Here is a 72,089-nt window from a genome sequence, read left to right as displayed (position 1 = left end):
CTTCATGCTTATACTATTCAATATAACATCTTAGGACCCTGCTATAGCCATCATATCTGCTGCTTGTTGTGAGGCCTCCAGGCCAGGACAGACTTTTATGTCCTTATATAACCATAAACACAAATAAACTCTTTCTTCTACAGTTGTCATTATTAGGAAAGTAAATAATATACTTGTCTTGTCTTTTATGTACCTGAGAAATCTTGTGTTGAAACCCAGTGCCTCAGAATGTGGCACTGATTGTCCTAGAGTTTTGAAACAGTTCATGGTAGCTAAATAAGACCATCCTGGGAAGAAATAGAGGATGGCTGGTGCCCTTCATGAGAATATGCAGATAGCTGCAAAGGAAAAAGCTGAGTATAGATACAAGGGAGAGATGTCATTAACAAGCCAAGTGGAGGGACCACATGAGCAGCTAAAGTTGTAGCTCCAACTTTCAACTTTCTAGTACCATGGGAAAAAATGACTATCTACTGTTGAAGACCTTTAGTGTGTGACACTTGGTGATAGGAACCTGAGCAGACTAAAACAACAGGCAATATCCACCCTGGGAGAAACGGCATCTTAACACTGTATGACTGTGTGTTGGACGATGTTTTATTTGGATTAAAATTGCTTACTTAGTAACATCTACACAGGGTCTTATTTTTAATTTTTTTTTTTTACAGTGAGTGCAGTCATAAGGAAGTTAAATGCTTTTTAATAATTTTATTCTAATATTTCTTTATTTTGAGTAGACACTTCGATAATCCCACCTCATCCTCTGCTGAAAGAAGAACTTTAGATGGAGCCACTTGGCTGCAACTGTAACACCTATTTGGCTGGTTTCCAGCTCATAGATATTGCCTGTATCACTCTGATTTCTGCTCAATCTGTCCATGATGGCCCTAAGTGGTACTAGCCTCCATCCTATGTCAAATCCACCTTCCAGGCTCTATTCTTGCTCCACTTCTAGTCATAGGAGTTTCTCAGTGCTATTATGAATATTAGGATGCTAATGTGTCTTTGGCATATGAGTTTGACTTCTCTTGCATGCAAAGTACTAGGATTGGTACCCATGCATTTGCATTGCATTATAATTTTTAGCGGAAAGTCCCAGTAATGAACATTTTTCTATAGTAGTTGCACTAATCTGTTCTTCAATATCTCCTAACATTTTCATTTTTTTTTCCATCTCAGCAACACCGTTCCCAAAATTTGACTTTTTGGAGCTAGATGCTTTAGAAGTAATGATATTTAAACAGATGCGAGGAAGCTATCAGGGTTTATAGTGTCTTTGAAAAGAAATGTAGAGTCACATCGGGATAAGTTGATTGGGAATGCAGGGAGAAGGCACAACTTGCAAGTTGAGGAGACATTCCTCAGCAGAATCCAAAACTGCTGTCACTTTGGCCTTAGGCTTCAACTTCTCAGAAATGTGAGGAGCTTGGAGTCTGTGACATTCACTGTACCACCCCAAGGAGATCAACAAACTAGGCCATCCCTGTCCTGGGGGACAGCTCAACCTAAAGTCAAGTATACTGTATCGCTCGGATAAGCTTGGAAAATATTTTTACTCTTACTAAAATTGTGTTGTTAGGAACTTCCATTCAAATGCTCTTCCTCCAATTTTTCCAACATGCCACCATGGTAAGACCCTCAGATGAAAATCAACTTTAGGCCTGGGCATTGTGGTGCACACCTTTAAACCTAGCCCTTTGGTGTCAGAGGAATATGGATCTCAGCGAGCTCAAGGCCAACTTGTTCTACATAGGGAATTCTTCACCAGCCAGGGGTACATACTGAGACCCTGCCTCAATGAATGAATGAATGAATGAATGAATGAATGAAAATACAAAAAAGGACAAAACCTTAGTCAAGGGTTTGTTTCAGCTTACAGATTACAGTCCACCTTTGATGGAAATCAGGGCAGAAAGAGAAGCTTGAACATGAAATGGAAACTAAGGAGTGCTGAGGCTCCCTGGCTGGCTTGTGCTTAGACAGTCAGAACCACTGGCGTGGTACTGCCCACAGTGGACTGGGTCCATCCTCCATCAGTTATCAGTGAAGACAGTTGCCACAGGCATGAAAATGGGCCAGTGTTGTCTAGGCTCTTCCTCTCTCAGACGACTTTAGGCTGTGTCAAGTTGGCAGCCAAAGCAAACTAGAACACAGTCTAATTACTTTTGAACGAACTCCCAAATTTTTAGTGATTTCACTCAAAAGTCTTTTCCATTACTCTGGGAGACGACTTTCTCTCCCGTCAGAGTTTTGTGCATTTCTCTATGGAGGAGTTGAATTTGTATGTACGCTGTATGTGTGCTTTCTAATGTTTGGGGAAAGGAAAACTTAGAAAAATACCTTAAGTGTCTCCAACCGAGATCAAAGCTCTCTTCACGGTTCTTGTTTGCTTCCTGGCCACTAGATACACAGATCTATCCACACTTAAATGAACTGAAACATCTTTTAATATTAAATTTTAAAATATTTTCATATATTTGTATACTATTTTTATGTCCTTTCAACCCCTTCTTGTCTCCTAATATCCCCATGACCCTACAACTCCCATTAGAATTCATGACCTCTTCTGTAATTATTACTATAGTGAGTCCAGTTGATGTTGCCTGTATAGTTCCAGGTTTAGGATTGACCACATAGTTTTGGATAAGTTATCATGGAGTTTATCCCTGGAGCAAATTTATTGTAACCCTGACTCCAATAGCCATTAATTTCCTTTAGCTCTTCATCTAGTGGTGGGGCCTTGTGAGGTTTCCTTTGCCCATGTTGTCAAGTGTGTCGGTATGGTCATTGTATTGGTCTTGTGCCAGCAGCCACATAGTTGAGATATTAAGTGTGCAGCTTTCCTTTGGTACCAAAGTGACCATCTCACAGATGCATCCTCATTCTGTTGACCTTATGATCTTTCTGCCCTTTTTTCCATGAGGTCCCCTGGGATTAGGCAGAGAGACTTTGTTGTCGATGGCTCAAGTAGGGCTGGAAAGCCCACATTCAACATTTTGTACACTTGTGCCTCTGTTGTTGCCTTGTCAGCTGCTTTATATCTTTGGACATAAGGATAAGTGTTTAGGATACTGTTGGGAGCTTTATTGCTTTATGGAAATGGCTGTTATGGCTATTTGTGGTTGTCATCTTGACTACATCTGAAGTTAACTAAAATCCAAGCATCTTGATACATCTGTGAGGAATTTTTCTTAATTAAATCATTTGAAATATGAAGACCCACTTTTAATTTAGATGTGGGAGATCCACCTTTAATCTGAGCCACACCTTCTGCTGGCAGTCTGTGTAAAGAACATGGAAGAGGGAAGTTTGTTTTCTTTGTCTGTTTACTCTCCCTGTCACTGGCAAGTCCATTACTTTCCTGGCATTAGAGCATACTGCTTTGAAATTTTGGTGCACACCAAAGACCAGCTGAGACATCCAACATCCACTGAGAAACTAGTAGATTCTTGAGCTAATTATTATTAATATAAAGTCATTGTTGTACTAGCTGGATTACAAGTTGTAAGCCATTCTAATAAATAATATATATGTATATGTGACTATATCAGATATATATATTCATACTGTATGTTCTGTCCGATAGAGAACCCTGACTAATACAAAGGCAGTATTGTGTTCTATCACCTTCCTATCTATGGGTTCTAGCCTAGATTTCCAGCATGAGGCACGAGTTCCAGCTTATAGAATGGGCCTTAAGTTCAATTACACAGCTGTTGTTTACCCCCAAGAAATTACTGCCACGATTGCACCATTGGGAATATCTTTTTAGGTCAGTTGTTATTATGGTTCACAGAATTTACAGCTGCGTATAACTACTGATTACTTTTTCCCTTGGCAGTTTCCATAGCACCTTCTGGGGCTATTATGAGTAGTCTGAGGCTACTCACCCAGACATTGTGAATGATGGTATGACTTCTAGTTTTGGCCTAGGCTTAGAGTGGCAATGGGGCAAGGATGTGGAGTGACACATCTGGAAGATCTGCACACAGGTGTGCTGACAGCTGGTCCTAGGCTTAGGGTGGTAGGTAGGTCTATGATGGTTCACACAGGAGGCACAGGCATAAAAGTGTCTGTGACTCCAACTAGGCCTGGCCATGGAGAAATGACCTACATTGACTTTTTTTCTTATAAAAATGAAGGAACTCTATATAAACATGTCCCTCTGAATTGCTTCATTGGGTATGGAAATATAGAACATAATTAACATAGAAGTTTCAAGTGGACAATGCTGTTTGAATATGAATGAGAAAGGAGAGACATTCTACTTCTGCCATCCTATTACCTACCAAGAAAGCATTCTAGGTCAAGGATACTAGGTTGTTCACACAAGGACCTTTTGATTTCCAATTCTTATCTTTGCTCTAGATCATAGTGATTTCTGTCACCCTGAACCTGGCCATCCTGCTCCTAGTACTTAGCTAGGTTCATGGAGATTAGCAACTTGCTGTTTTCTCCAAGAAATACACCTCACTAGCAAACACACACACACACACACACACACACACACACACACACACTGATGAAAAAGAAAGATTGAAGGTCAAAGTATTGAGCAAATGAATGTTGGGTCAACCATTTTAATATCTGACAAAGTTGACTTCAATTAAAAAATCAGTCAAAGAAATCAAGAAGGCCACTACATATTAATAAGGGGATTAATATATCAAGAAGAAATAATAGTTCTAAATATATATTTATTAACTAGCAGAAACCTTGATTTCATAAAGCAAACATTAATGGACACAAAAGGACATATGGGCCTAGATAAAATGTCAGTAGGTGATTTCAGTACACCTCTTCTATTAAGGTGAAGTCCATGAAAAACATTCAGAGTTAAGCTGCATCACAGACACACTTAGAAATCTATGTCAAGAAAACTTGTGAAACCAGAAATCTATAGCAAGAAAACCTGTAAAATCTATATGAACACCCGGAAATAGAATAATACATTCTTCATGACAGGTAAAGAAATGGAATAGAATACTTTAAAATTCTGTAATCAAATTAACGTATACATACCACAAACAAAAGAGACCACAATCTTTGGAATAGAGCTAAGACAGCTCTAAGATACATTTTATATGAGTACTTGCATTTTAAAACAAAAACAGATAAATCTAAAATAAACAATCAAATGATATACCTCAACAACATCTTAGAAAAATGAGAATGAGCTAAACATGACATCAGCAGACTGAAAAACTATGAGTTCTGAAGCAGGCCTACGATTTAATGAACTGAAGAGGAAAGAGAAACACAGAAAGGGCAATAAAACTTAATTTTGGATTTTCTAAAAGATTTATTGTTCTCAGACAACAGAAATGAAAGAACAAATTTCATATCCTAATCTAATAAAATAAGAGATGGAAAAGGTAGTGTTAGAATAGATTAGTAAGTACATTGTAAAGTTTTATTTCAAAAAAAGTAAATAAGAACCTGCAAGAAATGGTATGTTCATAGACATATCTTGAGGAAATTAAATTCAGAGATTATAAATAACTCAAAGAGGTCAATCTATAACAAGCAAGAAACTGAAATGATGTTAAAGGCTTTCCCATCAGGAAAACACCACTAAGGCAGGGTGGATACACAGCTTACTTGTACCAGATCTTTAAAGAAGAATTAAAGAAATAGACTAATAGTGTTCCTCAAATTTTTCCATGAAACATACGGGCCAGGAACTCTAGCAAATTCTTTTGAAAGCAGCGTAATTCTGATACCAGAATCCAGTAAGAACAAAACAAGAGAAAACTAGAGTCCAATTCATCTGACAAATGCAGCAATCTTAATGTCTATGTCCCTGGATACCAATCCCTTCCTTAGGATGGGTGAGAACATGTGGCTATTCCTACCCAGGATGTGCTTTTCTGTCTTTGAGTAAGGTAGTAAGGTACTCAGGAACAAGCTGACAGCTAGCAGATGAAAATACTCTATGAGAAAAAAAAAGATGTTTTAATACTATCTTGACTTTGTAACATGAAAGAAATGACAAGTCTTTTCTCAGTGAAACAAAGCGCGCACATGCGCGCACGCACACACACACACACACACACACACACACACACACTCACTCACACACTGCAAATCCAGATAAACTAAACACCATGTACTTTTCTGCTCAGCACATACTGAAGATCACCAGTTCCTAAACATTTCAATTCAGTAAGCTGATTACCTCTCCAATGAGCCACAACCAAACCCCTGAAAAACCTTGATCTTTGATCAAGGGGCTTCAGAAAGAAAAACTCAGACAAATATATTTGCTATAAATATAAGGCAAATCTCTAAGATAAAGTGCTAGCCCGCAGACAAGAACCATAAGGTTTTTTTTTTTTTTTTCATAAATTTTGCCAGTTCTGCTTCCTCCTAGAGGACCCCTGTTTCAGGGATGAGGTTACAAAGGCAGGAAACGTAATTTTTTCAAGATTCGGTGTGTGACAGTGCAGAAGTTGAAATGTGTTCTGTTGGTGTTTGTTGTTTTAAAACAGGGTTTATCTGTGTAGTCCTGGATGTCCTGCAACTCACTATATAAACCAGTTTGGTCTTAAATTCAGAGAGCCTCTAGCCCTGGTCCCTACCCCTGCCTCTGCCCTTTGTCCCTTCCTAAAGTGCTGGGATTAGTGGGCTACACTGCCTGGTTCAAATGCTTTCTTGATCCATGTTGTAAGATTTCTGCTTCTCCCTTATCAGGGACAACTTTGGCTCATAGAAATGGCATCTCTGTTGTGATACAAAGCCAAGCTCTCTGTACAAGGGGAGATCTCCTCATTGGAAAATGTGCTTGGTTGACACAATAAAGGCTTCCCTGATTACCAAATCATCTGGTTAGTCATAAGACCAGGCTGACAAGCTGTGTGGGAGAAGCGGTGGCATTTCCCTTGGAGCAAACATGGTGGGTGCCTCTCCCCACAGGATATAGTTCCTTCATACTTATGACATAGATACATAATGAGCTGCTGGGAGCTGCCAGTGACAAGCCCTGCATCTGTGCCATGATCACACCTGTGGCGCCCATGTTTATAGACATTAAGGGCATCAATTTCAGCCAGGGCACCCAGGGAAGCTCTCCTAATTCTCTCTCAGGCCTACAAAGCAGCATTCTTCAGCCCTCCTCAGTCAGTGTTTCCCTTGCCCTGGGGAGTTGCTTTAGCGGATGACTGCGTTTACCTGTGACCATCAGGGAGAGGAGGCCGGATGTCAGCAACAGAAGCCAGAACGTCTTCATGGCGGGTTTAAGCTGGGAATAGAGAACAGAGAGAATGAGAAACTCCTAGGAGGCTGAGGAGAGAGAAGAATCCTGGAGACAGAGAGCAGCTAGATTTATAGAGAGGTATCATTGCATGCGTTTATAAATGAGGCGAAGGGAGGAGCTCTAATCTGGACTACCGCTCCAGCTGGCCCGCTGACCATTTGTCTTGAGAGATCTCCAATCCTGTGGACACGTGTCTGTTTGTTTGCAGCCGGAGTTTGTGCTCCTGGAAACCCTGAACTCTTGTTTCCTGTTGTGTTTTCTAGAATGGGCAGTTCTGAGGGTTTCCTGGCAAAGTAGCAACCAGCTAGGCTTAGAAGGACTCAGAAAGCCTATGGAAGGGAGGCACAGAAGTCCAAGCAGTTAGCTGCCTGGTGTAGGCAGGTGTTTGTTCCTCTAATCTAGCTGTGTCCCTTCTTAGGCCTGAAAACCTTACCTTGTGTTTATAAAATATGTGCTGGATGAAGGGATGGAATTTGTTCCTCTGGTAGATAATGCTGTACTCTGTTTCTCTTCTTGACTCCATCTTTCTCCTTGAAGCACCAAGGTCGGGTTTGTTTTTCCTACAGGATGTGGGTTCTTGGGATTTTTCTATTGAGTATCTGCAGAAGTGAGCTCCCATGGGCTATAGGGGCCACTGGATAGTCTCAGAAGCCTTTGCCATTCTAGCCAGTCTTAATTTTCTAGTGCCTTGTACCCATCATGTGCACGCTGGTTCTAATACTTTAGTAATATTGTGTCTATTATTGATCTTTAGTGCCACTCTGTGATCAGCTTTCTTGATTGATGCCTCAGTAGACTGATTTTTCAAGTTGAAATACCTGCTTCATTCAGTATATATAAAATATTTCTGGTGCTAATTTTGATCTTTTACAATTTTTTTTTTGCATATAGTCATAGGGATGTGTGTCATACTGGCATCTGATTGTAGTTAATTAATTAATTAATGTAACTAATTGTATCACATGCAGAAAATGTAATGGCTCCGTGTTTAATTTTTCACCTCTTCTCTCCCTTGCACTCACCCTCTTCCTTTTTCCAACTAGAGCCATTTCAGTCTGGTTTCTGTTGCCATAGTAAACACTATGACCAAGAGCAACTTGGACAGAAAAGGTGTCATTTTGTCTCGAAGGTTATGGTTCATCCTCCAGGGAAGCAATGTAGTAACTTAAGGAGGAACAGGAAGTAAAATTCATAGAGGAGCATTGTTTGATTCCAGGTTTATATTTAGCTATATTTTGTATATAGTCCATTCTCACCTGCCTAGGGATGATACTGCCCATAGTGGGCGAGGCCCTCCTACATTAACCAGCAATCAAGAAAATTCTCCCACAGACCTGTCCATAGAACAATCTGATGGGGGCAGTTCTTCAACAGAGGTTTCTACTTTCCATCAAATATAACCATCGCACATCTCTCCTACCCTCGTGTCACATATAAAACAGAGTTTCCAAATGAGAGAAAATGTGTGACATTTATCTTCCTGTATCAGGCTGATTGCATTACAAGCGACAGTATTCAGTTCCACATAATTAACCACAGCTGGCTTAAATGTAATTTTCTTTACAGCTTAATAAATGCCATTGTAAACATGCAACACTTCTGTATCCATTTATCTGTTGATAAATATCTTGGCTGATTCTAGGACTTACCTATTGGAATTAACACCAGAGTAAACACTGAAGCACACATAATTCTGTAGTGCATTGACTTAGATTCCCTGGGCATGTTCCTAGAAATGATATGCTATATCACAATATTGACTATCACTGTAGATTTAATCTGCATTTATATGATGACCAACGCCTTAGTTATTTTTGTCTGAGGCTGTGACAATATTCCATGACAGAGAAACTTAAGGAATTATTAATTTTGGAGAGTTCCACTGTGCAAATCTATCATGGCAGGGAGTCTTCAGAGGCAGGCACTTTAGGTAGCTGTTCACAAGGCATCTATACCCAGGAAGCAGAGAGAGCTTGATTCTAGGACTCAGCTGTTTTTCTTCTTCTTTCTTGTTCCGTTTGGCAGCTAGGGCAGAGCTTCCTACCTCAAGTAAGGTAATCTAGATATCCTTCACAGACAAGTCCGAAGGTTTGCCTAATCTGAATAGCTCCTCGGAGGGAAGGATTAAGGCTTATCTACGGGGTGTTCTATTTGTCTGTCTGTCTGTCTGTCTGTCTGTCTGTCTGTGTATGTATCTGTGATGCTGGGGATTGAAGAGCGGACTTTGTGCATGCTAGGTAAGCACAACGGAACTGAGTCACACCCCTTTCTACATGATTCTAGATCTTATGAGATTTGACAACTAATAGTAGCCATTTCAACTAAGAGCGTTGAACACTGTGGATCTTACTAAAGAGCAATCTATAAATCTACAGAATCACTGATGGGGCTGGAAAGTTTTGCCTCTTTATTGTCACAATGTAACAGACCTGGTCTGAGGAGGACCCTACCCTTTTGCACGAGAACTCCCAACGCAAGTCTTAGCAGCCTTTACCAGTGCTATCCACCAAACTATTATGATGAGAGGAGGAGGGAAGAGATAGAGATATGAGGGGAGGAAGAGAAGAGAAGAGACGAGAAGGAAAGAAATAAAGGGAGTAACATTTTTTTTCAAACCCTGATTTTTTTCTTCTAATCTCTAGGCCCTCGTCTCTCAGATGCTGAGACAGACTCTGCCTGTCCTGACAGAGTCTGATAGACTCTGTCCTGAGACAAACTGTAAGGGATCAGGCAGTGCAGGAAAATGTGGACTCATTCATTACTTTGTAAGGATTTATTTTTCCGTACCACAAAGCTTCATAATGAACTTTTTGAAACAAAGGATATAAGATGTTGGGTAGATAATAAAGAATGAGAAGCATCTATTATACTCCACAGCATTAATTCTTTCACTCTTTAATTCAAGAACATTTATTTAATTTACAATTGTTCTTTGGAAGCTTGGAGGATAGTGAGAGCAAAACTTTAATTTGCCTTTTCTCAAAATCTTTACTGGGTAGGCAGATGGGCTTAGAGAAGATTTCAGCAAAACCCTGGATTCCAGGTATTATGAACAAAATTCAGATCCTCCCCTCAAATCAACAGTATAAGAGTTCAGTTGGCTTTTGATGTAACACAATACATACATACATACATACATACATACATACATACATATATTTGGTAAAAGAACAAGAGTGGAAAAAACAAAAACATCTTGTTCAGCAGTTCTCAACCTGTGGGCCACGAGCTCTCAGGGAATTGAATGACCCTTTTACGGGGGTCATCAAAGACCATTGGAAAGCACAAATATTTACATCACAAATCACAACAGCAGCAAAGTTACAATTATGAAGTAGCAATATAAATAATTTTATGGTTAGATCACCACAACATGAGGAACTGTATTAAAGGGTCACAGGACTAGGAAGGTTGAGGACCATTGTTCTACTTCCATACTAAATAATTCTAGTCCTATGTTAAAAACTATTCTGATTTTCTCTGTGTGGCTGATGTATTGGTTCTCATGTCTCCCACATGGAATGGAATTGTATCTGATGACCTGGCTGCCATTCCTCTATGGTTTTCTGGAAATGAGTCAGTTCTAAAGTAGAGACTAATGCATGTACCTCAGTGGAAAACCAATCCTTTTCTTTCAAAGGCTTCCTGGGAGTTTGACGATCTCTTTATATGTAGATATTACATTTTTATTTACATCCTTTATTTCTGTGATACTTTTCTTGTTTTTTTTTTCCCACCCTCTTAAAAGTAACTCCTTTGGGGGGTTAGATCTGCCAGTGAGAAGCTTGAGAGGAGTGGCTTTTGGGGAGGGAGCTTGCAAGATGAGAGCTGCAGGGGGCTGTCCTGTAGGCCTATGTCTGTTTGCTGAGCACTTGGGGCAAGGCTATCAATCCCTGTGTTTCTGACAAGCATGACTTCAGAGATGATTAGGGCTGATGTCTGGGCAGGTTTCAGTCATTCCTGGTCTGGCTCCAGGGTAATCAGCAGCCTTGTATTTTGACCTTTTTTACAGTGTGCAGTCTAAAACCCCAGTCAGGCTGCCTTCCCCACCTCACCCCCTTAAGGAGTCTTGGTAGGAACTTGAGGAGTTCCTGGTCCCCAGGAAGATGACCATAAGTTCATTAGAGAGCTGACTGATTGCTTGATATCTATTGCAGATAGACCTTGGGGTTCCATGAACTGTGGCCCTCTCCCAATTCTATGAATTTCTATGGTGTAAAGTCTGGGAAGGCCATCTGAAAAGAAAATAGATCAGATTTGAGAAAGATTTGAAGCACATCTGGCTGAAGGCAGGTCTGAAGAAAGCCCCTGAGGGCTGGTAGACCCCCAAAGATCCACATAAAGAACAAGTAAGTCTGGGGTCCCATCTCTCTGCTCCTCTTGCTGTTGCCAACCCATTATAACAAGTTTAATTTTAAAAATAACTCCTTTAATTATAGGATGTCTTTGTTGGGGCCCGAGCAAAATGTTGAGGCCCGGGCTGCCCCGAGTTTGGGGTGGCCACTCTATCCCAGCCCAAGCTGCTGCTCCGGTCCGCGGGTCGTGGAGAATGGATGAAGAATGTTTCAATCCCATTTATTCTTCAGTCTCTTCTTAGTCCTAAGTCTTAAGTCTTAAGTCCTAAGTCTTGAGTTCCTTGTCCCTAGTTCCTAGTCCCTAGTGCCTCCAAGTTCCAAGTTACTTCTTCCAAGTTCTCTTCCAAGTGCCCTGCTACCTGTCTTCTCTCTGCTGTGTCTGGTTCTCTCTAAAGCGTCTCCCTAATGTCTGATAATCTGTTCTGTCTCTGCCTTTTATATGTCTCACTTCTAAGCCATGCCTCTAAGTCACACCTATAATCATGCCCTTAGGTCTTGTCTCTAACTCTGATCTCTACACTTCTAAGTTACACACCTTTAATTTCACACACCTTTAATCTCACACACCCAAGGTATCTAAACCAAGATTATCTGAGTGTGCTCAGCTGTTGTAGGCTATTGTAATCCAAGTCACATGTCAGGGTATATGGCTCAAGATGGCTGCAAAGCTGATAGCCGCTTTCTGCTAAAAGTCGGCCCCCAACATGTCTTCAGTGTGACTTTATTGTCTCTTTTTTCCTAATATTCTCTACTTTTGTGCCTTTAGACATACAAATTTATGTCTCAGGTTTTACTGCATAATTTCTATCTTTCCAATAATTCTTAGTTGGATGATATTTTATTTGCATTCTATGTTCTTTCCTAGTGCATTTTTGCATCTAATCAGATGATCATGTGATCTCTATTGAGTCTATTTATATGATATATTGCATAGAGAATGCCTTTTACAAAATTCAACATCATTTTGTGATAATAGTGTTGGGACATATAGGGCTGGGGGGCACTTCTCAACACAATAAAAGCAGTTTATCAATATATCATGTAGCAATATGCTAAATGGTGAAAACTGTGAAGCATTCCCACCACAATCAGGAACTAGACACTTGTGACTTTTCACTCTGTTCAGGATAATCAGTCCCTGTGGTCATAGCTTGAGAAACAAGACAAACAAAGAGGATGAAGTAATAACAAACAGGAAAGGAAGAAGTCAAAGTATCTTTATAGATGATAGGATTCTACAGATAAAAGACTTTACCAAAAAATGCTCCTATAGCTGATAAACACATTGATCAAAGCAATATGGTACACTAAAACAGTAGCCTTTCCATAAATTAATAGGAAATACTAAGAAAAAATATCAGAGAAACTTTCTATTACAACAGCCTCAAAGCAAGCAAAGCAAAACAGCAAAACAAAACAAAACAAAACAAAAACAACAAACAAGAACAACAAAACTACCCATGGAACAAATTAATCTAAGGCAGTGAAATATTTCAAAGAATATACCAGAAGATGGAAAACCTCATGGATTGATAGATTAATGCTGTGAAAATGGCCAAATCACCAAAAACAATCTGTAGACTCAACACAATCCACATCAAATTCTAGCACATTCTTCACTGAGACTAAAAAAGAAATTGCTCAGAATTTATATAGAAACACAACATAGCCAGGGTTAAAAAAAAAAAAACCCTCCAACAATAAAAATACTCATGAAAGCATTGCTACTGCTGATTGAGAGATACACTATGGTCTGTTGAAGAGAAAGCAGCATAGAGTGGCATAAAAAACAGACACAAGACTGATGGCATAGAACTGATCCAGTTGTAATTTCACTTTCCCACAACTAACTAAATTTTGACAAGTAAATTGTGTACGTTGGAAAAAAAGACAGAATCTTTGACAAATAATTCTGGGTGGATTGGATAGATACATGGAGAAATATGAAACTAGATTTTTTTTTTTAAAAAAAAAATTACTTTGGGGGGTGGGGGGCTAGAGAGATGGCTCTGTGGTTAAGAGCACTGACTGGTCTTTCAGAGGTCCTGAGTTCAATTCTCAGCAACCACATGGTGGCTCACAAACATCTGTAATGAGATCTGATGCTCTCTTCTGGTGTGTCTGAAGACAGCTACAGTATACTCACATACATAAAATAAATAATTCTTTAAGAAATTAAGTTTTTAATTAAAAAATAATCTTGCCAACCTGCACAAAAATTAGAGAAAACAGAAAATATGGTTTAACTTATAAGGACAGGAAGTGGATTTTTAAATAGTACTCTAGTAAGCACAGGCATTATGACCAACAGTTGAAAAACGGGACCTAATTTAACTAAAAAAAAAAAAAGTGTATACAGTATACGAGCAAAGAAGAAGCCTATAGAATGTTGAAAAATCTTTAACAGCTAGCTATACATGTGACAGAGGGTTTAGAATATGGCCTAGACCCGTGGTCTAGAATATAGACAGAGAGAGCACAAAAAATTAAATATCGACAAAACAAAGACTCACCTAGATCAGTGGAATCACTGATCAAGCAAGACTAGAAGAGAGTACAGATAAGCATGTAACTTGCCCAGAATGGGAGCCTGGAATTACTTCTGCTGTTTTATCACTAGGTGGGGCTTCAAACCCAAGTTTCCATCAATTCTGTGGTAGACTTAGAACCACTAAAATATGATCTGGTTGGTGTAGATGACTTTGTGGTTAAGAATACTTGTTGCTTTTGCTTCAGACTTGATAGTCAGCACCCACAGACCTCTCCCACAGCACATCTAACATTTACACCCAGCCAGATCTACTCCCCCTCCCCCGACAAACACACTCCAGGCTTAGACCAGGACATACATTCTGCATACTAGCTCAGTCCTCTCCGTCTACATGAATTCATTCCACCCAAGTCATTTCAATCTTTAGGCAATACATGCTTTCTTCTGCTCCAGTCTGCTTCCTCCATATCAGACATAGAACTAACAACAACAACAACAACAACAACAACAACAACAACAACAACATTCATGTGCCCAGATCTGATTGCAATAATACCAACAACATGAACAAACAAAGCAGTGTCTTCTCTCTAAAACCTGCAAGTTCTATTGAAATGTTTGCCTAGAATTACCAAAGATTAACCCCAGGAGACAGAATTTAAAAGAACAATCATAAATGTCATCAAAGAATTCAATAAGTTTAAAACACACACACACACACCCCTGAATAAAATTAAGGAGAAAAGTCTTAAGAATAAATTCCTGAGTAGTGCCCAAGGATGTGCAAATACCAGGTTGATGGAAATGACAGAGATGATCCAGGACTTGAGATTGGAACTCCAGGAGGAGACTGAAACACTGAAGGAAATAAAAGATGGGACTGAAAAATCCAATAACTTAACTAGAAACCCAAAGAAAATCCTTATAAGTAGAATGAATCAAGAAGACAAAATATCAACATTAAAGTAGAGAATCTAGACAAAATAAGCAAAAAATACGAAAAATTTAAAAAATAACACAGGAAAGGAATATACAGGAAGTGTAAGACAATCATGGAAAATGCCAAATCTTCCATTTATAGACATAGATGACAGCAAGGAATCCTGTCAGTGACAAGGACCTGATATTCAACAAGATCTTCAAATTCTCCAAACTAAGGATAAAAACTATGCAGAATCTTCTAAGAATCACACAGAACACCAACTAGACAAATCCAGTAAAGAAAACCCCTGCAGAATATCACAATTATCCTAAGTATACAGAAAAAAAAAATGTATTGAATGCTGTAAGAAGAAAAAGAACAAGGTACATATAAAAGGAAAACCACCAGAATAACACTGGATTTCTCAATGGAAAATATGAAAGTCAGAGGACTCTGGAGTAGTGCATTCCAAGTCCTAAAAGACTGAGATGGCCAGCCTAGGCTAATATACCTATAAAATTATCTGCCAAAATTAAAGGAGGAGGAAAAACGTCCCATGATGTAAAAAATGTATAGCCAGCAAACTGAACCTAAAAAAAAATTATAGGACAAATTATTTCTGGCTAAAGCAAGGAATGAACATAACAGAGAGACTAAAGAAAGAAATACAAAGTCATAAAGGTTAAAACACCAAGTACCACTGAGAACACCAACATCACCACCAAAAATCAACAACACAGTGGTCACACATTTTCATAATAGTCTTATATATTAATGGCTTCAATTCTCCAATCAAAAGGCACAGACTGACTGTTAATTAACAAACAAAACTCTTCTACTTGTTGTCTACAAGAAACACATTTTAGCTTTAAAGGTGGTCATCGTTTTAGAGCAGAAAGGTGAACAAAGGCACTCCTATCAAGTGAAACCAGGAAGCAAATGGGCACCACTATCCTAACATCTGTCAAAAAAGACTTCCAACTAAGATTAATCAGAAGAGATAAAGAGGAATACTTCATTCTAGTGAAGGGAACAGTTAACTATCCTGAATGTGTATGCACTAAACACTGGGGTATCCAATTTCTTTATAAAAAAAAAGTTACTAAACTTAAAAACCACAGACTGCCATTAATCAATTAATAGTAGGTAATTTCAATACCCGACTTTCTCTAATAGACAGGTCATCATGAAAAAGTAGAGAAACATAATTATTAGTATTATTAGTATTATATTATTAGTATTATTATGATTATACATATTATGATCATACATTATTATGATTATACATATTGTTAGTATCATACATTAAATAGATATACATTAAGAGATATTTGTAGAATATTCCACCCAAACAACAAATGCACAGGGAAGCTTTTCTAAAAGAGAACACATTCTATGACACAAAACAAATCTTTCCAATTTGAAGTAGTTCCTTGTGTCTTTTCTGATTGCAAAGCCATAAAACTTGAACTAACTGAACAAATCTCTATTAGACGCACAAACTCATGGAGAATAAACAACTTGCTTAAAGAAAAACAGGTCAAAGAAGCATCCAAGAAGGAAGTAAGAAATTTCCTGGAACTAAAGGAAAATGAGATCACAATACAACAAAACCACTAGGACACATTGAAAGCCGTCATCCTCTGGGACACATGGAAGGCTGTCATCCTCTGGGACACATTGAAAGCCATCATGTGAGGGAAACGTATAGTCCTATGTGCCTACATCAAAACTCAGAAAGAGCACAAATAAATTACTGATGCAACTCAAAAATTTGAAAACAAAAACAAACCAAATCCACTCTCAGTCAGTGGCAAAAAATAATAATCAGAGGAGAAACCAATGAAACAGAAACAAATAAAATAATATAAAGAATCAAGAAATTTAAGAGTTGGTTCTTATAACGCCATCAAAAAATTGAGGTAGAGAACTAAACAGAGAATTCACAACAGAGGAATCTCAAACAGCTGAGAAGCACTTAAAGAAATGTTCAAAGTCCTTAGTGATCAGGGAAATGCAAATCAAAATGACCCTGAGATTCCACCTTACACAAATCAGAATGGCCTGGCAGTGGTGGCGCATGCCTTTGATCCCAGCACTTGGGAGGCTGAGGCAGGACGATTTCTGAGTTCAAGGCCAGCCTGGTCTACAGAGTGAGTTCCAGGACAGCCAGAGATACACAGAGAAACCCTGTCTCAAAAAACAAAAACAAAAAAACCAACCAACCAAACAAACAAAAAACCCTCAGGTGACAGCAGATGTTGGCAAGGATATGGAAAAAGAGGATCACTCCATTGCTGGTAGGATTGCAAACTGGTACAAGCACTCTAGAAATCAATCTGGAGATGCCTCATACAATTGGAAATAGATCTACCTGAAGATCCAGCTATACCACTCTTGGGCATATACCCAAAAGATGCCCCACCATGCCACAGGGGCACATGTTCCACTCGGTTCATAGCAGCCTTGTTTGTGATAGCCAGAAGCTGGAAACAACCCAGATGTCCCACAACAAAAGAATCGATACAGAAAATGTGATTCATTTACACAACGGAATACTAACCCGGCTATTAAGAACAAAGACATCCTGAGTTTTGCAGGCGAATAAACGGAACTAGAAAATATCATCACTAACCCAAAAGGACATGCATGGCATGTACTCACTAATAAGTGGATATTAACCCAAAAAATTACAGAATACCCAGGATATGGTCCACAGAACTCTAAAAGGTTAACAAACCAAAGGGCCCAAGTTAGGAGGTCTCAATCCCACTTGTGAGGGAGAAGAAAGTAATCCACAGGAGGGGTAAAGGAGGGAGGATCCTGGGTGGGAAAAAGAACAGGGATGGGAAGAGGGGAACATGATCAGGTATTGGGTGAGGGAAAAGGACTGAAGCCCTGAGGGCCAAGATAAAGAATGGAAACAGACAGCCTTGGGAGGTAGGAGGTGGGAGGACCCTCTAGAATATACCAGGGACCTTGGAGGTGAGAGACTCTCAGGACTTAAAGGGAAGGACCTTAGATGAAATGCCCTACAGTAGGGAGAGGGAGCTTGTAGAGCCCACCTCCAGCAGAAAGACAGGGGATCAAGTGAGGGATGTGGTTGCCATCCCACAGTCAAAAACTCTGACCCATAATTGTTCCTGTCTGAAAGAACTGCAGGGACAAAAGTGGAGAAGAGCATGAGGAAAAGGAGGTACAGAGACAGGCCCCAAGGTGGGATCCAGCTCAAGGGGAGGTCCCAAGGCCTGACACTATTACTGAGGCTATGGAGTGCTCACAAAAAGGGGACTCTCATGACTGCCCTCTTTGTGACCCTTGTGGTTGAATTAGGGGAAATCTGGAAGAAGCTGAGGAGGAGGGCAACACTGTAGGAGGACCAGCAGTCTCAATTAACCTGGACTACTGAGATCTCTCAGACACTGGACCACCAACCAGGCAGCATACACCAGCTGATATGAGGCCCCCAACATAGATACAGCAGAGGACTGCCTGGTCTGGGGTTCAGTCAGAGAAGATGCACCTAACCCTCAAGAGACTGGAGGCCCCAGGGAGTGGGATGGTGTGGTAGTATGAGGGGTGGGGGTGGTTGAAGACATCCTTGTGGAGACAGGGGTGGGGAGGGGGGAGGTACAAGATGTGGAACAGTCAGAGGGTGGACCAGGAGGAGGACAAAATTTGGAGTGTATATAAAAAAGAATTGGTTCTTTGAAAAGATGAGTAAGATTGACAAATGTTTGGCCAAACTAATCCCCCCCACAAAGATCATAAGTAAATAAATGGACCCCCCAAAAAGAGCATATAATCATCTCAATAGATGCTGAAAAGGCTTTTGAAAAACTCTAACATGCATGCCTTCTGGTAAAAGTCCTAGAGAATGTAGGACTAACGAGAACATACTGCAATGCAATAAAAGCTATCCATAAGAAACACCATCCTAAGTGGAGAGAAGCTGAAGCAATTTGACTGAAGTCAAGACTGAAACAAGGCTGTCCTCTATCCCCACTCCTGCTCCGTTTTATGCTTGAAGTGCTATTCAGAGCGACAAGGCAAGAGAAGAATAGCAAAGGGATACAAACAGGGGGAGAACAAGTCAACTGTTTCTCTTTGCAGGTGACTTGGTGTTATAGCTAAGAGATCCCAAAAACTCTACCAGAAAGAGTCTAGAAATGATAAATAAATTCAGCAGTGTGGTAGGATACACAATGAACTTTCAAAACCAAAAGCTTTTCTATATACCACTAACATACAGAGAAAGAGGGCGTGGGCACACTCCCCTTCTCAATAACCTCAGAGAAAATTAAACACCCGGGAATAAACCTAAGTAAGGAAGTAAAGGACATCTACAATGAACACTTCAAAGATTTTTTTTTTAAACACTCAGTGAAAGTATGAGTTAGTTCTTTCTTTAAAAAAGCAAGATTGATGAACACCAGCTTGCTTTATTTATTTATTTATTTATTTATTTATTTATTTATTTATTTATGGTGTGTGAACAAGTTGGTTGAATCTGTGGATTGCAAACCCACAGATGAGATCTATCTTACTCCATTCCAGAAGCCTGATATCTTATTTCACTCTCTTCTGTTGGTGATTCTCTTTCTGGAACTTTTGTCTGGGTAATGCAATGCCCATCGCTCTGGAGTTAGAGATAGTGGGTCAGAGCAATTCTAGGCAGGAGACATTATAAACCCTGATCATGGCATGAGTTGTGCTTGGAGGCTTAATTCTTGTTCATATCACAGCACATTAAAGATATCTGGTCAGCAAGGGAATTTCTAACCATAGGACAAACTAATATCTATATCTTTGACCTTCTAAAAGTATAGATCTGTGTTATATGTAACATGAATGTTCATCTCTTAGGAGTTTTGTATGTAATGTACATGATCACTTCATAGAAGTGTATCTATGCCATATAATGCTTGGGCTATCCATCCCTGGTTACAGAATTTTAAGGAAATGCTTCTTCCTTTTCCATATTGTTAGTTTTGCAGGTTTCTTTTTATACCAAATACTTTCTTCTTTGTCAGATTGTATTAAAAATCCCATCATTTCTCTCCCATTCTCAAATTTATATACTGAAGCCTTGACTCTCCCCAGTGGAACTGCATATGAATAATGGGCCTTTGAAGGAGATAAATGTAAATAAAGTCATGGCCTGCTATTGTCTGAGTATCATTTATATCCCCCAAATTTCAGATTATTACTTTCCAGAAATGTGAAAAATAAATTTCTGTTGTTAAAAATATATTCATTTCTTGCGCTTTGGAGATTCTATTTTTTTCCCACGGATTCAGATTTGAGCACCCTTTTTATTGATGAATTTAAATTGATTCTTGTAGAAACTTCTGGAAGTCTTTCCTAAAGGGGAGATTGATTATAGCACGTTCACAGAAGACCGCATCTAATTTGAGATCTTCCTGATTCAGTTCATGGACTGGAATTTTGTCATATGTCTACATAATAGGCCTTTTAATGCAAACATTTATTCAGCATTAGATGGGCTCTTTGCGGAAGTTATATGTTTCTTCATTTGAAGAAAATTCCTTCTTTAGTTTTGATAATTTATTGCATTTTTCTAGTGTTTTTTTTTTCCTACAATTTCTTTAAGGAGAGAGTTTCTTGAATGTATCATGAATTTATTTTATCCTTCTGTTCTCATGGCCTTGTTGGCCTTTAGACACTCAAATTCCTCTTTCAGGTTTTAGTATAAAATGTTTACTTTCTTCGGGGCTGGAGAAATGGCTCAGGGGCTAAGAGTGCTTTTTTGCTTTTTTTCCTAGATGACCTGGGTACAATTTTCAGCACCCACTGAGCTGCTTACAATCCTCTGTAACCCCAGTTTGAGGGGACCCTTCTGGCCTCCATGGGCACTGCACATACATGTTGCACAGACATACGTATGTGGATGAAACACCCACACATATACAATAATAAAATTTAAAAAGCAAATCATCTTGAGAATACCTTCCATTCTCTGTTCTTTTCTGGAACACGTACTTATCGTCGTATGGATGAAACATCATCATAGAGGTGGAAGGTCTCTTTCCTACCAGACTTTGATGCTTTGATCGTTCCTTGGTTTCTTGTTATTCTTGGCGGTGTATTAATTAGCATTTAAATGGGGAAAATCTATCTTTGATCTAGAAGGTCAGTGTTCTGAACCTAATCTACTGGAACATCTCTTTCCCTGCTGAACTTTCTATTGACCGAGAAAATCATTTGGAAAATTCTCACAGGGAGAGCACGAGGATAAGATCTTGTCGTTTATAGATTCAACATTAGAGCCTGGCAGCAGAATGAGAGAGAGAAGTCAGCCCGTTCCCTGATTGATCCAGTCTTTGTAGACTTTACTGGGCCACAGTGCATACATTTACTCACACATTGTTCTAGATGTTCCTTGGAGAGTGTTTCTATGACAAGATGGATTCTTGCTTCAGTCATTTGTATGCCTTGATGACTCAGACTCAGGCTTGAGAAGAACAAGACACAGAAAAGGCTTGTGACAGTTTAAAAAAAACTTGATACTTTTCTTAATTTTTTCTACCTTTGCAAGTCCAAGAAAATATGGCACAATAATGGGCCCCCCACAGGGCCAGATATATGTCCAGGATGTAGATTCTAAAAACCTGGGGTAGAGAAGCCAGGAACAAGGGAACTAGAATCCTTGCTTGTGAATTTGGTATAAGCATGGCTGGGCACCATGTGCAGTTGGAATCGACTTAGAATGGTTCTGCAGACTTCAGGCTAGGGGTGATCATTTGTTGCTTGGTAACTCAGCAGAGGATGACCAAAGCAGAACACTACTGACTTCTGTGATCATTAAGCCAGAGAAAGGATAGTGGTCCTGGGTTTTATGTCGCAGGAATGCTGGAAAGGTTTCACTGTCTCCAAGAATTGGTTCATTTCCTCTTGAAAACTTTCCACATTTAGTTGTTACAATGTCAAAACATTGTGATACGAATGTGTTCATGAAAATAAATTTAGTACAGTATTTAAATTCATTGATTTTTGCCATTTCTTTCCATACATGTTTTAGAAGCACTAGATTGGTAGGAAACTGTTTTAGAAGAGAATCAAAGCCTTTGGCCCAGAACAGAGGCTCTGCCAGGGGTGATCTCCTACTCTGAAAATGAAATTCTGTCCTCAGTCTCTAACCTGTCAGGCCTCCCATTAGCATTTTGGCTCATCAAGTGTCTAAAGCACTGTGAGACAACGCTTAATGAAAACGTCTTTCTGGGAAAACCCTGTTGCACTCTGGGTGTACCTTCCCAGGCCAGTCCTTCTTGTAGCTCCCAGGGTTCATAGCTTGGTAAGACTGTTGATGGCTTTGCTTCTCTGGTTGTGTGTAGCACCGTCCTACAGTGTGAATACAACCCATAGGAATGAACCTTCTAGTTGATACCAGCTTGATTTCCCCATGTTCTATGACTCCAGTATGTGATATCATATTTCATTCAATAGTAGGGATTTACCATCAAGTTCTAGAGAGTAACCAAGAGCAATGCCAAGAGCTTGTTATGTATGGAGGCCTATGGGACCCCAGTGACCAACAACTAGAAAAGAGAGCAATCTATATTCGGCATTGTGCTTTTTATTTGATGGTCTCCAATTCCTAAGAGAGGAATTGCCCCTCCACCCCATAATAGGGTAACTACATTTAAACTCGTTTTATATATGTATTTGCATATATATTAAGAAGCTTTTATGGTAGTAGATTTTCATCCCCCATCCTACTAGTACATGTATCCTGGCCTCCCATCCCCACCCCACTTACACTTCCTGCTCTATTATCTCCCTTCAAGCACCTACATTTTCTCTACTCCTTTGAAAGCCCCTTACGGCCCCTTATTAGTTTTCTGGCTTCCAAGGATGCTCATTTTTGTGTGCGTATACATATATGTGTGTGTGCATATGTGCATCTATTGGGTAATTGAGGTGTTATTAGTATGATTGTATGTGCAAGTCAGTTTTATATCTTGCCAAGATGCTGAGTTTGCTTAACTTAAATTTTTTTCAGATAAAGTTTTGTGGATCTCTAATGTATGAAATCAAGTCATCTGCAGACAGGGATAGGTTGACTTCTTTATGTATTTGTATTTCTTTAATTCCCTTCTCTTGTGGGACAGTGAGCTGTGAGAAGTAGCTGGGTGCTTAGTAGAGCATAAGGCTGGGACCCTGGACCCTTATTGGACGGAAGGAGTCCGGCTCTGCTCCTGTTTGGCCCTGGTTCTTTTCATTTAGCTTCAGCCCTCCACAGCCCCTCCCACAGAGAGGTCTTTGTCCATCAGTCAGGAGGAACAGGCCTCAGGCCCTAGAGAGATTTACATACTAATGAGTTGCCTGAAGGCCAGAGGGCGGAGCCAATTAATCATTCTTTCCAAACTCCTCTCCCCTCTCTCCCTCCCTATTTAACTCTGGTCTAGATGCCCTGAGTTTCAGGGGGTTGCACATCCAGATCCAACCACCATCCTCCATGACATTAAAGCCTGTAAAAACCCATGGACTTTCTCGTGTCTTTGGGACCGTGCTGTGAGGAACCCTGGAGAAGGCCTTCAATCAGCCTCTGTTTGGAGGAACCTTCAGCATTCCCAGCCACAACTACCCACATTCTCTTACCCTATTGCTCCAGCTAGTGCTTTAAGTACAATATTTAAGTAGAGTGGGGATAGTGGACATCCATTTTCTGACTTCAGTAAGATGGCTTCTAACTTTTCTCCATGTTTTGCTGCTGTTGGGTTTGTGTTTCTTTTTCTTTTCTTTTTCTTTTTCCAGAAACAATGGTAACTTAATCTCTGGGTGCAACAACTAGAATGCTAATTTTGTAAGCCATATTAAATCTAAATACTCGGGTGGCAAATCCTGGAAGATTTGCCATATAAGCTAGGAGACAGTAGTAGCTACATCTTGCCCTCTTCATATCCCTGTTCAAACAGGACCCTCTTTCTCTCCTCTTCCTCTCTTCCCCTATACAACCTGAAAGTCCCTGCTACTTCCCCAGTGATGACTCCTTTATGCATTAGGGGATTGGTTCACAAGAAGTTACCTGAGTATGTGACTCAAGCCCCTCCCAGGAGATTGGAATTAACATTCAAAATACAAACAGCATCAGGCCCATCCACAACGTTTCCCCCTATCTGTTTTAATAAAAAACAAAAACTTTCTCTCAAATATAAATAGAGCACAACTATTACCATTTTGTAATTTATAAAGAACAAGAGACCTAACACTCAGTCCATCATTTTTGTCAATAAAATAGAACACTGTCATCTATCCTAACTTAAAAGACTTATAATTCTACACCCGACTTATGTCCTGGCTTTAGATTGTATGCCATCTAAAAATCATCTTCTCAAATCTGTTATCTCAATAAATAGCGTGGGTTGTCTATGAGACTATAAGTAATCTTTCAACACTGTCAGAAATCCAAGAATGACCAACATTAACTGAAAATATATAGGAAGCCTAACACAGCTTCCAGAACTGAGACAAATGGTAGAGACAGCTGCCTACCCATACAGCCCCAGTAAACCAGGAAGTTGGAGAATCTGTCTTCAGCCTTCTGGCCCAGGGTCATCTGACAGACCTTTGAGAAACAGTAATATTAAGGACTAGCCTATTCTGTCTCAGCAGAACTAAGCTGTTCTAACCTGTAAATTGTGTTCTTTCAAGAACAGTATAGGTCTGCAGGAGAGATTGGCAATTTTCTGCTCAGTGGTGACCTAGCCACAATGTGCAGCCTCACCTGGAGGTAAGATGCTCAGCTGCTTCTTTCAATCCATGAGTGGGAAGCTGTTAGGAGCTGATTTGTCTTGACAAGTGAATAAATAACATTAAATGTCACATTCTGTGGATTTCTGACGTTTTTGAAAACCAACTATCTATGTAAAGTAATCTGGACAATTCTCTGTTAGCTACTCTCAGCTATTTCTAATTAAATATCTGAAAATACCCTAACAATAAACTCAGAGCCATGAATTTGCTATTTGGCCCTTAACTCACAGGCTTCAACATCTCAGATCAGTCTATAATAACAGTTATAGAAGGACTGGGTCTAAGCCCTGAACTTTTAAATTTTTTGTATCAATAGAAGAAATTTATACCAATGAAAACATACATTTCGCATCAAAATAAATTCTGTGCTAAAATAAGAAACTATGCCTTCAAATTAGTAACAATTATAAAGATTTCTATCAATTGAGATTATGGCTGTACCATCAATGCTAGCTATTTCCTCCCTGTTCCAGTTATGACTATTTCTACATTCCCTAGAAAGACAACCTGTAATAACAACCTCCAGCCCAAAGGCCAGGGAACTGGGGCAATGACTCTTCATAACTTCTTCAAGCTCAATATGGGCATTGAGATATTTTGAACAGAGTGGGGAGGGGAGGGAAAATAGGGGAGTTGGTTGGCCTTAAGAAGGCCATATCAACCATTGATTTAGTCTTTGATGCTTGTGTCCTGACTGGATCTGGCTGAATGTCCAAGACATCAGGAGTTCAAGCAGATCAGTTCAGCATATCTGATGATGAGACTCACCAAAGCTGTATATTCTGTAATATAAAAATCTCAAAACAAAATTTTAGTATCATCAAGATAACTTTCTATTTTGTTTAACTCTCTGGAATCTAGTTCTCTGGGGGTCTCCGTCTATCAAATCAGATCCATATTAACCTGGGAGGTGTATAGACACTAATCACCTTTTCTAAAAACACAAAGACAGAACCTTTCTCTCAAGTGAGCACATCCTTGAGTCAGTAACCAGAAAAGCCTTTATATTGACCTTTCTCCCAGAGAAATAATATAACCACAAAACTCAAAATCATACCCATTTTGAAAATAAAAACAATCCAAAACAAATGAAGTAAACTAAAATACTGTATGTGCCTACCCTTAGGCCTTATCTATTTTGCCAAGCAGGAGTAAAATAAAAAAACCAAGATTCCCATGGAGCCCACATTAGATAGAATTTGAGTATCTTGTGAGGCATATTAAACTAAACCATCTTCATACCATCTTTCTGTTCGGCTCTGTGCCTAAAGCAGTCATCTTGTTACACCATCTATCTGTTCAGTTCTCTGCCTGGAGCCACAGACATTTATTAATTAATACCTGTTATAGCAAGTGATTATCACTGTCCTCTCTACTTGGAGTCAGTGATTAATTTTCCCTGTCCTAGTTCGGAACCGTTGGTGAAAATCCCCACGTGATTTGGACAAAATCTGTATAAAAATCTTTCATAAAAGCAAATAAATCCAATATTATAAATTCACAGTTAAATCAGAATCTGCCCCAAGATGAAGGCTTTTTCATTCTCCAGCTCTCTGACTCAGAGCAGCCATCTTGTTTCTTTCCACAGCAAGGTACCTCAGAGCCTTCTTTGTTTCAATTCCTGGGCTTGAGTCCAGGTGACTTGTCCCAACGCTACCCAGTTACTCATTTAAAAAAAAATAAATCTCTAGCTCTCAGGCTAATAATCTTGAATATCTTAGTGGATTTTTGCCCAACACATGGGTTCACAAACTGTTGTGGTGTGTGTGTTGGGGGGTGGGGGTTGTGTATTTAAAAAGAATTACAAATGCCTGCTTTATGCCAACACCAGCAGGCCACATGGCACCAGAGCTCCAAAATCTCTCCACTCAGCTCACTAACTTCCCACTGGTGGGTTGCTACCATGCCAGCCCCATGCTTCAAAACCCTCGAGGCCTTTGTGGTGCACATCAGGCAAACCCACACTTTGCCACTGTACCTTTCTCTCTGGAACCCAGTAGAATCACCACCAGAAGAAAAATACCACACAAACTTAGTTCAGAAACAATGGTAACTCAGCCACTGAGTGCAACAACTAGGATGCTAATCTTGTAAGCCATATTAAATCTAAATCCTCTGGTGGAGAACATTCCAGGATTCACCAGATAAGCCAGAAGACACTAGTAGCTGCATCTTGCCCTCTCACTATCCCTGTCTGAAAAGTGAGTGTGGGTTTCTTATATAAAGCTTTAGTTGTGTTGAGGTATGTTGCCTCTGGCCCTACTCTATCTAGAACTTTTATCATGAAAACATTCTGGGGTTTTGTCAAAAAGCCTTTTCTGCACCTGTGGGGATAATCATGTGATTTTTGTAGTTAAATCCATTTGTGTGGTTTATTACATTTACTGACTAGCATATGATGAATCATTGCTGCATCCAAGGATTAAAGTCCACTTTAACATGATGAATAATCTTTTTGATGTGTGTCTGTATTATGTTTGTATGTACTTTATTGAGTATTTTGATCTATGTTCAGCAGGAATGTTGTCTTAAAGTTCTCTCTCTGTGTGTGTGTGTGTGTGTGTGTGTGTGTGTGTGTTTACCCATTTTGGCTATTATAGTGATAGTGGCTTCCTAGAAAGAATTTGGGAGCATTCCTTTTGTTTCTATCTCTTTTCTTTCCTTTTTGGAGTCATTTAAGATAGGTTGGCTGTAGATTTTCATTGAAAGTCTCATAGGATTCTGCTATGAATACATTTTGCCCTAGACATTTTTAGTTGGAAGCCTTTTTATTACAATTCCACTGGCTAGTTTTATCTCAACTAAATACAAGCTAGAGTCATTTTGGAAGAGGAAACTTCAGTTGAAAAAAGTTTCCCCACCATACTGGCCTGTGGGCCAGCCTGTATGGCATGTGATACTTGATGTAAAAGACCCAGATCACTCTGGGTGATGACATCTCTAGGCTGGAAGTACTGGGTAGCATAAGAAAGCAGGAAGGGCAAGACACGGGGAGCAAGCCAATAAACAGCATCCCTCCATGGCTTCTGTGTCAGTTTCTGCCTCCTGGTTTCTGCCCTGTTTGAGTTCCTGCCTCGACTTCTCTGGATGATGAACTATAACCTATAATATTAAATAAACACTTACCTTACCAAGTTACTCTTAGTCATGGTGTTTTCTCATAGCAATAGAAACCTTAACTAGGACACTATTTTAATCCTTCATTTTTTTAAATTTAATCTTTTATTTATTTGTTTGTTTAATTTTACACTCCAGATTTTATTCCCCTCCTGATCTGCCCTGCAACTGTTCCACATCCCATACCTCCTCCCTGCCCCACTTTCTCCACAAGGATGTCTTCCCCTGACCAGATCTCTAAACTCTCTGGGGCCTCCAATCTCTTGAGGGTTAGGTGCATCTTCTCTGACTGAACCCAGACTAGGCAGTTCTCTGCTATATATCTGTTGGGGGCCTCATATCAGTTGGTGTATGCTTCCTGGTTGGTGATTCAGTGTTTGAGAGATCTCGGGAGTCCAAGTTAATTGAGACTGCTGGTCCTCCTACAGGGTCACCCTCTTCCTCAGCTTCTTCCAGCTTTCCCTTAATTCAACCACAAGGGTCAGCAGTTTCTGTGATTGGTTAGGTGCAAATATCTGCATCTGACTCTTTCAGCTGCTTGATTGGTCTTTGGAGGGCAGTCAGAAGAGGACCCCCCCCTTTTTTTTTGTAAGCACTTCATGGCCTTTAATAGTGTCAGGCCTTGGGGCCTCCCCTTGAGCTGGATCCCACTTTGAGCCTGCCTCTGGACCTTCTTTTCCTCAGGCTCCTCTCCATTTTCATCCCTGCAGTTCTTTCAGACAGGAACAATTATGGGTCAGCGTTTTGGCTGTAGGATGGCAACCCATCCCTCACTTGATGCCCTCTCTGCTGAAGGTAGGCTTTACAAGTTCTTTTTACCTACTATAGAAAATTTCATTTAAGGTCCCTCCCTTTCAGTCCAAGGGAGTCTCTTACCTCTCAGGTCCCTGGTATATTTTGGAGCCCTCCCCCCACCTCCTACCTCCCAAGGTTGCCTGTTTTCATTCTTTCTTCTAGAAAATATCATCCTGAGTGAAGTAACTCAGACCCAAAAGTACATGCATGGTATGTACTTATTAATGCTAATAAGTGGTTATTAGCCAGCCCCCCAAAACAAAACAAACAAATAAACAAACAAATAAAAACCCCAGAATACCCAAGATACAGTCCACAGAACTCAAAAAGGCCAACAAGCTAAAGGGCCCAAGTGAGGATGCCTCAGTCACACTTGAGAGGGAGAAGAAAGCAATCACAAGGGGAAGAAGGGAGGGAGGGACCTGGGAGGGAAAGTGGATGAGGGTGGGGGAAGATGGGAACATAATCTATTTCTTATGGGTCTGTTTATATTGTTCATCTCTTCTTGGTCTAATTTGGTGGTTTAGTAAAATCTAGAAATTCATTTATTTCCTTTAGGGTTTTCAATTTAAAGGAGTACAGAGTTTTACTAATCACCTTGACTAAAAATTATTGTTTTAAAATATTAGATGTAACCTTGCTCTGTTTTGTCTATAACATGTCCCCTTGGCTCCCTCACTCTCTGAATATTCCCAATTTATATTGCATGCTTCTGTCAGGTGTGGCATGGTTACACACAGCTGCATGACACACTTTCAGCTGTGGGAGCACCGTCAACCTGAACAATGCATCTCTGGCTTTCTAGTAGACAGATGGCATTGCTCTTTCTTGTATGCTTGTTTGTTTTGCCTTTTTCTATACCATATTTGTCTTCAAATCCAATTCTGGTAAGAGTTCCTGAGAAACGGATTAAGGGCATTACTAGAGAAGAAAGTGTCTTTGATGTCTACTAGGAACAAACTGCTCTGGCCCTGGTCATTCAAGCAGTCAACCCAGTCATATCAGGACAAGGGGTTCTGGAGGTAGAGGCTGACTGCCTTAATTGTTCTCTGGGAAATTTTAGCTAACTCATGATGATTAAAATGTACCAGAAGATATTTGAAGTAGGAAGAGTCTCTGAGAAATCTGAAGCTTTAGCAGTTAAGAGAATTGAAGACCCCAAGGAAAAGGAACACTGGGTCTGGGTCACTAAGGATAGGGATGTCCATAGAAAATACAAGGGAAAAAACAGAGAAAGAAATAGCTGGGTCTACTGGATTAGTGAGTAATAGTTAGAGCCCCTGCAAGGGGAGATCTCTAATAATAGAAAGTTTGATTCAGATATACTATTGGGGAAAACTGGAAGATACATGTAAAATTAAAAAAGATAAAGGATGAGCAGAAGAGTGTGGACCCCTTGAGATGGCGGTTAGATTAGTGAACTGACCCTTCTAGAATGATTGGAACATACTGATTTGACTCCCTGGCATTGCCTGCCTGAGGAAGTTAGGGTACAAGTTTTAAGAGATAGAATTAAGGCTTGGGAAAGATCGTTGGGGGTAGCTGCAAGAGGAATTAATATTGCTTATGGAAAAGAGTTTGAAAATCATTGTGAAAATAGATATTTGGATAAGCTCAATAAACTTTATGAAGATATTTTACAAATTTAGATAAGCTAAAAATAGTAACATTACCCTGACCTGTTTAGCACTTTTCTGTTTTCATGCTGACACTGTAACTACACGTTTATGCTCAGGTGACCTGTGATTTACAGGTTTTTCTGAGAGCTAAATGTTAATGTATAACTTGCTTTAGCAGACACTGAACTATAACTTTGTGTGTGCATTGTGCTTTCTGGTGACCTAGTTACATGAGTTTTTTGGAGGGAAAATAAATGGGCTTGAGGAAAAATAATGAAAAGACTTTTGACTATGTATGATTATGTATTATTGTATAACAAGGAAGTGTGTAACCAATAAAAGACTGAGGTGAACTGAAAGAGAGAGAGAGAGAGAGAGAGAGAGAGAGAGAGAGAGAGAGAGAGAAATCTGTCTCTGAGTACAGCTTCAGGACAGCAATGAGTCACCTGGCAGCTTGCACCTGCATCCTTGCCTAAGATTCTGATTTTGCCCCATTCCAATCCTCCCATTCTCGAGACTCCAAAAAAAACTGAGGCTGGTCCCTGTCATGCTTCCTATTTGGTGTCCTGCTATTTTAAAATCAAATCAATATCAGTATTTTGTTAGAGATCCACTTTCTGATATATATATATATATATATATATATATATATATATATATTATATATATTATATATATATATAATGTATACATTGAATCATAGAGTACTGGACACCCAGTTAATTTCAGAACAAAACCAGTCTATACCTGTAACACTTGAAAAAGCTCTTTAAAGAAAGGGAAAACCAAGTCTTCCAAGGACGCCATAACTTTTGAAAAGTTTTCCTGTTGCTCTTTCTTCAATTATGTCCTACAACAATGCCCTGTGCTCTGAGCTGCTATGTATATAGATGGTGGAGCCACTAAGGAAAACAGACAAGTATACAGATCCATCACCAAGAATGAGTGGAAAGTCACTGTATGAAGTTTTCTCGTGTTGATTTACATTCAGTTGTAAAAGGTAACTTCAGTTATTCTCCCAAATGAGTTTAGCATTCTGTCTCACAGTCTCTCAGGGACACTTCATCACAAGCATACTATGAATTTTCCTGCCTCTCTCCTTTCCATCAATCAGATTCTTCTTGCTTGAGCATGAGCTCCACATATCTATCCCCAATTACTATTTCTGCAGTATCCTGTGATCCTTCCCTGCCAGGCAGGCATTGTGACTACCCTGTATAATGTCGCAGGGATCTCCAGTTGGAATTTATTTTGCCTTCTGATCCATTTGACGGGAACCTGACAGTTAGAAAGTAACTAACATTACTCCTCTTCTGAGTCCAGTGAGCAACAAAGCCTTCACATGGCTTCATGGTAAGTGACCTTCACACCACCAGTCTTAATTGTAAAATGCTACAGTTGCTGTGATTTGGATCTGCACGCTACCCTGTTCTTGTGTACTGAGGATTAAGTGATAATGAATTGGTGTCCAGGGGTGGGGTTTCAAATTTCAATGCACTGCATGGAGCTGACAAAAAGCTAGTGGAAGAGAGCAAATCCATGTTGGTGTGTCTTTGGTGGTTATATCTCATCCTCAGGCCCCTCCTAATTTTGCCTTGTCTGCTTCATATCTATCATGATGTGGCTGGCCTCATCCAATACACGCTCCCACTGCAGGGTATACTGGCTCTGCTAAGGCCCAAGGAGATGGAGCCAGGTCAACCTGGACCCAAATCTCTGATACTCTGATCAAAAATAAATCTTTTCTTTTAAGTTTTATACCAGGCATTTCTTCAGAAATCAAACACTGGCTAGCAAATAATGCTCACTGTTTTCTTCTCTAAATTCCTAAGTGAACCTTAGCCCAAACTTCCTCAGAATGTGACAGTAGTTTGAGATAAGGCCTTGGAAGAGGTTGTTAAAGTTGAATAGTATACGCCTAATTCAGAGAGATTGGGGAGTCCTTACGGAAAGAATTAAAATGCAATGTTGACACACATAGAAAAAAGGTGATGAGGGACAATAATCAACTGCCTGCTGTATGCCAAGAAAAGAAGCTACAAGTAAGAGCAGCAGCATAGAAACCAAGAGGTCTTAGGGGCCAGCTAAGTCAGTGGTTCTCAACCTGTGGGTTGAAACCTCATTCATAGGAAAACACAGCTATTTACACTATGATTCATAACAGTAGCAAAATGAAGTAGTAACAAAAATAATTTTATGAGTGGGATCACCATGACACACACACAAAAAAAAAAAACCGTATTAAAGGGTCTCAGCAATAGAAAGGTTGAGGACCACTGCTCTAAAGAGCCAGTGTCATCAAGTGGATAAGAAAACACATTTGTTGTTTGTTTGAACTGTTTGATGAATTATTATTTTATCCTGATTAGTGGACATAGGTATATCTTGTGAGGCCTGTTATATTTTCCTAGGTTTGAGGTTCTGAGGAGTCCCTAGTAAGGTGGTCTATCTTAGTATCCCTTCTGTAGCAATGGTCATAAAGCCCATGAAAGAAAGCCCAGCGGACCAAGCAGGTTGCTTCCTGTCTCTAGGCTAATGTTGGTCTTTTTGTATAGCAGTGGCCCAGAATTTATCCACTCCTATTATAAAGACAACTAGGTTGAGGCAATGCACAATCCTCTAGTAAAGACTCTGTTTTCATCCCTGTGCATAGAACTTTTCTGTTCAAATAGAAGCTTGGATTTTCCAACTGGCCATGTATTTCTGAGATTTGCCAACTGTCTTCCCAGCCATCAGGCCCTAGCATGTTTCCCAGGGGGTTGAAGAGTCAAGCATCAAGAGCTGTAGCTGAGTGTGGTGTTTGTTAGTGTTTCATACCCTTTTTATGTTCATCAAAGTTATTTCATCATTTTTTCAGTGTAATTCTGTGGGTAGAGGTCCCAGTATCTCCAATTATAAACAATAGTAACTTCTCTTATACATTAAGTAGGAGATATTATTATTAAGATATTGATTAAACTCACAGAATTAAATATGGGGCCTGGAGGCTGGAGAACAGGACTTGGAGCTGAGAGACAAGGAAGAGCATCCAATATGTGTTACAGAAATGACTTGATGAAGACCCCCATCTCTAGCCCATACTTGAGTCAGAAGAAAGCTAATAGCACCCATGTCAAACAACAGCAAAGTATCCATATGAACCCAGTGAACTCACTACAGCAGAGATACAGGAGAGACAGGGAAGAAAACAACAGAGAAACAGAGACAGAGAGATCAGATTGACACAGGGACAGGGAGTCATATGGAGATAGAATGTGGTACTATAAAAGGCTAAAAGAAATTATGGAACAAGAAGAGTGTAATTATAAAATCGGGTAGGAAGGGAATTACTTTATATGGCGTGGCAATGCCCTTCTAGACACTACAGGCTAATACATAAAAAGCCCAATGTTACTACCAGTGCCAGGAATGGCTTACTTTTTTGGAGTAATTAGCCAGTGAGGTCCCAAAATTTCCCCCAAATTACAGATTATTGCCATTGCTCTCATTTATCCACCAGAAATGAAAGGTTAGTCCCTGTTGTTGAAAACAGCACATACTTGAATCATGGAACACGGAGACATGAAGTTAGTATTGACATAGCCAGCTTTCATAGTGGTGGAAAATGCAATGCATGTTATTGGAAGAAAAAGTAATTATCATATCGCCATCTGTGAGCTCTGGGAGGCACATTAATGAATGGCCTGGCAAGACATACCCACAGGTGCAATAGTGGCATAAACATCACGTGAACAACAACTGCTTTCTGATTGGCTTGAAGACCTACTCCACAAGGTAAAACATATACCTGGTGCCATTAAAGAGTCAAGAACCTATATTTAGACAGGTCATAGGCCCTAGGGGAGAACCCGCTACTATTATCCTGCCAATTTAACATATTATTACATCAACTCCTAATGACTTATTGTTGTACCCATAGATTAATGTATCTCTTGGCTTTCATCAGAGAAGTTTCTATTTTCAGTAGATGGTGATTATCATAGAGACCCACAATTGGCCAAGGTACAGGGAGTAAGAGATTGAAAAATTTCAGCCATCAGTATGACATCTATATTACCTCCTCTTGAGGCTTAGGTGTCAGAAGAAGAGTTGGAAATATTGGATGACTATAAAAAAAGTGTTTTCTAGACACAGCAAGGCAGCTAGCTGTCCATATGAACACAGAGTCATTATAACAATAGACACTTGTACAAACTCAAACCAGGTTAAATCTCATGATGGAGAGTGGAGATGGTCATGCAATCCCATTCCGATCTAAAAATCTGTTGGCATTTGATAGCTATGTGGATATGGAATGGTAGCTTTTGGCCATGCTCCAGTAGAAGGCCAGACATCTAATATTATCTGGGCAACAGAAATTTCACTTCATGGATTTTGTTCAAAGATGGCATAAAGATGGGTGACAGGAAATGGAGTTGCATCTGAGAGGGGTGGATATGATAAAAACATGAAAGTCTCAAACTAATAAAAATGGATGAATGGATAAATGAATGAGAGACTCAGAGAAATTGGATCAGAAGTCATGAAAGAATGAAATGTAGACACAACATCTCACTTTGTAGTCCACTGCGGTGTAGAAATCATTGTGTAGAGCAGATTGGTCTCTAACTTGCAGAAAGTCTTCTAACATGGCAATAGGTGCACTGTAATTAGAGACATAAGGCACCGCGTTTGGCCTCTACATCAATAATTCTGAAATAGTTGATGTCTTCTTTAAATTCTTGGATATTTTCCCAGAATATTATTTTCTGCATAACACAGTGTCTCAGCAGTTCCTATTCATTGTAAATACTTTTTAAAATCAAATAATGTTTTCCTCAGTTTCTCATTATTCTTGGTTGTATATTTACATTTAAAAACAAAGTCCTATGTTACATTCTTTATCAGGTTGTCTTTCCATACTGTTCTACTGAGTGATGTTTCTTTGATAAGTTTTATTTGACAGGCAATACAAATAGGGCATCTTTAGGTGAACAAGCCATGCTGATGAAGAAATTTAAGATACAGTGTATTGTATCTGGAAAGCTGTCTTTCTCCCCCCATACCTGACAGGTTCCCCCTTCCCCCTTTTATTTTCTGTGTGCTTTATATATCCCAGATATTAATTCTCTACTAAACCTATAGCTGACAACATAATCTCCCAATCTGTGGAATTCCCCATCACTTGACTGATTGTGGCTTTTTCTGTACAGAAGCATTTCAGTTTTATGAGGTCCCATTTGTGAATTGTTGGCCTTAATTCCTGATCCTTTGGGGTCCAATTCAGAAAGTCTTTACCTTGTGTCTTATGAGGTACTGGATATTTTTTTTTCTTCTATCAGTCTCAGAGTTATAGGTTTCACATTAATGTCTTTGGTCCAGTTGAGTTTGATTTTGATTTTTGTACAGAGTGATAGATTTGAGTCTATTTTTATTCTGCATGTAGACGCCCAGGTTTTCCAGCTCCATTTGTTGAAAATATGTTTTTTATTTCAGTGTGTATTTTTGGCCTCTTTGTCAAATACAAGAGGGCTGTAGTTATGTGTATTATATTTGGGGCTTCTATTTTGTCCCCTTGATCTAAATGTCTGTTTTCTTTCAGTACAATTCTGTTTTTATTACTAGTCACAGTTCTCAAGAAGAACATAAGTAAAAGGCTTAATGGAGGGTCACTGTTAGTATTCTGTGGCATCAGTCCTGTCTGGTAACAGCAGCCAAGGCGATTCCCGAAGTTTTCTTATCCGAGTCTCCACACTAGTGAAGTGTTTATAAAAAGATAAAGAGATAAAGAGAGAATGTTCTGTGCGTGTGTTGAGAGGTATGGGGAAGGGGATGTCTCAGCAGGCCCATGTAGAGGCATCTCTTCCCGTGAGGGACCAGTCACACACCAGTATAGTATAGAATAGAGTTTATTGAGGGCATGGGAGGGGAGCCAGGAGGGTAGTAGAGGCAGAGAGACAGACAGAGAGAGAGAAAGAGAGAGAGAGAGAGAGAGACAGAAAGTCAGACACACACACACAGAGAGAGAGAGAGAGAGAGAGAGAGAGAGAGAGAGAGAGGCAGTAGAGGCCGGCCATGACCAGGTGGAGAGGGGAAGAGAAGGAGGGGACAGAGAGACTAGAGAGTAAGAGAGTAAGAGAGTAAGAGAGTAAGAGAGTAAGAGAGTAAGAGATTAAGAGAGTGAGGAGGGGGCAAGCAGCCCCTTTTATAGTGGACCAGGCCTACCTGGCTATTGCCAGGTAACTGTGAAGGTAGAGTTTAGAAAGAATACTAACCATACTAACCGTCAGCAGTTGAGAGGCTTGGGGTCATTGGAATATGAACATGGATTTGCCAGTCTAACATACCTATATTTATCTACCCACTCTACATACCCACTCTAGAAGGATCCAGAGGACAATCTCTTACCATGGCTGTGAGAAATACATTTGTGAAGTAGTCTCAGCAAACAAAACAAAAGCAATTTCCTATGGCCTCTTAATTTGGAAACCAATGTGTGATGAAGGTGACTGGTTCTAGGGAGTGAGAAACTAAGTAGTAACTTATAACCTCCAAAGGGGAGAGGGGCTGCCTACTGAAATGGAAAACGGGATCAGTGTAGAACTCAGGCGAGCCTCATCGGGGACCATCTGTGAGACTGGGTAGTAAGTTTGGGGTCTTGGAAGTGATATAAAGAGGAAGAAGTCACAAGTTTTTCTCTAATTGTGTTTGAAAAAAACCTGATAGTTGTTAAAGTAAAACTTAAATCACCTCTGTCAGCCCTTCCAAAAATGCAAATGAGACCACGAGATTAAAAGAAAATTCTCAGCCACAAAACCTGTTGTTACCATCAGTAGACTCTCACAAAGACCAGCTAGATTGGACGCCATCACAACTTTATTCAGAGGGGACTTCTGCAAGGACATCTGCCAGTAATTCTGTGTTCAAGACTGGGTTGTGATCACTCTCATTGATCATTGTCACTGTACTGGCTGGTTTTGTATGTCAACTTGACACAAACTGGAATTATCACATAGAAAGGAGCCTCCCTGAGGAAAAGCCTTCATGACATCCAGCTGTAAGGCATTTTCTCAATTAGTTATCAAGGGTGGGAGGGCCTAGCCCATTGTGGGTGATGCCATCACTGGGCTGGTAGTTCTGGGTTCTGTAAAAAAGCAAGCTGAGCAAGCCAGGGGAAGCAAGCCAGTAAGTAATATCCCTCCATGGCCTCCACATCAGCTCCTGTTTCCTGACCTGTTTGAGTTCCTGTCCTGACTTCCTTTGGTGATGAACAGTAATGTGAAAATGTAAGCTGAATAAATCCTTTCCTCCCCAACTTGCTTCTTGGTCATGGTGTTGTACAGAAATAGAAACCCTGACTAAGACAGTCACCAAGGTGTATTGTTCTAAAATGTTTGGTGTAATCATCATTTTTATCTGTGAAAACTTCCCTCTGCTCCACCTTCTTCAATATGCCCAAGGTGTGCCACACCTTGTCTATTCCCATTATAATGCTTTCATTCGTAATGATTTGCTACAGTATTTATTTCCTGTCCATGTAAGTATTCTTGAAGACCTGTTCTTTGACTTTTTAGATTTCGTTTGTCATTTATATAAGCAGATAATTTCTAAGCCAAATGGAAGAAAGTCTTATTTGAGCTTTAAGAAATAGACATATATGATTTATTCTCAGAGAATTATCTTGGTTTCCTGCTGAGGTTTCTAGGTTAAGGAAGAGATTAAAAGCATGGATTTAAACCACTATGTCTGCATTATTGAGAATATTTGCATCCACTCACTGTCCTCCCCCTTGTCAGCATCTGTTTATTCAGCTTTTCTCTATAGAAAAGATCATCTCATTGATGAATATTAGTGTGGACTGGAAAATACATTCTCTTTACAGTAGGACTTTCTTTTTGGCCTTGGAAATAAAACTCTAAGTGACTTTTATTTATCTTTTACCTACTAAGAGTTGAAGATAAAGTTGTGGAGGCTGGTTTTATGAAAACCACCACACCATGTATGCCATCAGGAGATAGAAGAGCATTTTCAGGAAAAACTGAATGTCATGATAGCTTTAGTCCATCTGTGCATGTCTGTAGACATAACCATGAGAAAGATCTGAAACACGGATGTCCCAGTCCTAACACAGATTTATGATACACAATTAGGTTTGAAAGTTGTAGCTGAATCTTTTTTTAAAGCACTTACCAGGATATCCAGACATTACCCATGAAGCTTTGGTTGGACAACTTATAGTTATAAAGGAGTTTCTCAAGCTAAGGTTGCAGATGGGGTATCATAGAACTGACTGCTGAAACCATGGAAGAGTCATCCTCTTTTATATCCCAGGAGGCCTGAGGACTGTCTTCTGTGTTCAATTCTGTGTGATCTTCCTGTGCTGGGTGCATCTTGCATGGTGATAAAATTACATAGAAGTGATATCACTCAAATTGTGACCACCATTATTTAGGGCCAGGCAGATGTTCTGGATTTTTACCACCTCTTGTTCTAAGCCTAATACTTTAGAAAAATTGCTCTTCTAAACTGAGACATAAAATTTATTTTGATATGATGTAAATAAACTTCAAAAACATTTCATTTATTAAGACATTAATTTTACAATCCCTCTCTCGTCCTTTATGTCCATTCTTTAAACCTCTATCAGCTCTTACAGCAGTTGGGCTTCTCTGGTTTACAGGTTCCTTGTAGTTTAGTATTAGATGGGCAGCTGGAGCGGAGACAGAATCCTCCATGTTGGAGGCATCGGTATTGATCTGTTCTGCGTCCAAGACTTGTGAGAAGGCCAGCACCTACAAAGGGAGAACAGATAGATATGTTTAGACTGTTAGCTGTAACTCCAAAGATTTGAGAACATTTGGTAAATGCAAGGCAGACAAGCTGGTATCCCATAAGGGAATTCTTTCTTAAAGGCCATTGCTATGAAGTTGATCTTGAGGCTAAGGAGGCTACACTTCAATATTCCAGTATGAAGAGAGGCTCATGAGCCCCTCTCCTGAAACAAAAAGCTATGAACACTAGATAGCTTCTAGGGGAAAACAGATTCCATCTTCTTTAAAAGTATGGCTCCTGATAGTCAACCTTGCTCCAGTAGATGGCATCATGAATTGATTTCAGTGAATTATTTAAAAGAGGGGGTTGTCAAGAAGTTGGGAGAGATAGGAATGCGAAGGTAGATTTAGGAGAAGTTGAGAGAATTGTAGAAGCATGAAAATAACCAAAATGTATTAATTCAAAGAATTAATAAAATATTATATTAAAATATGTATTTGTGTATACACACTGATCTGACTTAAACTTGCATGGCTACGTGGTCCTGAAGTCTCAGATCTAGCTGGGGAAGCTCTTAGTGGTTTGTATCTTTCAGGAGAGGAAGAGTTAGTTACTTTAAGGGTTGGTCCCTTAGTACATCAACTATCCTCTAGTCGATGGCCACACACTCAGATATAGGCAACACTAACATGATTCAGGCTTGAAAAAAAAAAGTTGGATGAAGATGGAATGGAGTGTGAATCTGGAAGGAATTACAGAGGGATAAACATAATCAAAATATAATGCATATTATACTGTCAAAGAGTTAATTGGTGTATTAAATATGTATAGATATCATTGTGGCATTTATAACACATATTATTCTGACATATATCACATACTGTGACATATAGATATAGTATATCATATTATAATATTACTTACACACACACACACACACACACACACACACACAGAGGATTGAAGATTTTTTACACTCTCCAGAATTTCACATGCAGTGACAAAGCACCAATGGCATAAGGGGATGTGTAACTTAATGGTTCACAGATTCAACTCACCAGCTGATCAGTCCACAGCCAGCTTCTATACTCACTGCATTTATAGCCCTGCGTGTTGATGACACTCACAGAAATTCAGCCTAGTAGCAGTCTTAGTGAGCAATGTGTCAGATCAGAGCTTGGCCTGGGGACCACTCTTTCTGCTATAATTTGTTTAGACATCAAAGCTAAATGGTTCAATATCTCTGACCTTCATATCAACTAAACTGAAAAACCACAAGAGTAGAAAAGGAGAGAAGCACAGACTACAATATAGTCAGAGAGAAAATGTAATGTGGGGACTCCACATTTTCTTAACTCTTCAATAAAGTGAATCTAAAATATTGAAATGGTTGAAATTCCAGAGAAGGCTTTCAACATCTAGTTTGTAAATCAGAAAGATTTCAAAGATAAGTGAAATGAAAAGATCATTGTGAGATATAGATGAGAAATCCAGCAAGTTGGAAGAAACGTTCAGCAGATTCTAAATGTAAAACACGGAAATAAAGCAAGCATCGAGAACCCAGTGGAGACCATCACCACAGCCTAGATGACTCAGAAGACAGACTATAAGGATTTAAAGTTATCTTTGACAAAGGTCAATTTTCAACTAACAATAGAAAGAGATACCAGCTAAAGTAAATGGAAATATATGAATTGTAGTTGAAATCTAGAGAGAGACTGTCTACTCAAGAAGAACAGGCAATTCAAAAATAGACATGGCCAGTGACAAGATGATCTGTGGCAAACAATAGTTAAGGTGATTTGAGTATAAACCAAAGAAAGCCCACTGAAAGCTGCAGACACAAGTGACTGGTTACCTATGAAGGCCCATTCTTCAGAATTACAACGACAGTTACCAGTACAAACATTAAAGACCAAGAGAGAGCACATAGTGGTATACATTTCCAGCTATTAGAGTAAATACACCTAACCAACATTCAAGCACTATTACTATATCTAACAGTACTTCTCTAAAACACAGGGGAATAAAGACCTTATAAGATAGATATCAGCTAAAACAGTTGATGACTGCTGTGGTAGCATTTGCAGAAGATAATAGAAAGCATCTTATATCCTATGAATAAAATTGGTGATAGTCATGAAACCTTGGGAAAGCATAAATTTCATGAGACTAATACATAAAAATTATGAGAACTAGGGAAGAATCAAACACTTCAACTCAATAAACCAGCAAATTGCCACAAACCAGGAAAAAATATTGGAATTAACACAACCTTTCAACAATAGTCCTAGACATAAACGGCCTTAATTCAATAGTTTAAGGACATGGTGGCTGATTGATTGGACTAAACTGTTTGTTGCCTGTAAAATCTAACTGCACCAGGAAAGACACAACCGGAAGATAAAAGGATGGAAATAATTTTCTGATTAAATGTCATCTAAAAAGGATCAAGAGTAACGAAATTCATATCCAACCAAGTATACTTTAAATAGAAATTAGCCCTAAGTGAAGAAGGATGTCAGTATATAGTAATAAAGAGAGCAGCCAATCAAGAAGATGTAATGAAGGGGGTTGGAGGGATGTAAGAATAAAAGGATCAGGATACTTTCTGAGAGACAGCTTATTCTGTATATGACAGTTTGCTGCACTGGTAAAGCCTTAACAATATAGTTACCTGAAAAAGACCTGTACAATAACACCATTACTTGACATTACACCAAGGGAGAGGCCCCGCTCATAAATGAAATTAATGGTTACTGAGAGGAGAGAGAGTCTGTTCCAGGGATGAGCCCATGATAGGTTCTCCACCCCTCCTAAACACACACATATATAAACAACACTAAATGGACAGAATAGGTTGTCTTTACATGTGTGAACGTATTTATGTATGAACAATAACAAAGAAGAGGTAATAAGTTTGAGAGGAAGTGGGGAAATGTAGGAAGAGTTGGAATGGAAGAGATTAGGGTGGAAATGATACAAATACAGTACTCATGTATGAAAATCTCAAAAGAAAAATGTAAAAGGAAGAAGATGTAATGACTGCAATATGTATTCACCAGTTTGATAGATCCAATTTCTTAAAAACAACACTCTTGGACATAAAGAGAGAGATATTAAGGTTCAGTGCTAATGAATGGTATTAGTACACTATTGTCAGTAGATAATATCCTATACAAAAATAAACACAGAAACTTTAGAGTAATTGTAACATAGATCAAATGATTGTAAGGACAGCCATATACTATTCCATCCCAAGGCACTAGACTACACAAAACAAGTCTTAACAAATAAATGTTGAAATATTTTTTATCTTCTCAGATTACAATACAATAAAGTTAGGAATTAGCAATGAGAGAAATGGTACTAACACATAAACACAATGAAAAATATGAAGTTTGCTTTTGAAAAAATCAGTAGGTCACTGAAGAAAAAGGGGCGGGATTTAAATTTTTATAGAAGTCAGGTGATGGTGACACATGCCTTTATTCCCAGCACTTGGGAGGCAGAGGCAGGTGGATCTCTGTGAGTTCAAGGCCAGCCTGGTTTACATAGTTCTAGGATATCCAAAGCTACACAGAGAAACTGCCTTGGGAAAAAAAAAAACCAAGAAAATAAAGAAAAAACCTGAAACAACAGCAACAACAAAACAATCAACTAAACAAACAAAACAAACTTCATAGAAGCAAATGAAATGGAAACAATCAATCAGTAATTACTACAACCCTGTGTGTATACCAAGGTTCATTCTAAGAAGGACATGTATAGCTATCAGTGCTTACAATAAAAACAAATACGATCTCAAGTAAGATAATGATACACCTTGAGGTATTAAAAAAGCAATATTAATCCAAACCCCAAATTAGCAACAAGGAAATAAAACAGTAAGTGTCAATCAGAACTGAAAATAATGAAATGGAAAACCCAGAAACAGTGTAAAGGATCCGTGAAACAAAGGCTGCTTCCTGGAAAAGGTAAGCAAGATAGACAAAGCCATGGCCACATTAGCTAGGAAGTGAAGAAAAGGTGAAAACTGAAGCCAGGAAGTATTGCATCTGATACCTGAAAAATTGGATTGGGATGAATTATATAATGTAGACTAAATGGACACATTCTTGGGTGCATTTGACCAATAGACAGTGAAATGAGATGATGTAGATCCACAGTGAGCAGTGAGACTGAAGCAGTAGTCACCCCACCCCTCCACCACCCTTAACACCTGACCTCCTCATACCCACCACCAGACCCCCCACCTGACCCCTGACCCCCCACCCATCTGCCACCACCAACAAAGAAAAATTCACTACTAGTGAGATTTACTACAGCATTCTATCAGGTGTTTTTAAAAAAACCTCACACTATTCCATAAAATAAGGGAAAGAACATTTTTAAATCAATTATCCAAAGTAGTTATTAGACCAATGCAAAAACTTAGATAAGGGCATACAACAACAACAAAAGGCTATATGCCAATTTTTTTGATGAACAAATTAAAAATTCTAAATAAAACTTTTGCAAACAATTCAGTGACACATTAAAAAGTCAATACATGAAGATCAAGTATACTTTATCCCACATGTGCAAGAGTGATTCTGCATGTGTGAGATAAGCTCAATATAACCCATAAACATAATAAAGGGAAAAGATTTTCATGGCCATGTTGCTAGATGCAGAAAATGACTCAGAGTAAACTTTATATCTACTATGCTAAAACCCCAAAGAAACCAGGGATGGGAAGAGCATGCCTCAACACAGCAAGATTTGTATGTTGCAAACTCATAGCCAGCATTATACTAAGTGGAAAAAAGTTGAAAGTATTTCCTTTAATACCAGGAAGGTGTTGACTGTATGTATTCTCGCCACTTCTATATAATATAGTGTTTCTCCTACTTACTTATCTGTTGCTGTGATAAAACATCATGACCAAAAGCATCCTAGAGGAGAAACGGGGTTTATTTTCATCTAAAGTCTCCAGGGCTGGGAATAGAGCCCAGCACAGTGGGGAAGTCATGTTAAGCATTGGGAAAAACATAGCAGCAGGATCAGGGAGCCAACGGATCACATTCATCACACAGGAAGCAGGGAGAGAGAACAGGAAGTGGAGTGAGGCTATGTACCTTCAGAAGCCTTTGACTTCTTCATCCAGCAAGGCTGCCCTACCTGAAGCTCCCATAACTACTCTCAACAGTACTTACTGGTAACATAACCTACCTCCAACAATGTCACTTATAGGTAACACAAACTGGTAACATAATCTACCCCAACAGAGTCACTCACTGGTGACATGTTCAGATGCATGAGCCTATGAGGGATACTTCTTGTTCAAACCACAACATTCTCCCTGTGGTCCTCTAAGACTCACGGCCATCTCATAATGAGAATACATTTAATCCAGCTGCAAAAATCCTCATAGTCTTTAACAGTTGCGACACTGGTCCAATACCCAAAGTCTCTTCAGAGACCCAAAACAATGTCTTAACTGTAACCCCTGTAAACTTACAGAACAAATCACACATTTTCAACGTTAAACAGAATATACATTACCATTAAAAAATATGGGCACAGCAGGGAAAGATTAGACCAAGGCAAAACTGAAACCCATCCTGGAAAAACAAAATTCTTTATGTTCATGTACTGCATCTGAAGCCTCAGCTTCAATAGTGTTAAATGGTACTGACTCTGTAGCTTTACTGCCTGAAACATACATTTTTATCTTAAGCTGATTCCTGATTCCATTTCCTGTAAGTACTTCTCTTTGGCAGATTTCTTATGGCTCTGGCATCTCAAACATCTTGGGATCTCCACAACCCAAGCTTCACTGTCACAGCCTTATGTAGTGGCCCCTAGGGATTCCTTGAAAGTACTCTGATTTTGACATACATTACCTGGCCCCTATCATTCTCTGACCTTGCAAGGAAAAAACCCATGATCCCCTTAATCTTGCATAGTTTTCTTCTTCAAAAAAAGTACCACATGAGTAACATGGTCAAGTTCTGCACCCAGCTTGAGATGGCTACTGGCCACTTGGACCTCAGTTGTAGAAGATTTCAAATACAGCACTCTCATAACTTGGAAGCCCATCCAAGTTGGGTCTTGCCCCCACAACACATTTCCTGTTGTTCTTGTCCAGATCTTGCTTCTCTTCAACAAATACTGACTCTTTTTTTTTTTTTTTTTTTTTTTTTTTGGTACACAATTGAAGCTTTCAGTTTTCTAGTAACGTTTGCTTTCCAAACTGTACATTTTTTTATTTCTTTCTACGTTTGTTGTCCTAATAACCATGCTACAGATTCAACTCTATGGTGTATTAAAATCTACTCCCCAACAAAATCAAAATAAATTAATTACTTTTTAATTTAGCTCCACACAAATTCTCAGGTCATGGGCACAATGCAACTAGATTCTTTGGCAAAATTTCATCAATGGTCTCTAGTCAGGTACAATCTGAATCATTTTCTCCTCTGAAACCCCATTGCCCAGACCTCCATTGACTGAATTTCCTTTAGAATTACTGTTTTCAAGAACCCCATTAGAATAGCTCATTTATCAATCTATTTACAGAATTCAATGGGTTTTCTAGTCTGAAGCTCCAAATTCTCCCATATTCCTCAGAAAATAATATGATCTCGCTTTTTACAGCATAATTCCACTTTCCTGGACCCAACTTCTCTTTAGTTATTTATCTGTAGTTGTGACAGTATTCCATGACAAAGAGCAATTTAAGGGGGGGGGGAGGTTTTCTTTTGGCTAATGGTTCAGTGTGACAGAGTCCATCACGGTGGGGGAAAGCATTGTGTCTTAGTTACTTTTCTAGTATTGTGACAAAATTCCATGATGAAGGTAACTTAGAAAAGAAAGCATTTACTTGGGCTTACAGATTCAAAGGCGTAGAGTCCATGATGTTGGAACAAAAGCATGTAAGCAGGAACAGCTAAGGGCTCACATCTTGAGCCATAAACAAGACACCAAGAGAAAATCACTCTGGGGATATGGAAAGGTTTTTGAAGTCTCACATTACTCCCACGACACACCTCCTCTGACAAGGATGCATCTCCTAATTCTTCCCAAACAGTTCCACCAACTAGAGACCAAGTATTCAAACATATGGAATTCATTCATATTCAACCCCCTACACATAGCAACAGTAACTAAAACCAAGCAAGAAGAGTGTGGAGCTGACTGGTCATACTCTATCTACATAGAGCAAAGCAAAAACAGAAAGTGAAGCAAAGCTTCTAACCATCAAAGCCCACCCCCCAGCTAACTACTTTCTCCAGTAAGGTTCCACTTCCTAAAGGTTCCATTACCAAACAGCATAACCAACTAGTGAACAAGTATCCAAATATATGAGCCAATGAGAAGCATTTCTTGTTCAAACCACAACAGTGCTTGAGTTCTTAACTACAGAAATAAACCAAAAGAAAGAAACAGAAGGGATACAAGTAGGCAAGAAAAAAGTTGCACCTATATCTATTTGTAGAGGATATGATCCTATATCTAAAAAAAATCTAGAAAAGACTCTTAGATATAAGAAAACATTTTCAGTAAAGTGTGAGTTATATAATCAACAGAGAAGAGTAAGTACATTTCTTACACACCAATAAAGAACTTGCTAGACAAGAAATAAGGAAAGCAAGCCCATTCACATTGGCTAAAAATGTCACATTCCTGCATAATTTATACAAAATTAGCTTACACAGGCATAAAAATGATGTTAGAGACCTCTACAAATGAAACCTCTAAAGAAAGAAAACGAACACAGGAAATAGAAAGACATTCCATACTTATGAATCACCAAGGCAGTTTCACTGCAAATGATTGACAGAGTGGAGGCATTTCCTATCATAATTCTATGACATTATTCAAAGAAATAGAACAAGACGCAATCCTTAAGTATAGAGTAACACAGAAAACTCCAAAATAACCAAAGCATTTCTAAACAGAAAGAGAAATGTTGGGGGAATCACAATACCTGACTTCAAGTTATACAAAAAAGGGCCTGGAAAATGGCTCAGTGGTTATGAACACTGGCTGCTCTTCCAGGGGACCTAGGTTTGATTTCGAGTACCCGCACGGTAGTTTAAAACCTGTATTTAACTCCAGTTGCAGGAGATTGGATGCCCTGCTCCGACTTCTATGAGTACCAAGTGTGCAAGTGGTGCACACACACGCATGCACACAATCCCCCCATACACATTTAAAAAAATTATACTGCAGAGCAATAGTAACAAAAAATATAATAAAAGGTGTAGAAATAAACCTACTATTATGGTAATTTGGTTCTTGTCAAAGTTGCTATGCTGATTAATTTTTATTATCAGATTGATTAGGCTAGGAAGTGATTGCCAGAATAGAAAAACATAGCTCTGTGTGTCTGTGATTGATTCCCAGAGAGGGTAAACAAAAGGGAGACTGCTCTGAGTATGGACAGCAACATCCCATAAGTACTAGAAGTCTCACATTTATATATTCATATGTCAAGTATTTATGAATAGTGCATATCCAGACCTAGCTGCACAATTACAATTTATCCTAGGAATTATAAACTAGAAAATAACTCAACTTTATAGAAATGTGTTTTTGAGGTGCCGAACTCAAACCCAGAGTGTATGGAGCCAGACTGTCATGTTACATGAGAAGTTACATGTTACATGTTATCCTACAAAGCTTAAGTGTAGAATGTTCTCTCTCATATATGAGATGAGGGTGCCATGGAGTAAGTGTGGGGCTACTGAGGCTATAGAAGGGTAAAGGTAAGGGAGGACTAGGAAGAACAATGGGGCTTTGGGAATAATAACAAGGCATTGCACATATGTATGGAAATGATACATTGTACAGTTACATTGTATTATCTGCATAATGTCAGTATTCAAGACACACTCTGATCTAGAACAACTCTCCTGTGTGAGCTATCATAGATCATGCATGACACCTCTCACACTGAGAACCCAGGAACCTAGACTGTTAGATCTCTCCCATTCTCACACCCTAGGCTGCTCATTTCTCCCTCATGACTGGCTACTACATTTATGTAGCAGAATATGTCTCCCACTACTTTGTATAAAGGTCGGCAATTGGGCTGTATGAGAGTGAGGAGTCAAGAGGAGAGGAAGAGGAGGAGCTAGGGAGGAGAGCAGAGATGTAGGAGCCATGAAGGACCACACATGTATCAGAGCAGTCCTGGGTAACAACTTATATCTAGGTTAGTTGATTGGGTAACACTTTCAATTGTGTGGGCATCTTGTTAATTGAGCATTTCTAAATATATGAAGCCATTGGATAATCTCTAAGCATTAGAGTCTCGTGTCTACTGGGTACCGCATGGATGGAGGGATGATTGGGGCTCAGCCAAGCATTGTGGAGACATCGTGGTAGATGGGCAGAGCCATCTCCCATGCTGACATCTCGTAAGTGGCAGGGCCAGTGCTTCTGGCCTGCCTGAGCCAATGGCCTGAGCCAAGCAGCAGCGTGCTCCCCGCTGCTGCCCATGGCCTTAGGCCTTGCCTAGTAGAAAACATGGCGGCCCCATAACAAGATAGAATGGGTCCCACCGTTTAAATATTATCGGTAACACATTTATAGTTGTTCTTAGTTCTCAACCCAAAGAGACAGGAAAACTGAATTTATTGTCATAAACTCATAATTTAAATTTTGTGTAAATATGATATATAATCCTGATTTTATACCAGACATTCTGAATCTCTACCCAGTAATGTTTCTTTACTTATTAATTTATTCTTTAAACATTTCACATTTTTTGAATAATACATTGTAGTGACATTCATCTCTCCACTCCCGCCTTACCTAAACTGGCATGAGACTGAGATCAACTTAGCTTGACTTGGCATAGGGCAGATGCCTAAGGATTTAAGGAAGAATGACCAAAAAGCTAGTGAAGAAAATATATTAAAAGTCTGAGTATAATATTTGAACTTATATAAGATATCTGTGAAAATAAATTTTTTTAAGTAGCCTTTTGGCAACTGAGCTACAGGGGAAGTTCGAATCAGAGAATGAACATGCACTGGCCAGGCCGCACATGTTGGGACTTTATGTCCTCAGGTCTCCATTTTAAATCCACCCTGAGACCCGTGGATGGGACTCTGGGGTTGTATAATACAAGTATAGGCAAATGTGCAGTTTTAAAATAAACATTGCAAGGGAAGATTGAAGAATTTCTGATGAAAAGATAAAGTGTTTACAGTAAAAGAACTTCGGGTGAAATGGAATGGATTGGCAAAGGACAATAGTTTAAGAAAAATTTCGGCCCCAATTCACCCATCTTTCTCACCAGATCTACAGGTAGACTTGCCATAGAAACATATACCTTCAGAGAGGTCAAGGGCCATGGGATACAGAGTAGATGTGAAACGTGAGATCAAGGCCATGGGATATAGTGTAGATGTGAATGAACCATCGTCAGTTTCCTGGTAGTGACTTCAGACCCACACTATGGGCTTGACAGTGAGCAGAGGCTGAATGCCAATCATACAAAGTAGCTCATCAGAGTACTTGCTATCTTGCTATTGAGAGAAAGTCTAACTCTTGGCCAGGACAAGGAAATGTGCTGCCAGCATGCTGGGGAGGGGCCGGGAGGAATCTGTTTCCTCCAACTGGAGGTGTTAAAAACAAAAGTCAATGTCAACTTGGAATTCGGTGTTCGTGTAGTCATGAGTGGAGGCTTGAGAGGGAAGAAAGTTGACTACACCTGCCACTCCCAGGAAAAAAACAACCACAGGGCAAACCCTTTCAGGAATGAAAGAAGTTAGGCTCTCTTCTGAATTCAAGTAGCTCCCAATACCGAAGCTCAGCAGGAACCTGAGCCAGCTTCAGTCCTCTGCAGCACCTCTGTACCGGGCTTCAATGCTCTGCTCATCTAGAATCTTCTTGAGAAAGAATGTGTGAGTGGTGATCCCTTCGGAGAGTTTGGGGAACTGAGTGAAAAAATTCAGGGACCCGAGTGGGTGTGTGTTCTTGTCACCAACGTGTCTGAGTCCATAGAGCAGCCCTGGCATAGTCCCTATGTGGAAGAGATCCTACGACACAGATGACACTCACAGAGCTGTCCCTTCATCTGAGCAGTGAAACTTGCGGCATTGCTTTGATGCAGTTCCGCAGTATGTCTGTTGGGCCCTTACATCCTGCTAACTAGGGGCCCTCTTCAAACATATGTGGAGGCTGCATGGCTGGTTTTTGAGCTAACAAGATTTGTGGTTTCTAGATGGAATCTGGACACCATGGAAGGTGAAATTCTATTACTGAAAGCTTTTACAGGAAGTGGAAGAGGCAGGAAGAATTAGGACAATCAGGTCAGGGCAGGGATTCCTGGATGAGACGCTGAGGAGGAAAGGGTGGAGACTGGGGTCACACAGTGCTAGTGCCTGGAGCCATTTGCCTGCTTTAAGGCAGGGAATAGGCTCAGCCTAGCATAGTTTTATTTAGAGCTTGCAGGTGAGGAAGGTAGGAGTTTGTGGAGTTGTGAACACCTATAGCAGTGGGCTGGATTAATTCTCTGTCCTTCAGGGTTTAAGGACAGAAGACAGGTGCAAGAGGAGGAGACACGGTTTTGTTAGTGGGAGTTCCTAGTATCTGTCTCACTTGATCTGGCCATGACCATCCCTGGTTTTGCTTATAGGATTTCAAGCCCCCACCCAGTGCTTCCTTACATAACCCCACTAAGGTCTGGACTTGAACTCCTGACCTTCCGTTTTTATCCCTAAAATGTAGACATTGATTCTATGTTCCTCTTAGGAATATTGTGAGAACTCAGTGTAAATGTCCTATAGATTTCTCTCTCTCTATCTTTTAACAGTGCCATCTAACTACTTGCCTGATTCATACAATGTACCCTGCAGTCTGGACAGAGTTCTGCATCCAACGGTTGGAATCAAAGTAGTAGGGAGTGAAGGAGTCTGCAGAGGCTTGTGGTAGAGACCTCTGTTTGGAGTAACATTCCCTGATCATCCCAGTCCATCATGATAAAGTAAGAATGTAGCCACATCTATGGTTGCAACAAAAAACAGGAGCCTAAATTTATGGGGCATCTTACCACTGTTAACTGTTGAGAAAGGGAGGAAGAGTCTAAACATCACGCCCACCAAAATGAGTTCTGTTTCTCTTTCTATCTCTGTCTCTTCAAAGAAGTCTTTCTTGGTGTTTCAGAGGCTATCTCCTCTTGACAATGTCTCTTGGCAGCTGAGCCCAGCAGCCTTTTCCAGGGTAGTTAGAGTTATGCACCTGTATAATCAGTGTGTGTGCGTGTTTGTGTGTGTGTTCATGCACACTGTGCTCTCCTCTAGAGTGAGATCTCTCTCCCTGACTCCTCCTCCTTTCCCTGGCACTTACCTATTCATGTTTGTTGCTCACTAAATATCTGTTCAGTGGCAGCTTCAAGCATCCTTGGTTTCCAAAGACCTAGGTTGAGCTCTTGTTATGCTGACCTCTTTTCTGTTTTCACAGACTATTTGTACAGGGAGATCGTGGGGATCCCATTTCTGTAAAGTTGGTCAGCTAGATGGTCTTGTCTTGTGGAGTCCCATGGACCAATTAGATGAGGCAAGGTCCAAGGACTCTACTAGACATGGGTTTGGGAGTGGGGCACTGGTACCAGTGAGAGCTCAAATGAGACATGAAATCAGGCCAGTCTTACAGAGCCTTCCAGAAACAGAACCCAGTACCCTCCACACCAAACTCTGAGTTCAGAAGGCAGTATAGGCTCAGAGAGATTGTGGATAGAACAAAGCGATGCCAGCAAATGCATGAGGTGATGGGTACAGTTAGTTATATCTATATATATATAGATATAGTATATATAGATATATTAGATATATATATTAGATATAACTATATCTATATATTAAATATAACTATATCTAGTTAGACATAACTGTTTCACAGTGTACACATTGCCCAAAACAGCATTTGGTATGTTACAAACCTACATGATTTTTACCTGCAATCTAGGACTATATCCAAGCAAAAAGAACTGTCAAACTTCACAGACCAAACTTAAGCCAAGCACATGCAAGGTCAACCAGCAGCCTGGCTCTGGAGACTCTTGGGAGCCTACATGTTTAATACAAAAGACAATAAGAGGATTCATTCTTCCTCTCTACCTAGAGCATAGGGGCCATAGCAGGTATCGATCCCAGAGAAAAATACTTTTACTAAATAGTGTCCTTTGCTGTTGTCAAAACAGAACTCAGCAGTACAGAAAGTGCTCCTTAATGGTCAAAATGGAACTCAGTACCTTCCTTGGCTCTTGGGACTCAGGATGATCTAAGCTTGATCATAATCTTGGCTTTGGGGATGAGAAAGACTCTGCTCTTTCTTATTTCCTGATAAGCAGCTGGCGAATTCTTATACTGGAAGATTATACAGATAGAATATTTATATCCTAAAAGGATACAGTAGAGTGGCACTACCAAGGAGATTATAGCAATTCTTGTAAGTGGTCCTGAACTATAGTTCTATTCTTATAATGGAGTATGAAGAGGTATGGCTGAACCTGCCCACCTTTGGGAGGTGGGCCAATTTCTATGGTTTGAATGAGTTACCTACCATCAAATTTAGAGTACTAGACAAAAATAAGAAGTCTTTATTCTGAAAAATATGCTTTAAATTTTTCTTGAATTTGGGCCACAAGAAGGAAATTTCTCCTTCTTACTCAGTGCAAAGATGCCCACCCTGACTCCCAAACTTGCACCAAGACAGGTGTATCAAATAGCATGCATTGTGTTGTCTGTGTATACTGGCATTTTCCAGACCCTAAAAAAGGGTAACTTATTAAATGCATTTTTTTTACCTCTCTAATGGGCATTACATCACTATGCAAAACAGTGTGTTGAAAATGTGCCTGCACCCAGATTTCACATGGGAAAATTGGGGCATAACTTATTTTCCAATGCATAGCTCCAGAGGTTAGCCTGAGAGCCTGGGGAAGAACAGGATTTTTTTTTTCAGACAATTTCACAACTAAAATTTCTTCCCTAGAACCCTCCTGCTACGAATATGTAAACTAAAATGCAGAAATATATGACTCTCTCAATGTGACCTTGAGAGATGGCTGTGAGGAATGTATGTCCTTAATCACTACTTCAAGAAACTACTGTCTCCCATGCCATAGTCAAGCTGCTTTGGACCAGAGAATTTAGGTATCCTCTGGACAGATGTGAAGCCCTTCGGTTTGACTGGTAAGATCTTGCCTGAAGAACGTAGCTACCAGGGAACGTGAAAGGTCACCTGTCATCTCTTGACTGCATACCTGATGTTTCCAGGCATTTACAACTGGCTGAGCTGGCTTGGTGAAGGGACAGGGGCACTTTGCCTGCAGCAGGGAGGCTCCACCCAGAGACCTAGCTGAGGTTAGTGTCTGTCTCTGGATCAAAAAGCTAGTCTCTCTCGGTGTGAAGAATCTTACCACAGTCAAAGCAGACTCCCACACAAGATATTTCCTATGTTCTAGGGACAAACATCATAGTTGGAGATACCCACTACTCTCTGAATCCATACCAGGCTCATTTTGCTGCTGCCCAGGAATGTTGACCACAGACCACTCAGGATACTCTGTAACTAGACTTAGAAGACCAGGAGGCAGCTATTATCTGTTTCCCCTTAGCCTCTGTGTCCCCAGTCCCACCCAGAGCCATCAACAAGTTCCCAAAGCTTACCTGGCTCCATCTGGGAGAAGAGAAAAAATAACATCACCAGGAGAAAGTAATGAGTTTTCATGGCCGTGGCAGTCAGGGTCCAGAGTTCAGAGAGGATGTGAGAGTCCCAGGTAGCTGAGCTGACAGATGAGGCTTGAATGAGCTTGTTTTTTTTATAAGAACACTGGTTGCATAACCTCATAAATGAGCTGAAGGGAGGTGTTGCAAACCACAGTGAAGTGCTAATGACACCTTCTGCTGTTTGCCCTGTAGAGTCCAAGTCCTGTGGGCACATTACCTCTCTCCAGCTTTAGCTGGATTTTATTTTTTCAGCCTGGAAAACGAAAACAGGTATCTGGTGTCAGGCCTGTTCTGACTCTCAGGTTGGGATTCTAAGAAACTCCAGGCAAAGCAGCCCCCACCAGGACTCCTCAGGTTAGATAGATTCAGAGAACCTGTAAGAAGCCCAGCAACCCAAATAGGTGACTCTCTAGGCTGCCATGACTCCCTTCTGTTTAGCTCTTTCCCTTACAGTGCTCAGGATTTACTTCCTCCTATCATAATGGTGAACTGATTGCAGCAATGGAAGCTGCAATGAGATTGCTTTCCCATCCCTCTGTATCCAGACCTTCCTCCCTGAGAATCTCAAGCCAGCTAGTGTTTCCATTTGGGAATGTGTTACTGGGGTTTTCCAATTCTGGCTCTCCAGATAGCAGCTGAGCCAAGTCCAGGGAGGTGCAAACTGTCCCTTTGGCGTATGGCCTTAGCTAGGCTGTAAGTGTTCAGGTGTTGTAGTGTTTTAACATACCATATTTTGCATTGAATTTCCAGTGCAAATCTATGAGCAGATTTTCTAGAATATTATGAAGGATCTTATTTACAAGCAGCAGCAAACACTTCTGCCCAACGTGTAAGAGTAGAGTTTATTAGGGGATACTGAGAATCTCATAGAGCCATTGTTGGGGCTGGAGGACTGGGCTTGTGGCTGAGCTGCCAGGAACAAGGACTAGTCTGTGCTTCTTGATCAGATGAGGATCCTAGTCTACAGCCACATTGTAGGAGACACCAGCATAGACTCTATAGAAACTACTGCCACCACCAGCAGAACACTCTTCTATACCAAGACATACACCTTCTGGATATACATCCTACCGCAAACACACACACACAGACACACACACACACAGACACACAGACACACACACACACCCCATACACACCATACACACAAGCACACACATACAAGTACACATACAAACATATACACACAAGCACACACAAATAGACATACAAGCAAATATACAGAAGCATATATATATATATATGTACACAACCATCTATTTTTCCTTTTTTCTCTATCTATATAGAAAGATATATGATAAATAGATATATAGGTACATATTATCTATCTTTGTCTCTCTCTGTGTCTTTGTCTCTGTCTCTCTGAGACCATCTCTATTTATCTATATCTATATATTTATATCTATGTATATCTATGTATACACACACACACACACACACACACACACACACACACACACACACACACATTTGCCCTGTAAGAAGGGTCACTGGTGCCACTTCAGGAAACTTAAGGGTTACAGAACAAGGGTTTACCGTGTAGTAGAAAGGAAACAAGGCTTCTGGCTTCATTTCTTACTGTGGGAATTCCAATCCTATCAGGAAGCAGCTGACACAGAGACTTGCCTCTCTGGGTAATAATACCACATGTCTTTATGGACTGCTTCTGTGATGGCAGAGAAATACAAATAGCATTGTGTACTCATGTCATCCTGTAGGAGAAACAAGATAACATTTTTTTTTAACAAAAACATCTCAAAATTCTAATGCTAGGTGTCATTAATCACAGCTTAACAAAGAATTCAGGGGGCAGTCAGAATCTAAAGGATAATTCTGATTTTCAGAAGTTTTCTGCTCTGAAGCTTGGAGACACTTTGTTTTTAAGGCTGTGTTTATAGCTCCACAGCCACCGTGGGTTAATTATCTAGTTTGTTTCTCAGAAGGAACCTTCATTCCAGTGTGGAAGCCTCTCTCTTTCCCAACACCCCTCAGCAGTGCTTGTGGGGGGTGGGTATGGTTTTTGCTTGGTACCTCTGTAAGATTGAGGAGCGATGACTACCCTAAAGGCTAGGTGCAGAGGGTGGGAGGTCTATTCCAGCAATGTGTTTCTGGAGGATTCACACAGAACCTGATATAGCATCTGCTGCAGCAGAAAGCATCACCGTGGCTTCTGATAAGGTAGGGTTCTGACCCTCCTCCTCCTCCGTTAGAAATCGCAAAGTGATTTCTTCTGCTATCAGTGGTCTCCTGTGGGCAGAAGATAACAAAGGAGACATTCATCTTTTCCTTCTCCCCAGGAATCCTCCCATGTATTACAATGCTTCTAACTTGAAACTACCTCCCACTGGCCTATAAACATACTCCACAGAGGAAATTATCAGTACTCAGAACTGGACTGTTGCTTCAGCCCCAAACTCTGACTTGGCAGGTGGGGCCAAGGATAGACCCCTGTTTATCTGTTAGTGTGGATATCAACAGGGCATAATTTGTCTAGAATCACCACTTACTGACAAGTCGAATCACAGACTCATAGTATCTAAGATGGAAGGAACTTAACCAGTGGCTATTCCAGGAAGTTTCTGTTTCCTGTAGGAACCCAGGGCCACATCAAGCAGGGCTGTAATCAATCAACACCTGTACAGCTGTGATACCCTTATGTCATTTGTCAGACCTCATGGATGAGCTTTAGTGTAAGAAAGGTGTTAGGGTAGTTAGGAAAGGAGAGAGAGAGTGAATCTAGTTCGAGAGGGTCAGATGTTTTGTGGATACAGAAAATAACTCCAGAATGAAGAAATTGGTTCAACATCACATCATGACTGATGGAGGGACATTGAAAGATTTCATTGAGCTTTCAGGTAAACAGTCTGTGACTCACCTGTTCGAGTCCTAGGACTGGGCTACTCCACCTGGGCTAAGGGTGGATGATGCCACCCACAGCGTTCTTAAGCTACTTTTCACCCTTGACCTTGATTCTAGTTCAGGGTCATGGACTCTGAGCATAGTTTCAGCTCTCCTGTGCTCTTGACTTACTAAGATCTACATTTGTTTCCCATCATTGCTAAGATATTCTTTGGGTATATGTCCATATTATGTAAATCTTCATCCATGGTAGTCTCGATAATGTTGGGGAGTGAGTATACCCGGCCAGCCATCAGACTGCAGGAGCCTTTGAGGTGTCTCTTGATGTTAAACATTGTTGAAAACCAAACCATTTGGAACCATTTCAAGAATTCAAAGAATGAATGTGTTTTCATTCAGTTTATCTTGCAGGAAAAGGAGAAGGCTGCAAGCCCTCAATGAAGAATCAGATCTATACTGTATGCTCCACCAGTCCTGCCAGAGTCTTCTCAAGACAGCTATAAGCCATTTTTCTCTGCTGAGGTTTTTGTTGATTAAATTTACAGAAATAGAAAGATACCAAAAGTCTAGAGCTGCTATAGTTGTCAGCACAGGAACCGGTGATGAGCGGGAAGAGGAGCAGGAGGGGAAAGAGGAGGGGGGAGGAGGAGGGGGAGGGAGGAGGGGAAGAGAAAGAAGAGGAGGGAGAGGAAGGAGGAGGAGAGAGAAAAGAAAGAGGAGGAGGGGGAGGAAGGAGGGGAAGGAAGGAGGGGGAGGGGAAGAGGAGGCAGTGACCTGGTAAGAAACCCAAACGGAAGAGGTAGAAGGCCAACTCAGAGGCAGGGTTTAGGCTGAACTGGCTGAGCAGGATCTTAAGCAAGTCATGGGTCACCTGTCAGCCTCAGGTTCAATTTCTGGACTTTTATAATATTTTCAGAATCAGTGTTCAGGCCAGCCGCCCTTCCTGCGCAGCCTCTGGAGGAAGCCACCAGCAGCACATGCCCTTTCCACACATTCTCCAACTGACCACACCACTGCTTTGAAGTTGCTTGTGTGTTTCTGAAAGCAAACACTTTTGCCAGTTTAGCATTTTGCAGTTAAGGTGGATCTGACAATCTTCTAACTTCTGCAATCCATTGTTCCCTTTCCCAGTTCACAGAGCTGTAACCTTATTTTCAGTAGAGTTATTGAAAAAAAAAAACCTTCATCTTTATTTCCACTTTATAGCAATTTATGAAGTTGGTTGTATCTTCATGGGAGAGGCAGGCTCCACTGGACTAGACACACACACACACACACACACACACACACACACTCACATATATATTTTCCTTGATTTATTAATTCAACTATTATCAAAAGTAGTCACCTTATTTATAAAATCCATGCCTGGATCCAAGGGAAGTGAAGGGGAATATGTCTTAGTCCCTATCCTAAGGAGCTCATAGGCTTTTGCTATCAGTTAAATGAGTAGCAGCTAGTCATGCCAAGGGTTGGCTTTCCGTGTCAGACCTGGAGAAGAGCAATTTGCTCTTATGGGGACTGAGCAGAGTACCGTGGAGGACGTCACATCCATAAGACAATGAGCGGGAGGTCCCCGAGTGCCATGTCTTTAGAACCCGAAAAGTAAAGGAGTACACTGTAGACATAGCTTGGCTCTGGGCTCCTGTACCCCAACGTTAACTTGAGGGACGTGCTAAGTTTTGTGGATCTCTGTCTTCTCCTGAAGAATGGAAGGCTGCCGTGGACAATCAGTGAAGGAAAGCTGGACAAGAGCTAGTACAGTTTGACTGGGTGTTTGGGGAGGTGATTTCAAACCTAGGATGTAAATCATCTTGAGAAAGGGAGAGGCTTGAGTGATGGCTGTCTTGTGATGGATCATTCTTTGGGTTCCAGAACCTCGTAGATTCTGCCTTCTGTCTCTGAGCTTGCCCTTGATCTATATCCCAATGTAACAGTCATTTTTAAAGGATAAAAGGTTTGTACAGAAGAGACATGGAGACCTTGAGAGTGGGCAGGATAGTGAGTTCTCATTCTTAACATAACATTGAAATATTAGGTAAGTTTCACAAGAGCACACATTTATACAGGACAGAGGTTAACCTCATTTGGGTTAGAAGTAAGTTCCTTCAGAGTTTAAAACATTATAAATTTTATTTGACATTGTGTGTGTGTGTGTACTTGTTGCTGTGTGTTTGTGGATATATGAACCACAGTACACATGTGGAGGTATTTGGATAACAGAGGATAACTTTCAGGACTTTGTGGCCTCTTTCCACATGTGTGTTCCTGGGATCAAACTCAAGTCATCAGGTGGAATGTAAATGATGAGAAAACCTGTCCAGGCAAAGAAACAAAGAGGCAGAGAGAAGAAATTGAGTGTTCACAGCAGACTAGCAGAACCCCCATGGCTGCATTTCAGGGGCTGATGAACGGAAAGCTAGAAGGGAAAGGATGGATCAAGAGAGAGAACAGGGCACCTGTTATGCCTCAGACACTTTGTCAAAGATTTGATACTTTCTCCCAGGGACAATGAGAAATCAATCAAAAATACTTTGTCAGTTATATTGTTGAAGAATATGCAAAACATGAAAGTTACCATTTAGCCAGTTGTATTAGTTCATTGTTAGTAAGTACATTCATATCACCATGCTACCCCCACTAACAACCCCCAGATCATTGATGCTATTCCAAACCAAAACCCTGAACCCATGAAGGGCTCTCTATTTCCCCATCGCAGACCCCAACACCATCTATCTCATCTTCTGTCTCTGTGATTCTGACTACTCTACTGACCCCCGTAGAATGGGACCATATAGTAACATCTGCTCTACAGAGAAAAAGTCCCTACCAGAGATGGTTCCTGTCATTCCTCAGACAAAAAGACACCAGTTTCCAAGTCAGATGTGTGGCTCAGCTATTGTCAGAATCAGTTCCCACAGCAACTCCATGAGCTGGGAATTGTTAATCTGGTTTAATTCCTAACACCTGACTTGAGAGTCTGAGAACTTGCCCAGTGAAAGAGCAGGAGTCTGCGTTAGGTAGCAAACGGCTGTGTCAGGCTCTGTCATTTGCAAACCATAATAGTCACCTTCTCTTCCTGGAAAATGAATAGACTGGGCTTGAGTGTCTGGAAGGAACTCCAATACTCTTCCTCATTCTGAGAGTGAGTTACCACTCCCAAGCTGGTAAATGGAGGTGTTATTCTTTAGGTCTAACCAGACTTCTACTCCCCACCAGCCTCCATCTGTGACAACTCAGGTCCCTATGATAGGTTTCCTTCCATGCTTTCCAAACCTGTGTGAGACAGGTTCCCTAGCCTGGATATGGTTCCTTCACCAGTGTGTTAAAATCTGTCCACCTGGGACCTGGGATTCTTTCCTAAATACCTATAATTCACCTCCCCCCACACACACACATTTTGAATGTTGCATTTTGCACACACTTTCCTAGACTTCTCTGTCTCTGTTGTGAATCACGGGCACTCCTATCATCTTTGTAACAGAACATGTAGGTTAGTGTTTAGATTCGTACAGACTAAACCAGCAAGGACTGTTGGTACAGCACAACAGATCAGAGGCTTCTTGCTGATGTCAAACACAGCCATCTTGCACTGCTCCTAGGCTTATTCATGTGGTCACTGGGTAAGCAGCCTACTGTGGGTACCTGTGCTAGGTCCCCTGCTAGGTGTAATGTCACAATGATGTGTGAGATGCTCTAGTGACTTCATCTTAGAGAAGATATCTGGAGTGCCTGGTAGCGGCTATCTATTGTAGCTCCCAGCTTGATGTGTCTGCACAGTGTGTAAAACCTATATTAGACTCACACCTTCCTATGACCTCTGTGAGGTTAGCACAGCAGACTGAGCCTCAACACTTTTCCAATAATTACACAAAGAAACCAAGGCCTAGAAATGTGGGTGGACATTTTTTGACATCTGGCAGTTCCTGAATCTACAAATGCCACCAATCCTGGTTCCTGGCTCTATTATGATGCTCACATAAGTCTAGAAGAAAAAGGAAGAAAAGTGAGTGAGTGTAGCCATGCCACCTGGCTGAAGGCAAGCATGGTTTCATGTACTACAAGTGACACTTGGAGGGACAGGTCTTCTCGTGGAGCATAGGCAAGAGGCAAGTTTGTTCCAACTTGCTGCAAATCCACCCCGTAACTTTCCCTAATCCAAGCTCATTTTAGTTTTTAAGTGATGAAGTTTCTGAATGAAAATAGAGAATCAGCCAAGCAGGAGAGGATAGGAAAGGGGAAGTGTAGTCTTTTGAAACATACTGCTTCCTCCCCTAGCGTAACTCACCCTTGCTCCCAGCTGCCTTCCAGTTAAGCCCCAGCAGACCAGGCTAGGGGCTGGAATCCAGGGCCCTGGGGAGTTTGGCAAGTGATCAGACAGATGCTTGATGCACTCACTCTGGTGTCAAGCCAATCTTTCTAGTCAGGGCAACTGCTAGTATTGTCTCTATAAGACATGTACATCCAGATCTGAGGGCCATTCTCAAAAGACCAACCATTTGTCTCCAACAAGGGCTCAGCCAAAGTCTTCAACAAGCCATATTCATCACCCCCAACCGTGTGAGTGTGTGTGTGTGTGTGTGTAGCTGTGTGAGTGTGTAGGTATGTGAGTATGTGTGCAAGTGTGGGGTGTGTGTGTATAGGTAGGTGAGTGTATAGTTGTGTAAGTGTGTGTGTAGCTGTGTGAGTATGTGTGTAAGTGTTGTGTGTCTGTGTAGATGTGTGTGTAGGTGTGTGAGTGTGTGTGTGAGTGTGTGTCTGAGTATGTGTGTAGGTGTCTTAGTGTGTGTGTATAAATGTGGGTGTGTGTCTGAGTATGTGTGTAGGTGTGTGAGTGTGTAGGTATGTGAGTGTGTATAGGTGCCTGAGTGTGTGTAAGTGTGGAGTATGTGTGTATAAGTGTGTACGTGTGTGAGTGTGGTATTTCTGAGTGTGTGTGTAGGTGTGTGTATGTGTGTGTGTGTGCATGTGTGTAGGTGTGTGAGTATGTGTATTTATCTCCTATGTCAAGATCTCACTCTGTATCCCAGGCTGACCTTGAACCAGAACTTCCTGCCTCAGTTTCCCCAGTGTTGAGAACACATACCAACACTGGTATGGTCTATCAGTCATGTTCTCAAGTGTGTTTGTATCACATGATTCCTAAGTCCTTACATACCGTTGTACACTTGAATCTGGGATCCAGGATGGATGACCTCCTTTCAGGAGAGTACCATCATGACACCTTTTTCCATTATGACTTGGGGTTAGGTAGTGCCATATGACAGACTGGACCTGCTGACTTGGGTCCTTCCTGAGAGACTCAGATGGCTTCAGGAGAGGTGCTTAACTCCCAGTGACTCAATCTCTCTGTGAGTCACTCTACTTGAGTGTTAAGTGTCCCTCCTGAGTCAGATCATTGTGGAGATTGAATATATTATGGAGTTATAACCATGCTTAAAACTTAGCATTAAAACTTTTAGAGTAAAGAATGGCATTATGCTCATAGAATAATTAAGGAAATCCATCCTGAGGAAACCCAGCTTGGATTTGATTCCTTTTCTGTACCTGAATGCCTTACTCCTTTTCTGGGAGAGGTGGGGCGGGGTGTTGATAATTAAATTGCCTGCTTTGCTTTCTCAGGCGCTAGGCTGTTTGCTCTGCATTTATATTTGGGCACGTGCACTGACCTGAGCTTTTTTTCTGGTTTGTTTTGTTTGTTTGTTTCCATGTGAATATGCTGGGGCCCGGCTTAGTCAGTGACCCTCAGTTATCACCTGACCTGTGCTGTGTCAAGCTCTCCTTGACCCATTCTCACCAAGGTCACCTGGGCTTCTGCCCAGTCGGTGACCCACAGTTATCATCTGATCTGTGCTATGGAAAGCTCTTTTGGACCCACTCTCACCAAGGTTACCCTCTGATATCTGAAAACCAGATCTAGTGAATTCCACAACTACCTGCCCTGACTCCTAACCTGGACACTCACCCAGGATAGCTAGAGAGAAAGGCTGGCGTTTACAGAGGGGCTGGCTAACGGGAACATTAGGAGAGAGGACCAGCAAAGTTAACAGGTAAAAATATTTTACAGAATATGATGCTGTATTTAAGGGGCTTTCCCAGCCACCTGCTCACACCTAATGACCATGCTGTTATAATTACCACTTTCTATTTAAGAAAATTAAGTGGAAAACTCTGAGCTGCATAGGAGAACCTATTTTGAGGTCTTCCCTTGGGAAAAATTAAACGTGGTTTCTACTTGTTTTTAGGTGTGTGTGTGTGTGTGTGTGTGTGTGTGTGAGAGAGAGAGAGAGAGAGAGAGAGAGAGAGAGAGAGAGAGAGAGAGAGAATGTGTAGACACAGTTAGATGGGGGCCAGCAGTCTATGTTAGATCTCTTTCCTCAAATGCATTATTATTACTATTCTGTTTATTAAATGAGTAATTATTTTTAAAATATTTCATTTATTTATTTTGTGTGTACACATAGCACATATGTGGAGACCACAGGACAATTTTCGGAGAGTTGGTTCTCTTCTTACACCATGTGGATCCCAGAGCTCTGGGGATGTCAGGCTTAGCAACAAGTGCTTTACCCACTGAGCTATGTCACCAGCCCATCCACTTCTAGTATTTCAGGCAAGGTCATCTCTCACTAAGCTGGACACTCCTCAGGTGGGTAGGCTGGTACCAATGAGCTTCAGGAATCCCACCTCGGTGCCCCTAGTACTGGAATTATAGGGGTACCCTATCATCTGGCCTTTTGTATGACTACTGGAGATCTCAGGTTTGTGCAGCAAGCACTTTACTGGTGAAACCATTCACGCAGCCCCAAGTTTAGCATCTCTTTTGAAATTAAAGTGGGCTGACTTTGATCTTTCTCTAAGCACCCTGAGGTTCTCACTCACTGTCTGATGCTTCAGTGTTTACGATCCCAGGAAATGCTGGGTAGATTCGTTGCACCTCTAGTGTCCCTAGAGATGCTTCTGTGCCTTCTCTTCCACACTTCCAAGCAGGGCAAGCCTATGCTTCTTTGGGTAGACGGGGCCTCTGTTGGCACCATCATTGAAAGGAATTTTGACAGGTAGGAATAGAACCAGGGGAGGGTTATCAAGCTACTGAAGATACTTCAAAGCATTTTTTAACTAGAAGAGTTTGACAGGAAGCACCACTTACATTCTGGACTGTGTAATTACTTGGCATGGAGGCTTCCCTGCATTGTAGGTTACGGTAATAACCGCCTTTCCTGGCCTCTAACCACCAGATTCCAGTAGCATACTCCACTGCAAAACCTTGCCAATGGATGCCAGATGTTCTGATGCCAGGGCTGAGAGGGTCTCATGAAAGAGGAAAGGTACCCAATGCTTCTGATCTTCAATCATTCTCAGGGACTCTCTAGGCAACCAGACTGGAGAGGAAGCATTGATAGGAAAGGGATCTCCCAATCTCTAATGGTCCCTTAGTACCTTGGGAAATAACAGCCTTTGAACAGAGGCTGTGACAGACATGGATCCCAAACTCACCTGCTAAAAGAAATTTTCTTTCCTTGGGGCCCTGCCTCCATCTATTCCATCTTCCTCAGATCCTCTTTCTCACATAGTCTCATCCACATTTGGACTTGTTTGTGGAAGCTTTGTTAGTATCTCTCTTCCACAAGCAGATAAATCAAAGCAGGCCCTAATGTGTCCAATGCTTACTATGGAGTGTACTGTTCTGCTTGTAATTTTTAAAGATGAGTAATTGAGATTTCTCTATCCTAAGCATCTTTAAATGTGCAGCTAGTACTTTCCCAGACATTAGAGCACCATGCACACCCATCCTCCTATCTTTGTCCTATTCTATAATTGAAACCCTGTACCCTCTAAAAGCTATTTCTCCATTCCCTCTTCCCTTAACTCCTGATAGCCTCTATTTTATTTTTAATCTTTATGACTATGACCAACTCTAGATACCACATATAAAAGGATTCATCAGCCTTTGTCCCTTCCTGACTGGTTGATCTCATTTAGCAGCATGCCTTCAAGGCGTTATCACATGTAACAGGGAGTTTTTCCTTTTGGGGGCTCAGTAACATTCTATTGCACACATAGACCCTATTTTATCTATCTCTATCAAACCGATACTTGAGGGTTTCTACCCTTTGGCTATTGTGAATAATTTCCCAGAAGCATGAGTATATGAGTATCTGTTTGTGTCCCTGACTTCAGTTCTTTACATATATACTCAGAGTTGGAATCGCTGAACTCTGTGGTAGCTATATATTTGTTGGTTTGTTTGTTTGTTTGTTTGTTTGAAAAACTGCACAGTGGCTGTACTATTTCATGTGTTTGCCAAGAGTACACAAGAATTCTAATTTCTTCACATTCTTGCCAACCATATTGTTTTTCTACAAGCCTCATTTCATCCTGGGAATAGCCAAGCAACACAAATTATATTGCCCACTTTTAAACATAGCTTAAGCCCTCAGAGCTATCTGAGAGAAGAGCAGCCAGCCTTTAGATTGGGCTTTTAGCCTACACCTTTTGTACCCTACCATACTGTACCTCCAATAACATCTAAACAATAAAAGTGTTACTTGAATTATGGCTATCTAAACTAGGTATCTCATTTAATTGACTGTGTCAGTCAAATGGGGTAGGAACAGTGTCTTGGCTGGCTATTAAGTCAGTAGACAAGAAGTGTAATAATGGTGGAGATCAACTTCATAGTTCTGAGCACAGACAATACTGTTACCCTACAAACAGCCAACAGGGAAGAGAGGATTTTCCCAGAGACAGAAAATATCCCTCACTGCAACAGAAAGATTCCTGTTTTCAGAAAAGTGAGTGATGCCTGCTTCTGACTTTTGTTCTCACTGCAGAAACACATGAAAGAGAACAGAGAATAAACAGTTACAGACTAGGGAGGAGAACAGAGCCTGCCAGCCAGGGGAGCCTGGCTTCTTAGCACACCAATTAACTGGTATTGACCTCTCGTCTCTCTGTCACCTCACATTGCAGGTGAGAAATATTGATGGTACCAAATTGTTACAGAGTGGTGGACCCACTCGATAAATCACTGCAGGAAAAGCCTCTAGCACAGTGTATGAGGTGAGTGAGCTAAGAGCTCAAAGGATTCATTCTCTGGAAAGTTGCTACCAAATAGTCCCAGAGAACAACCACATAGAAAACCTACCTTTAGCATATTTAGCCTAATTTATTTATTTATTTATTTATTTATTTAATACTTTCTTAAAATGACAAGTGAAAATGGTACATGTTTCTGGTAGCTGACAGAAGACTGTGTAAAACCAATTCCTACAGGATTACAGATAACCTTGATGGGCCAGTCCAGAAAAGAATGTTTATAGAAACAACCTATATCTCAAGATAATCTGTCTGTCTTGCCTTTCAGACTAGAAAGGAATGTTTGTACAGATAACCTATCTCTCAAGATAATCTGTCTCACTTGAAGCAGACAGTTCCAGAAAAGAGAGACTGTAGAACTGCACATAGCTACCATGGCTGGAACAGTTTTTCATTCTCAAACTCCTCACCTCTATAAGGGTCATAGCCAGCTTTTCCCCTTGGTATGCCTCTCAACTTCCTTCAAGAGAGAGGTTGCCCCTCACTGAATGCAGCAATAAGCAGAGTCCCATCTATTGAAGGTCAGACTCCTGTCTCTTTCTTGTCTTCTGTCTATGATGCCTCAGAAATCTAGCAGTATTCCCATAGTTGTCTAGAGTAAGCACACATGGAGGAGCAACCATCTCAACCCAATTAATGTGCCCACTCTCTCAGATCTTTCCTTTTTGTCATAAAAACACTTTAAGTAATTCTTTAAGTATTTTTCAGCATTAAGATTAGCTATTTACTAACTAGTGATCACATTTTACAGCTGATCTTCTAACCTTATTCCTCTTACTAACTCAATATATGTATCTCTTGATTTTCCTTTTTCTTTTAAAATTCAAGTATAGTTAAATTATTTCCCCTCTTCTCTGGAGAAGAATACTTTCCCCACTCTCTGCATTCTTTAGTTACCTGTAGTTCTTTGTTTAGGGTTGAGGTTCCAGGAGATTTCTCCCTTTCTTGTTAAAACATCTATTGGTAGTGTCCTTTTTCATGTCTTGTTTAGGTAGCCATGTTGATGAGATTTCATGAACATAGCTTCTTTGTCATTGTAGGAGACACATTTTTACAGCAAATTACCTATTTGTCTTTTACAATCTTCTTATCCTTCTTTTCATTATGATCTCTGAGCTTTGGGTGCAAGGAGTTGCATTCTAGATGGGTCAGTTGTGTTGGGTATCATACAATCATTTGTTCTCTGCAGTGGTTTTTTTTTTTGTAACTTCTGTAATCTCTGTTTATTGCACAAAGAAATATTCTTTGTTGAGGAGTGAGAGTTACACCTGTCCCCAAACACCCCTAAATTCTTACATGAAGTTAGAATAGTGCTTTTGTTTTCATCTAGTGACAAGATTGCCTCCCAGGGAACATCTGGCAATATCTGGAGACATTTTTGGTAAACTAATGCCAATGGCACCTGGGAACCTGAGGTCATGGGTGCTGTCAAGCATCCCATGAGACATAGGGCAGCTATCTGCCGCAGAGGATTAACTGACCTGACATGTCACTGGAGCTGAGGTTTGAGAACCTCAGCTGAAAAGGTAGGATGTCTTCTTTGGCATGCTATAAGGTATTATCCTGTTTTAATGGGTGTGACAGCCACATCATCTGCCACCTGTGGCATGACAAGCCTGGATATAGAAAAATGTATTACAGTACATCTTGATTAGAAACAATGAAGTCTCTGGTAGTTTTATCTTATCAAGGAGGATTAATAATGCAGCCAGTTGTGCACTCCGTGTAGTCTTATTACCCAACAGACAACCACAGGGCCTCAGCTTCAGGATTTCAGAGATAAAAAGCTTTGGGCCCTGCCCACAAGCAGCTGAAACCCTCAAGTGCCTGAGAACAAAAACAGATGCCTGCCCACCACACACTGAGATAAGAGCAGGATGAAGGAAATTGCTCAAGGTTGGTGGCTTTCTTCTAGAGATAAGAACAGCCACCAATTAAAAAAAATGACTAAGCTTATTCATTCAAATGTCCTAGTAACTGGGGAACTATGCAAATAACAATGGGCATTTGAAGGCTATACTGTATGTTTTTAAACATCCAAAGTGATTAGATGTTGGACACCAGTGGCATTGTTTCTGCTATATTCTACCATTCTAAATACATCTTTGACTATTTATTCAGAAGTATATATTACTTATCCCTTTTTTTTTTTTCCCCACAAGACGCGGGAAGAAATATATATTATTCATCCCTTCCTTTTTGTTACATTTTCTCATTCTAAATATATCTGTGTCTATCCGTTCAGAAATATCCATCACTCACCCCTTCCTGCTGTCATGTGGCTCCTATGCCTATGCTGAGTGAGGTTGCCAGTGTGGGGCGTCTCAGCTCCAAAGGGAACTCTATTTTGCCAAATTCTGATAGACACAAGTCAACATTCTTCAGGAACTTGGGAAGGTAGTTTCTCTCTGCCAAAGACATAATTTCCTTTATTACTGGCAGAAAGGGAAATCAGCTATTTGTGGGCCAGTTAGCTGGTCACCAGGCTCTCAGTACCCCAAGTACCTGTCTCACAAGTCAGAGTTCATGGTGGCATCCAAGCTTTTCTCCCCTTCTTCCCTCCCCCAGCTGCACTGCCTGTATAACCTTATAATCCTGCTATTTCAGCTGCTCTCCCTGTCTTTTGCCCTCTGTTTTATGTCTTCCTGTCTCTGCTTCTTTCCTCTTTTTCATCTGCTCTGTTGCTCTCTCTCTCTCTCTCTCTCTCTCTCTCTCTCTCTCTCTCTCTCTCACTTTGCTCTTGTTTCTCTCCTGGCTAGTTGGCTGACTGTTTTCAGTTTACTACTTTCTCTCTCTATTCTGGACTCTTTCAGATGTCTCTGACTGTTCTCTCTCATGCATCTACAGTAAAAACCTTCCTTGTAATCACACTAAGAAGCAGTCACATGGTCAATTTATATAGGGAGCATTTGAGAAATTTGTAAAAGGAGCAAAAAAAAAAAAAGTTTCTTAGCCCCCTCATGAGCTTGGTATCCTATCATGTAGGACTCCAGGCCAGGGCAATAGAGGATACTTTGTTGTGGCAATCTAGACATGGCTTGAAGTCTGCTCTCCTCAGGCTCCCTTTCAAAATGAGGTCAGCTTTCCCGAGGCAGTTCTATCCTATATTCCCAGGGATTTTATTAATACATATTTTAAATTTATTTTTCTGTGTAAGAAGGTAGATGCTGGTGCACACATGCTACAGTGTGTAAAGGTACACACATATGGTGGTGTGCATGTGGGAGTCAGAGGGCATCCTTAAGGAATAGGTTTTCTCCTAACACCATGTAGGATCTAGGAATTGAACTCATATTGTCAAGCTTGTGTACAAGTGCCTCTACCCTCAGAGCCATCTTGCTGCCCTTTTACAATTTTATTGTAAGAATTAAGCTAATGGGAGGGACTGAAAACCTCCAAACTATATGTGTGCCTGAGAGCCCCCCCCTCTCATGTGTGTGTACACTAATGTAATGTCAAGCAGAAAAAGGTTTGTGTAAAAGTTAAGCAGAAAGAAAACAGAAAATTAATCTGAAGTGTAGGTGTAATAAAACGTTGAATGTAAGCAAGTTATTTGAATAGAGAATTTAGCAACGAGGAGGGACCTTGTATAGGACTGAGTGGGGCTAATTAATGGATCAGCCACCAAAAATCATAAATACAGAAATGTACACACACACACACACACACACACACACACACACAGACAGACATATGTGTGAGCACATTTACAATACATGTCTACAGTGTCTACATGGGAATGATGTGTGGGTTCACAGGCATTCACACACATACATGCACACACACATACCCCAACACCAAGGCTGGTATATCTTCTTAGCTCCAGTTTTATCCAAGCACTCAGGTGTTGCTAGAGCCTGCCAGTCACCTCTAGCCAATGCTCAATACTGAGCAGTGTAGGACAGTGTCTGGGTGGTTTCACATCCTCAGGTAGTTGAAGAAGAAGCCTACAGACAGCAGAACTTGGCTTCCATGTGTCTCTGATTCCTCCTGGATAGGTGGTGGTAATGTTGGCTCACTGGTGTGTTGTGGTGCAGATGTAAGGCCAGCTGTGTCAGGGGTCTGCTTTTGTTTGGCCAGGCCCATGTTCAGTGAAGCTCAGAAAGTCCAGCCTCCATGGCTAGTGCAGTGAACTACAGATACTACCTGAACAATTCTCAGATATGCAACTTCAAGTGTGTGAATAGAGCCCAGGTCAGATGTTCTAACCTGCTACATCTAAGAACAGTCTTGACTCTAGACCATGAAAGTAGAACTCTCTATCACTCAGGTAAGGTGACTTGTTCTGTAATATGTACTAACAATGCCTAGGTACTAAATTCTTTGGAGATTCAGAGATTCATAGAATTCTAGGCATACACTAGTTGGAATTCCTGACCCCTTTCTTTTGCTTGTCCTTCTGTTTGGGTAATTGTAATGTAAGTTAACTCTGAAGCTAGGACTCCATCTTCAAAGACTTGGAAACATGTAGCATCTGGTATGAAGATAATACAGAGTCTCCTGGAAGCCATATCAGAGGTCTTCAGTACTTCATTTCACAGAGGAGGCCTAGGAGGGAGGTGTTTCAATAAATGCATAGGAAATGGTTTGGGAAAGGGACAAGAAAGATAAGGGACAAATTGTACAGCTGCTGGATGTTTTTACAAAGTGTCTCTGATCATTGTTTTAGTACTAGAACTGAGAAGACATATGCTCCACAAAGACTTGAGGAGTTAACATTTCAGTTTCTGACTTTAGAAAGACCTGAGATGCAGGTCCGTGCTAGTGAAGTATTAAATAGCTGATCAAATGTCCCTCTTAGGGCTACATTCCAGTGACTAGATGTGCAGAGTCTTGTTCTATACTTAACTGACACAGATTGGTGAGGAAGGCATGGCAGGGCTCCAGGATGAAGAGGGAGTCATTTCTGCACACTCCCTAACCAGCTTGTCAGGACCTGCTGGCTGCCATTAAAATATGATCTGGAACAGTGACTTTATGCACATGTTCTCTGTTTAGGGGGGAGGAACTATGTCTGAGAAATGTGCTTTATTTTTCATTCAGTTCTGGGGATTCTTAGAACTCACAGATCCTGAGCAGATTAACCCAAACAAGGCTGCATTTCGAGGTAAATTGGCCTTAGAAGCAGGTCTCAAGTCCCAGTCTTCCTTTCAAGATGAAAACACAGACAATTTAGCCATGTACTGTATGAGTCATGACTTAATATAATGTGTGTGTGTGTGTGTGTGTGTGTAAAAATACTTCCAGAGCCTGCATTGTAGAGTTGTCTCAAGGAATGGATCAATAATGCGCCAACTGAAACCTGGCACACCTAAGCATGACCTAAGTGTTAGTGATCATTACATCCGTCATTATTAAGTTAGAGAATGGAATGGCAATCAGATCTATCAGAGAAGGGACACCCCTTCCGGAGCTATGCTTGCAGGATAAACCACAAACCTTGGCAGCCCGTTCTCTCGCACCCATTGTGTTCTAGTTCTACATCCTTGAACCACAATCAGCCACCTTCAGACCTAATGAAGGTGAGTGGGCATTTCTTAGAGCAGTGAATTCACGTGCATGAAGTCACTGTTCTGGGTGATATTTTAATAGTAGTTATCAGGTCCTGACAACTTCAACTTTCTTAATTCTGTGACCCTTTACTCTAGCCCCTCGTGTTATGGTGACCTCCAACCATAGAATGATTTATTTACTACTTCTTAACTGTAATTTTGCTACTGTTAGGAATCATAATGTAAATATCTGATATACAGTATATTTTATATGTGACTCCCCCCGCCCCCATCAGAGGGTTACAGCACACACGTTAAGATCCACTGCCCCAGACATAGAGGTAGATGAAGCTTAGATTTTTCTCCTTAGGGAAAGAGATAAGTATGATCTTTGCCAAAGGGAAGATATTTGGTGATCAAAAGGTCAGAGGGTAATTGATGGCTCAGTAACCTGCTTCTTGTTCTTTAGCACAAAGCAAGCTGCTTTTGCCACACAGTTTCCATATTGTCTGTCTTATTAATTCTGATAAGTGAAATTTAGAATGGTACATTTCATCTACAATAAACCTTATTACAGTGGATATATGCTTTGGGAACTGTGCCTCCATCTCTGCTTGCTGTCTGAGCGACGTCAGGAAGTAGTGCATGCATGTTCACTCACCAGGAGGAAGTTACCTGTATTCTGCAGTGGATTCAGCACAACCAAAATGGAACCTTAGTGTCTGCAGCCACACAGCTACCAAGGATCTTGGTAATTTGTTTCCTGTTGTGGAGATTGATTAATCTACGAATAAGGTATTTTTCTCTCATTTGTCCTTCAGAAGG

General features: G+C 40.5%; 2 protein-coding genes across 2 annotated transcripts in view; both read right to left on the bottom strand.

Moving 5' to 3' along the window:
* Nucleotides 1-7,400, bottom strand: part of LOC117722073 (beta-defensin 50-like) — an 8,360-nt gene extending 960 nt beyond the window's left edge. Inside the window, exon 1 of the mRNA XM_034521034.2 lies at nt 7,171-7,400. Coding sequence (XP_034376925.1) covers nt 7,171-7,228 — 58 coding nt within the window. The 5' untranslated portion in view covers nt 7,229-7,400. The remainder of the gene's footprint in view (nt 1-7,170) is intronic.
* A 31,470-nt stretch (nt 7,401-38,870) lies between these two features.
* LOC117721820 (uncharacterized) lies at nt 38,871-54,028 on the bottom strand. Its single transcript, XM_034520631.3, has 2 exons — nt 53,755-54,028; nt 38,871-39,102 (listed from the first exon to the last, which is right to left on the bottom strand). The coding sequence occupies exons 1-2, from the start codon at nt 54,026-54,028 to the stop codon at nt 38,954-38,956; spliced, it is 423 nt and encodes a 140-aa protein (XP_034376522.2). The 3' UTR covers nt 38,871-38,953.
* Between the last annotated feature and the right edge of the window lie 18,061 nt (nt 54,029-72,089).

This window comes from Arvicanthis niloticus, chromosome 16 (genome assembly GCF_011762505.2).
Source record: "Arvicanthis niloticus isolate mArvNil1 chromosome 16, mArvNil1.pat.X, whole genome shotgun sequence".
Taxonomy (NCBI): domain Eukaryota; kingdom Metazoa; phylum Chordata; class Mammalia; order Rodentia; family Muridae; genus Arvicanthis; species Arvicanthis niloticus.
The sequence above is the reverse complement of the archived record's forward strand: the minus strand, read 5'-3'. Positions and strand labels throughout refer to the sequence as shown.

Excerpts from the sequence above, each read along its gene's own strand:
- LOC117721820 (XM_034520631.3), bottom strand. The coding sequence starts at position 54,028 with ATGTGCCCACAGGACTTGGACTCTACAGGGCAAACAGCAGAAGGTGTC. Across the intron at positions 39,103-53,754 it reads CTTCTCCCAGATGGAGCCAG|GTGCTGGCCTTCTCACAAGT; the intron begins GTAAGCTTTGGG and ends CTCCCTTTGTAG.